We start from the raw sequence: 72,089 nt of genomic DNA, 5'->3' as shown, positions 1-72,089 counted from the left end.
CAACAGATATGCGTCAATCATAAGGCACTGCTGAAGGCACTGACAATAGGTAATTGAGTATATCCTTGGCCTCTGGATTCCCAGAGGGCATTTTCCAATGTCCTAGCTTTCTGTGGTGCTGAGGGGACACGTGGCTGCTGACCCCTTGTAAGATGGATAATTGGAATCAGAATGAGATATGCTGGACATGTCGAAGACACAGTCAACATCAACTTTTCACTTCAGATGTGAAATGTCTTAATAATATTTGTGTACTGCTTAGATGTTGAAATGATAATATTTTGAATATCTTCGGCGGCTAAAAATATGTCACAGAAATTAATTTCACTATTTTCTTTTTCCATTTTTAGGTGAGGTTACTATGAGTTGGCAGTGAGTTTGGCTTTAGTTTGAGTCGAAATGTGGCACACATTGGCATTACATATGTGGCACACATTTGGGATTGTATTGAAGGAGATTTCTATATTCCCATTGAGATCTAATTTGATTCTATTTCTAGTGAGAGAGAGATAGACAGTAACTGTTAGGCAGATTGTGCAGGGATGGGATGTCCATTGACGCATGCCCAGAGAGCCAAACACAGGAACAAAGGGCGGCGCACTGCACATGCTCAGAGGCCCAGAGTTTCCTGCCAGTGGGCATGGGTGGGCGTTAAACCTGGATCGGCCCACCTGGTCCAGGTGAATTCAATTCAACCAATGGGGTTGATCTGGGGTCATCCACCACGCCTCCCCATGGAATCCTTGAAAAGTCAGGAGCCGAGAGTCAGGGAGGACTTGGAAGAGAACTTGGGAGAGATCTAACAGAGGGTCACTGGGAAAGAGATCTTTGAGTGATGCTGAGAAGTCTCTGCCAGGCTGCATGGTCGGGAGGAATCCTATGGGTGCCGTGTAAAACCTGCAACTTCTAACTCTCATTAAACTCACTTGGATCACGAGCCAGGCTTCGGCGTGAATTCTTTCTCGTGCGGAGCCAAGGACCGAGGTGTAACTCTGTCTCCAAAGAGATCTAACATAACTACACAAGCAAGCAAAAAAGGTGTAGCTAGTTCTAGATACGACCAAGAAAGATGAAACCAGGTAGGGGCTTGCCGTGCGACAATGAGAGTGCCACTTTTATGCAGTCGTTTTTCGGAGAAGAAGGTATCATGGGAGTATTTGGCAGGTAAGCACCCTGGGCCAAGGAGCAGTTCTATAAGCCTTGAGTCAGGGGGCTGGGGATGGATTGTGGAAGGGAATCCAAAGCAGGCATGGCCAGATGTACAAGCGACCTCTAGGGTAGCGGTGTGTGGGAATCAGCAGGGCCAAGCAACGTGTGGACACAAGAAGTCGCTGAAGAGTGGGTCAGAGGTCACCATAAGGAGTTGCTCTCTGTGATTTGTCAGGGACTTTCGGTGGTGCTGGTTTGTCTAGCTCAGATTGGAAAGTGGACCAGGGGTGAATTCAAAGTCCACACCTGCTCCGGGCCGGTGCGAGTTGCTGTGTGGAAACTCCAATGGAGGTGTGTGCGGGTACATTTGGAGAGAAAGGACTGAAGCTAAATACCGAGGCTGAGGTCCATGAATCCATGTGTACACACTGCTCTGGGTTGATAAGAGTCCCCCAAATGATGTCTTGTGTTCTGCCTTTGCTCCCAGTCCATGTAATCCTTTGAGGACATAAGGGCTTTCTTATGTTAATGCAGCAGCTCTCAAGTAGGACTTGTGACTGCTCCCAAGTTGATTCAGATTCAGAACTATCCCATGCAGCCAAACTGCTCAAGGTTATGACCTTTCCGAAGTAATACCAGACTAGACCCAAAGACACAGGGGAAAGATAGGCACCAACGAACAGAGAACTTCTGAGGCTATTGACAAGGAAGAGCATCCTTCTAGTGCCATGCCCTGATATATAGACATATATGTCTACCTTCCTGCATTGAGAGAAAAGAAATTCCTGTTCTTTAATGTCTTCTTGCCCTGCTTTGCTTTTTTTTCCTCTTTCTTTCTTTTTCACTGACAGCACTAGCTATCGAAGACCTGGTTTGAATTGTGTCCTTGAAATGACATGCTGGAGTCCCAACCCCTGGTACCTGCGAATGTGACTTTGTTTGCCAAGAGGGTCTGTGAAAATGGGATCGGTTAAATTAACTTGAATTTATGATTGAGGGGTGTCTTGAGTCAATAGGAATGGGGTCTTTCTAAGAAGGTGTAAAGAGGTACAAACAGACATACAGGGAGAATGCCATGCCCCCACCATCATGGGGTAAGGCATCTACCAGCCAGCCCAGGAACAGCAAGCATTGCCAGGAATCATCAGAAAGCAAGAAAGAATCATCCCCTTGGGGGGAGGGGAGGGGCGGGAGAGAGAGAGAGAGAGGGAGAGAGCGAGAGAGAGAGAGAGAGAGAGAGAGAGAGAGAGAGAGAGAGAGAATATGGCTCTGATCCACCCTGACTTCAGATTCCTAAGCTCCAATAAACTAAATCGTTGTTTTAAGCCACTCAGCCTTTGATGCACTGTAATGGCAGCCGGAGACCTGAGAGTAATGAATGGAAGGAGAATGACCTCTGATCTACTTTGAGCCCTGGTTCTGCCTTCCCTACTACTTCCTGGACTGCTTCATTCCCCAGCCACTGAAGTCACTCATGCTTAGGTCCCAGAATCATGGAGCAGAGAGACAAGCTCTCCTCCCTCTGGTCTGTCCATATTTCTGACCCACAGAACGCTGAGGTGTAAGACTAATAATTTATTTTAAGCTACTGTCAAATAGAACAACATGCCAAATAGGATAAAAAATACATACTGTGGCTGGCTGGATGAAATAAAATGCTATACTCAGTATCTTATTTCCCTTGGAAAGCTCAAACTACGAAGTTAAATATATTTTGCGTTAGTTCAGATCTGTAGAATGAGAGACTTGATTAAAGCCCTATTTTGTGTGTGTTCTTTGAAATACATGGTGTGGTAGTTCTATAATCATTTGCCAATTTGAGGATTAAAAGTGTAGGGTGGAGACTAGCCTGTCAATCAGATCATAGCTATTGAGGCCTCTATGTGGATGTGTCTTTCTCCTGAGAATTCTGGGAAATCTGGATTTTCCTCCTTGGAGATGGGAGGCATTTTCTCTCTCTGTTCACTCCCTGGAAGACATTGCAGGTGACACAACACATGGAACTACACTAGGGCCCTAAGCTGGAAAAGCCATATGCATCTACCCTGATGCAGCTAGAATCCTGGACCTGGAGAAGCCACGTGGAGACCCCTGCCAGCTCAGAGATGTCACTGGATCCGTAAGACTTTCTATTCATTGGCCTGTGATCATCCTGCATTCAGGGTCATTGCATGTATTTCATGAGTCTGAAGAGGACTTTATAGATTATTATCAGACATATGGGCTAATATTAGACTTATGGGCTTGAACTGTACTGGGTTGGGATGCTTGCTTAATGTACAACGACCCTTTATATAAAACTTTCTCCTATACATATATGAGTTTCTATGGATTTGTTTCTCTAGTCTACCCAGAATAACACACATGGAATGGGCTTTCATAACCTAAGCCTTCTTTATGTTAGCATATCTTTCCTTAATTATCTTGGTGTCTGGTCACATGACACTCTCAAGAATCTGCTCTATTTCTTTAAGATTCCACATTATATAAGCCGCCCTAGCAGGACCGCAGGAGGTATGGTAAGAGCAGCGCTCAGTGTGGTTTGGTGCCCTTTCCTTTATGATCCAGTCTACCCCCCATCGGCATTGGCAGATTTGACCAACATGCAGACTTTATTTATTTAAGCATTCAATGCATTACAACTAGTTCCCCCAATTCATAGATTTGATCAATTACACTACCCCTCTTCTTTTTTTTCTTTTATTTTTTTACTACCCCTCTTCTTACCCTATTCTTTTATGAAAATGACCAATAAGACTTAGGGAGGATAGGATCAAAAGAGATCTCACTCTGTGCTGGCATTCGCTCATTAATTGACCCTCATGTATAGTTACTCAATTACTGAATATACTCAAATATAAGCCGACCCAAGTATAAGACGGGGTACCTAATTATTACCTGGGAAACCAGTAAAACTGATTGACTCAAGTATAAGCCTAGGGTGGAAAATGCAGAAGCTATTGGTGGATTTCAATCATCAAAACAAATGAAAATAAAATTACTAAAAATTGAGATATCAGTGGGGTAATGTATTTAAATATTTATTTTAAATAAAAAACAGAAATAAAAGGACAACAAGTCATTTAACATTAGCAAACCAGCACAGTAAGTGGAAAATAGGTTCAACAAAAACAATAAGGTATCAACAATAATACCTTAAGAATACCATTCCCTGAGCTCAGTTAGCAACCAAGCTAAAATGTAAAGAGTTAAAGTCCTTCAAAACTGGATTCCTCATCATCATCCGTATCCCAATGCAGAGCTTCAGCTGGTGTGAGGTCATCATAGACGCTGTCCTCACTGAGATCGCCATCATCACCATCACTGCTGTCATTTTCATACAAAGCGCAGTCTTCACTGCCATCCATAGCATTACTAATACTACATTTCTGGAAGGCACGTCGCACCATGTCTTCTGGAATGTCTTCCCATGCATCTCGAGCCCACTTTGCTATTAACTCTATGTCAGGGTTCATGAGATTTCCTCCTTTTGTTAGTCGGGCTTGACCAGATGACATCCATTCATGCCACATCCTTCGCACATGGTCTTTAAAAGGCTTATTCAAAGATACATCCAGAGGCTGCAGTACAGATGTAAGCCCACCTGGAATAATGGCTAAAGTAACTTTACTAGATTTTGCCAATTTTTGTTTTATGTCATCCAGTAGGTGGGCTCTGAATATATCCCAAACAAGTAACGATGGCTTTTTCTTTAAGGCTGCTCCTGGTCGTTGGTTCCAAATTTCTTCCAGCCATTTTTTTGTTCCATCTTCATCCATCCAGCCTTTAACATGTGCACACACAGTAATTTTTGGTGGGAAGTTGATCTTTTTAGGCAAGGTCTTTCTTTTAAAAATAATGACAGGATGCAGCTTAGTTCCATTAGCCAAACATGATAGAACAACTGTAAAGTGTATTTTTTTTTCCATTTCCTGTGGTTTTGATAAAAATGCTTTTTTTCTCCTAAACTTGTCACAGTTCTGTTGCTTGGAAGATCAAAAGTCATGGCAGTTTCGTCCATATTCCCAATATCTGCCAGGTCATAATTATAAATCCTTCTTTGTTTTGTAATAAATGACTGGAATGACATAATCTTTTCTTCAAGGTCTTGTGGCAATTTCTGGGAAATCTTTGTTCTTTGTCTCAAACATAGTAGACCAAACCTATTCATGAAGTGGGTACGTCATCTTGCTGACACAGCAAATTTTTCCATGCCTGGTGCTTAATATTTATCATCCTTAGCCATTTGTAGAGCATGTATGTGGATTCCCATGCGTGTTACACAGTAACCATTTTGACGACATTCCATAACCCATTTATGCAATTCACTCTCTAGAGTCCCATAAACCATGATGAGCTTTTTTAGCTTTTGGAATCTGTTCCAAGTCAGCCTTCATTTTCTACCACTTCCTCACTTGCTTTTCTTCAATACAGAATTCCCTACTTGCAATACTGTTATTGCTCTCTTTTGCTCTTGACACAACCTTCATTTTGAAACCAGCCTCATATGACTGGCGTTTTTGTTTTGGATCAAGAGTATCCATTTCTAATAGGATAAAAGAACAAGACTTTGAAAAAGAACTTTCATGGTAATTCCCCTCCCCACCCACGGTGTGTTAGCCGGGAAGAGGGGGAGAGTCCGTGTGAGCCGGGGATGCAGGATGTGAGTTAACATAGAGACCAGAGGGGAGAGATGGAGCGCAGCCACAGACACATCCTTACCGGTTCAGCTGCTGGCATCACTACAGGTGCTTCTGGGAATTGGAGCCGTTCACATCATAGGACGGCTCTGATTGGTTAGATGTGAGTAAACAAACATTCAAAGCCCTAGAGTGTCAGTGGGGCTTTGAATGAACAGCGGAGAAACGCCAATCACCCGCGAGATAATGGGCGCTCATCCCGTTACCTGGGGGGGGGGGCAGCGAGATGTTACACCTCGCTGGGGTACCACTGACCTATATATATGTCGAACCCTAGTTTTTCAGCACATTTTTTGTGCTGAAAAACTCAGCTTATAGATGAGTATATACGGTAGGTACTTGTGAATTACCTGACGTTGCTGTAATTATTGCCATCTGTTTATGAGAATATTCAAGCATTGCGGTGAGTACATGTTATAGTGTTGTTCTGTAACAATAGATTGTGGGTACCACTTGCTGATGTCATTATGATAGATGACACTGTAATGTAGTGGATAACCGCATCCTGTCAGCCCTTATGTTGAGCACACAAACAGTGATTTTTATTGTTGTTCAGTGCCATCAAGTTGCTTCTGACTCATAGTGGCCCTCTCTGTACACAGAACTAAACACTACTTGGTCCTGTACCACCCTCACAATGTTCGCTATGTTTTCCAAGCATGATGCCTTCCAGGGCCTGTTCTCTCCTGATAACATGGCCAAAGCACGTGAGGCAAAATCTCACCATCTTCACTTCAAAGGAGCACCTGGCTATCCTCCAGTCAAGACAAATTTGTTTGTTCTCCTGGCAATCCATGGTTCTTTCACTATTCCTCCCCAATACCACAATTCAAATGTATCAAGTCACCTCGAGTTTTATTTACAGCTTTCAAATGTGCTTGAGGTGCTTGAAAACACCATGGTTGGGCTAGTGCAATTCAGCCCTCAAATGTCCTCTTACTTTTTTAACATTTTGTTGTTGTAATTTCATTTGTTTGAAATGAACTTGATGTCCCTCAAGAATCCACGTCTACTTCTGTTTTACTTTTCCCCTTTTACAGCCACTCAGACCAATGTTTAGATCTGAGCGGGAAGGAATCTGGGGGGTTTCTAAGGCTGTTATGTTAGCCTTCACTCTTTTAACACTTTTAACTGTATATTTATTTATTTAAGTTTTGAAGGGAAAAACATTCTGTGTAATTGCACACACCATGTAATCAAATCGAATAGGTAGTAGTATCTTTTACCCCCCTCATGTATATTTTTTCTTTTCCCTCTATAACTTCCTAGCCCTCTCCTCCCCCTGCCATGGTTACTGACTTTGGCATCCTGTTGTAATTTTCAAAGTCTTACCTTTTGCTATGAAAATAACTTTTCTTTGTTATTTAAAAAAATAATATCATATCATTACATATTTATCTTTATAAGATTGACTAACTTTGCTATGCATAATGTTCTCTAGTTTTGTCCAGACCTTGCGATGTTTAACAGTCATCGTTGATTTTATTGATACATGATATTCTATTATATGAACGTACCAGAGTTTATCCATTCCTCTGCAATCAGAATTTGGGGCTTTTTACATCTTTTTTCTATTATAGAAATTGCTGTAATAAACATAAGTGTGCATCTGTCTGTTCATATTGTGTTCTTATTTCTTTAGGTTATGTACCCATTAGAGGGATTGCAGGAACATCAGGTATTTGTAGTTGCCTTTGTTGAAGGAAGTGCCATATTTCCACAGTAGGTGTACAATTCTACAGTCCCATCAACAATGCATGAGTGTTCGAATCCCTCCACATCTTCTCCAAAGTCAAACTCAATGACATTGAGATAATTCTCACTTAGGGCAAACCTCTAAGGCAGGGCAGAACTGTGCTTGTGTGTTTCTGAGACTGTCACTTTTCACGGGATTTCTCCCCAATAAAATAATTTTAAAAAATAAATAAAAGAAAGGAAGTCTCACATTTATCCTGAGGGGCAGCTAGTGGCTTTGAATTGCTGACCTTGCCATCAGCAACCCAGGACATAACCACGACGCTGCCATATCCTCTGTAGGATGTGGAGAGGATGATAAAGATAAATAATGAAATAAATAAATAATAACTAATAAATAAATAATAATAAAGATAAATAATGACAACAAGTTAATTTCTGTTGTTCCTACACTCTACTCAGAGTGTTGCTATGAAGCGATATACTGTTGTTTTAATTTGATTTTTCTTATTGCTAATAAATGTGAACATTTCTTCATATGATTTATGGTTGCATGGATGTCATCTTCTGTAAATTGTCTATTCATGACTTATGCCCATTATTTGATTGGCTTGTTTTCTTTTTCTTAGTGAGGTGTTGTATTTTTCCTCAGATTTTTGAAATTAACCTCTATACTGAGCTGTCATTATTAACTATTTCCCATTTGTGTGTTCTTTTAAAACTCTTTTAGTGAAGTCTTTTGTGCATAAATGTCATGTATTTTTAGAAGGTTCCAGACCTTTATTTTGTTTTCTACACTGTGAGTGTTTTTCTTTTTGTTTGGTAGGTCATTTATGTCTTGTATTAGGACCCTTAGTTTGTCCCTATTTTTTTACTAACGGTCTTTATGGTTCTAGGATTTATATTTAAGTCTTTGATAAATCTTGAGTTCTTTTTTGTATGTGATGTGAGGGATGGGTCCTGTCTCATTCTTTTAAAGGTGGAGACCCAGGTTTTCAAGCACCATTGATTAAAAGAGCTATCTCTTCCCCACTTACTATGCTTTAGTCTTTTATCAAAAATCAGGTGGCTTTAGGTACTTGGTTGTACTTCTGCATACACAATTCTAATTCATTGGTCTTCATATCTAGCATTGTACCAATGCCAGGCTGTTTTGATTTATGTGGCTATATAATAGTCTTTTTAAGATTAGGAGGGAAAGACCTCCTACTTTGCTTTTGTGTTTTTATAAGTGTTTTGTTTTTCCTGGGGTTCCTTCCTATTTAGCACTTTAAAGAGATCTTTCACAGCACATTTGACAATGAAATATATCCATTGATTTCTTGATTGTTGCTTCATGTACGTTGATTATAGATTCAAGCAAAATGACATTCTTGACAGTGGTAATCTTTTCGGTATTCCACCATGATGTTGTGAGAATTTTTTTTATGTTGAGGTGTACTCCCTACTAAAGGCTGTAGTCTTTGTTCTTCATCATTAAACATTTGACGTTCTCTTTGCTTTTAGCAGGATGCCTGTGTATTTGCATATCATAGGTTGTTAATGAATTGTCTTCCTCCAATCTTGATGTCATGGCCTTCTTCATATAGTCAAGCTTCTCAGATGATTTGCTTGGCATACAGATGGAGCATGGCGAAAGGATACGATAACTGACAGACAAATGGTGGGCAGCTAGTGGTACAGAAGGAGAATTCTCAATTTCCTGCGGGAGACTTAGCTTGATTCTCAATCAGTGCATCTCACACTCCACACCCAAACCAAAGCCACTGCCACTGAAGTCAATTCCAACTCATAGTAACCTTGTTTAAGGGTGCTGGGGCTATAAATCTCTATGTGAGCAGAAACCTCATCCTTCTCTTGAGGAGCTGCTGGATTGGATCTGCTCACCTTGCAGTTAGCAACGCAACCCTTACCTGACTGCCACCAGTGCTCGCAGCCTCAAGCACACACACTGCAATTTGTATAGCTGTTATACTTCATTTTTGGAACGCGCCCTTGAAACCAGTGCATTATTTAACCTATCCTTTATTATTTGGTCAAATTTATTCTTAGGTGTTTCATATTTTTGTTGCCTTTGTAAATTGCATTTTTGGTTTTTTTTTCACAGTCTCTTGGTAGTACATCAATATGCAATTGATATTTGTATATTGGTTGTACATCCAGTATCTCTATTAAAGTATTTATATGGGTTTTTGAGATAGACAATCATATCACCTGGCAAAACGATCCTATGTTTCACTTTTTAGACCTTATATGGTTCATTCTCTTTCTTATCTTATTGCATAAGTTAGGCCCTTCAGCAAAATGTTCACTAAAAGTGGTGATGCAAACATTCACATCTTAATTTTAAAAGAAATGCCTTTTACTATTTCATCATTTAGTGTTTGTGTGCTATTGATTAAAAAAGGAGGAGCATTTAGTTGCATCATCAAGAGTATTTCTAATTAACTTCTAATTTTCACCTTATTTAAAAGTCATAAGAATTTCCAGATTCTTTGCCTTTTCCTCTTGAAACCCGGGATATTGTTTTTCGAACTAGCTGCTAATATTCACTCCAATTCAAGCATAAATTCACTTCCCCATCAAGCACCATCGAACACCAAGAGTTTGAGGTATTGATGGGACACAAACACAGCTACCAAGTAAGGTATGACATTTACAAGCCGTTCATCCCTATTTCCCACCAGTGCTTCATGAGTACTGCAGAGTTTGGTGTTATTATTTAGAAATAAGGTGCCAGTTGGAGAAAGAGGGAAAATATCAACAAACAATCAAACTAAGGAATCAAGAAAACCCTTAGAAGCATCGACATTTAGAAGAGAATGCAGGGGTCATTGGGTTCCATTTCTCACTCTGTGCTGTTTGTCATCCAGTCATGGCTTGAATATTTTCAGCCCCAAATAGAAGGCTCCACAGGGAAAGTTTGACCCGGTCTTCATCTGCTATCATTGTTAGAGTGTTCTTCTTAAATTGAAGTGAACTTTATTCCTGATGTGCTTTCCTTACCAACCCATCAAATAGCTTTCCTCCTGCTCCTCTGTATGCTGGCTCTATACATAGCATAATGTAGGTTACGGATATTCTTAGAAAATTCTCCAGTCCAGCCTAAATGCCCTCAATTGCTTCAACACTTTCTCTCATATCTCAACTGCTCACCCTGCCCTCTCCCCATTCACGGCTGGATTTTAGCAATCTTATGGCCCAATTGATGTGAAATTCATGAGTGGTTAGCAGTCCGTGTCACGGCTACACATCCCCTCATCATTCTTATCTTCTCTTTCAAAATTGCGCTCCCTGGAGAGACACTCGGGCATTGTTCCGAATGAAGGTGGTTCCGGAGAATGTTCACCTATTTCTCCAGAGGAATAATGAGGCTAGGTGAAGAGGCAATTGCGTCCATTCAGAGAACGATATTTTATGGTGCTAAGATATTAAGAGGGATTCCTGGATAGTGTGACTCATTAATGTGTTCGGTGGCTATCAAAAAATTGGGGGATTAGTGTTCATGAATGGGACGCCTCAGAAGAAAGTCTTAATTAATTAAAAAAAAAACCAGCCATTCCAAGTTCTGTGGAGCACCATCCTACTCTGATATACATAGGATTGCCATTGTGTTGGAGGTGGCGCCGCTGCAAGCAGTTTAAGATAGTAAGAAATTCTTCTCATTGTCTCAGGAAAAAAGACACGGTGATACAGGTAGGAATATACAAAATAGCTCTTTCCAATAAATCAAAGAATGAACTTTTGCTTGGCGTTCTTCATCATTTTGTGGGATGTGATTATTTGCTTAATGTCAAAAAATCATGCCAGAGTAGCTGTCGCATGTGGTCTGAATCATCCATCTTCTGTAGGCCTCAGTGTCTTCAGTGCACTGTTTCTTTTTCACCCCTGAAAAAGACAGAGCAGTAAGCAGTGCTTACAAGTCTACCTCCCAGGGAGACACCTGTGTTGGAAAGTCATAAACTGTGACCACTATACTCACTGCCACAATGAGTGTGGCATGTGGAGAGAATGAGAAGCCATTGTCAAGGAGCAAACTCTGACTCAACATAAATATCTAGCATATTTGCATGTTTAAATTGTTCCGCGCAATTTACTCAAGACATTTTAGGGGAAAAAAAAAAAACGACTCTCCTAGAGACCATTCAAATTCCCAGACCAACCTGTCGAATGTGGTCTTATTTCTTGTTTTCGTCAAATATTTGTCTGGAGTACAGATCTATGTTCTTCTTTTTTTTTTTAGGTATAAGAAAGAGCTTTATATCGAAGAGTAATTGTATATTAAGAAAACATCCAGATCAGTCCAGATCAAATCCATAAGTCCTTATATCAGCCCACATGTCCAATACTAGTCCAAAAATCCTTCCTCAGGCTCACATAGTCACATATAATGACACAAAATGCAGGAAGTTGACAAGCCAGTGGGTACAAAGCCTTGTGGACCCCATGGCAGTGGAAGCATCTCAGCACTGGCTCAGCTCTCCACATGGCTCCTCCAGCTCTCTGAGAGTGGCTCTTGAACAGGAAAGGGAAGCAACGAGAGAGTGCTCTTACGGGTCTCAGCAATTCTCCATGTGGCTTGTCAACAGGAAGACCAAGACAGGAAGACTGAGGAAGTTCCCATAATCCTCTTGAGAAGGCCAGATCTAAGTTCTCATTTGAAAGTGAACACAGTTTTCACAAATTACTCTGTTGCTCACTTCCAACTCATGACCTATTCTCTTATAGATGAGAATATTGAGAGGAGGCTGTCCAGTCAAGAAGATTAACAATATAGACAGCAGAAACCCAGGCTATGTTTAGGAGTTTTTTTTTCTAGTTGGATCTCTGGTTCCTTCTACCTTCTGTGGGATTCCCCGGGCCTCAACCCATTTTAATAACATGTCCAGATATGACCAAGGAATTGCCAATGAAAACAGTAAATTACTCATGTAGACCATGACAAAAAGGATTCTAAAAGAAACGTGTTAGCTTTCTGAGTGACATAAATAATAGCAATAATTTCCTCATATTTTAGACAAGTGTAATTTTCTGGTGATAAACAGTATGATGATATATATGTATATTTCCCATCCAAAATCATGTAAAATTCACATTTATAAGATTTTAATTATAGCCTAGCTGGGCTTTTTGTAGATGTTAAAATTGATTTCTTGGTGGAATTATTTTGAAATAGTGTATACTACTAATTGTATACCTCAATGAAATTGAGTGTGAACAAATCGAATAACTTTTATTTTACCTTGGATAATAATTTATTGATGCAAATAAAATTCCTTAATTAAATCTGGCATAGCCAGGCCTGTGGAGGCCTCGGATAAAGGCATCCTGTCACCCAGCTTTAGTGATTATTTTAATTTTAGAATAATGCTCTGCTATTCTTAGCAATAATTGGTTATCTATTAAGGATGGCAGAGCAGCGAGTTGTTTCATTTCACTGTCTCTTTGAATCCCAGATGGATTTAGGATTGATCTTTTTTGGAATAGGTGCTACTCATTTATAAATTATAATTAAATACTTCCGAAATTGGAACTTGCATTTCAATTCCTGCAAATAGCCTCTTAATTCAGAAAGCATCAGAAATCTTGAAAAAAGGAGGAAGTAGGTGAAATGTGGGGACATATCTTTATTCTGATCAATGCACCTTAGGTAACTGTAAGAAAAAAAAATTGTAACATCATCCTACATATCGACTCAGCGAAGCAAAAATAAATTTAATGAATAACTCACTGCAAGTAAGAATTGCTTATATATTCTCAGCATCCTTTAATTCCCATTAATCATAGGTTTGATCCAATATAAAAACTATTAACTACCTTGAGGTATATCAAGGATAGCATCACATGATGGCAAGGATGATAATTCAGCTGCAGTGGGAAAGTATTAAGACAAAATTAATTTGTCTCAAAGTTGTATAGCTCTGCAGTATCGTAGCGGGCAATTCTGGGATGTTTTAGCAAAGGGAAGGGTTCCTATCTGCTAGACAGCCTAAGGAGAGGCATTTCCGGAAGGAAGGTGGTGAATGAGTGCAGGTTTTCAAACTGTGGCTCATAGAATTCTCTCTTTTTTAAAAAAAATCATTTTATTGGGGGCTTGTACAACTTTTATCACAATCCATCCATCCATTGTGTCAAGCACATTTTTTATGTTTGCTGCCATCATCATTCTCAAAACATTTTCTTTCTACTTGAGCCCTTGGTATCAGCTTCTCATTCCCACCCCCTCACTTCCCCTCCCTCCCTCATGAACTCTTGATAATTTATAGATTATTATTATTTTTTTCATGTCTTACACTGTCGGACATATCCCTTGTGATCGGTTCTCCCTTACTCCCCCACCTTCCTCTGGTATTGCTACTCTCATTATTGGTCCTGAAGGGTTTATCTGTCCTGTATTCCCTGTGTTTCCAGCTCTTTTTAAAATATCATTTTATTGGGGACTCTTACAGTTCTTATAATATTTCATACATCAATCATATCAAGCATATTTGTACATATGTTGGGTTGCTATCATCATTTCCAAAATATTTCTACTTGAGGCCTTGATATAAGCAACTCTTTTTTCTCCTTCCTCCCCCACCCTCCCACACTGGTGAATCCATGATCAATTACATATTATTATTTCATATCTTATGCTCTCTTTTGTCTCCGTTCACCCACATTTCTTTAATTTTTAAATCATTTTTATTGAGGGTTCATACAACTCATCACAATCCATACATCCATCCACTGTATGTCAAGCACATTTGTACATTTGTTGCCATCATCATTCTCAAAACATTTGCTTTCTACTTGAGCCCTTGGTATCACCTCCTCACCTTTTCTCCTCCCTCCCCGCCCCCTTCCTTGATAATTTACAAATTATTAATATTTTGTCATGTCTTACACTGTCCTATATCTCCCTTCACCCATCCCCCAGGGATGAGGTTGTCCATTCCCCAGGGATGAGGTTATATGTAGATACTTGTGATCAGTTCCTCCTTTCCACCCCACCTTACCGGTATCGCTGCTCTCTCCACTGGTCCTGAGGGGTTCATCTGTCCTGGATTCGCTGTGTTCCCAGTTCCTCTCTGTACCAGTGTACATCCTCTTGTATAGCCAGATTTGTATGGTTGAATTGGGATCATGATAGTGGGTGGGGGTGGAGCATTAGATAACTAAAGGAAAGTTGTATGCTTTATCGGTGCTATACTGCACCCTGACTGTCTTGTCTCCTCCCCACGACCTTTCTGTAAGGGGAGGTCCACTTGCCTACAGATGGGATTTGTGTCTCCACTCCACACTCCTCCCTCATTCACAATGATATGATTTTTTTGTTTTTTGATGTCTGCTACTTACTCCTATTGAGTTGCTGTGTTTCTTCCAAGTGGGCTTTGTTGCTTCTCAGCTAGATGGTTGCTTGTTTATCTTCAAGCCTTTAAGACCCCAGACACTATATATTTTGATAGCAGGGCACCATCAGCTTTCTTCACCACATTTGCTTATGCACCTGCTTTGTCTTCAGCGATCGTGTTGGGAAGGGTTTATTGAATTCTTAAAGTGTAGCCAGCAGCCGTCACGATTTGTATATGCCAATGGCCTTCCTATCTGAATGGAGAAAGGGCTTATTATGTTCTATTTCTGAAGTTATGACATAGACTATGCACTTCAGAATTTTTTCTTATTGAGTCTTTGGCATGTAATTAGGTTATCTCCCACTATGGTTTTGTAATTTTGATGGTTTTATGGTCCAAATAACCAGATTCTCCTGTGTGGATAAAATGATTTCTTACATATTTGAATGTGCTGTGTATGTGAGGGGTGTGTATGTGAATTTACACTCAGATGATACAAAAACATGTTCTCAAAGCTAAGAAGAAAGATAGACCTCTCCCCGTGGTTTTCTTTTCTTGTGCCGATGTCTGCCAGTCTCACCTGTCAGCTATAAAAATCTGATTTATTGGCCAACTGAATGAACTGAACTTGGTAGGTATGAAGTTAAAAATTCTCTCTCTGGCTCCATGTACACACTCTCACATACCTGAATTCTTCTTTTGAATTACATTTCATGGACTTTTATTAGAATCTTATTTGTCTGACTCATATCAGGCATTAAGATAAAGCATATGTTTTGCAGGTACAGACATTGTATTCGTTTTAGAATCCCCAAACGTAGAGTCTCAGACAAGGGTTTGAGATCAGTTGCTTTATATACATGTAAATCCAGGAGGCTGACATGAAGGAACAGGGAGAGTGTGGGAGTAAAAGAGAAGTACTATTCAGATCACTGTTCTAAGTCATAGAAGAATGATTTTACTAGGACCCCAGAAATGCACAAATGGCTCCCATACCTTTGGTTTTATATTGTTCCTCCTGTCACAGCACCCCTGCACCTTTGAGCTGTGTTGTCCATGGCCAAGGGTCTGGTAGGTCTGAGAAGAAACTGATGCAGGTGCAGAATCCACTTGAATCTGAGTTGGGCCAGAGGTGGGTCACAAGGGTGATATGCAGGTGGCTGAACACGCCTTCGACGGTCTACCCCTTGCACAACTCAGAGTCACTCAGACCCTACAATAAAGACCCTCCTTGGAAAGTCAAGTTGTACACTCTCTGAAAAGCACATGTCTCAATTCCAATAACCAACTGCTCCATCTGGTTCTGAAATCATATTAATCATCTACCTCCTCCTCTATCACGCATTCTATATTTTCTTAATCTTTGGTAACACATACGGTGATCCAGGTTGTTGATCTGGTAGAGTAACATGTAAGAGATTCAAGTCCTTTGATATGTCATGGCTGTGCAGCTGCCATCTTTTCACCGGGCATGGAAACACCAAGAGCTGCTTCAGTGAATATCCTATGCTACATTCAATTATGACCCCATTACATAGTAGTAGTTGAACTTTTCAAGAAAGATGATTTCTGCCAGCTAAGTGACTCCTTTCTTTGTCTTTGGTCTATGTGCTTTGTCCAAAGCAAACTGGTGGCAGCCATAATTTTAGGTTTAGTGGAAACATTTTCATGTTTTCTAATGGAAATGTGTTATTCCTGGACAACTGATAATCTCACAGTTGGTAATTACAGGTAAGACAAGTTCAAATTCCCCAGGTGGGATTAGTCTGACTTCTATGCCTTTTTCCCCTCACAAACTCACGTATTCTAGCCATTAGGAACTCAGCATCAACTAATGGCTACCTATTCAATGTATGTATTGTCCCTAAGGTACTTTAGTTGAGCCTTTGTATACCATTCCAGCTTCTGTCAAGTAGCTTCCCATAGGTGATACGGTATGCAGTAGAGTTTCGGACCTATTCATTGTTACATCTCCTCAGAATGTCTATACAGAATATACTATACATCAGAAAATTCAACACTGAGAACCCAGAACAGATCACAACACAAGATTACCCAATCTTATACTGGAAGATGAGCACCATGCCCTGGTCAGGACTCAAAATATACACGGGCTACAGCAATGAACTCAAACATCTCAATAATCATGTAGACGGCACAGAATTGGGAAGCCTTTCATTCTGTTGTACATAGAGTCACTGTGAGTTGAAGCCAACATAAATGGCAACTAACAACTACATCAATATTTATTAACCCAGTATCCCACTTGGAGCTGATTTTAAATGTCAAGGGCTGTGCACTAGTCCCGTAGTTATTAGAGTGGACATGGGATGCTCCACTCTGCACCACAGATCTCCTATTGGGTCTCATCAAAGACGCCCCACAGCATCTTTTTCTACTATGGATGCTATATCATGCACTGTTGAAGCTGCAAGGCCTCAATAGCAGGGTGAGTTTCTATAGAGACATCTTCTGCTCTAGATTTCACCTGAACCGGCAGATTGCTTGTCACTCAACAAATTGATTAGGACAATAATGTGAAGGACAACATCGACAGGCTGCCTCCCAAACTACAGACTCATGTCCCTTTTGGTAGAGGGTAAAGGGGATATTGATTAGGTGTACTCATTGGACGACTAGGCCTCAAGGGCTGCATTTAGGATTGTGTCCTTTCCTGTGGAAGTTGTCAACAAAGGAAGAGAAGCGGCAGGGACAGTTACAACACGGAAGGTGGAAGTAGTTGGCTTGTTGCCAAACAGAATTTGGGCAATTCCTTACCACCTCCATGATCACCCCTCTAGTAAAGCCGCCGCCTTCTCTCGCTAGGATTACTGTGAAGCCTCTTGACTCGTCTCCCTGCTAACAGTTGCAGTGTTTCCGGCATAGCAGCCAGAATGACTTTTAAGACTAAAACCATATTGTGTCATGTTCTGCTTCAAATCCCAAGTGGCTTTCCATCTGTCTCTAGGCCCAAACCTTACATGGCTTCCTGGTTCTTTATGGTCTGGTTTCTACTACCTTCCTGACCTCCTTTTTCCTGATTCTCTGCTAGGCCACAATGGCCTCCCACTATTCCCCAATAGGCACTCTTTGAGCTTGTTGTTCTTTTTGCCGGGCACTTTCTCCCCAGCATGGCTCACTCCTGCACACCCCTGAAGGCTTTGCTCCGATATCTACTTCTCCATGTGTTCTTTCTGGTCCTCCTGGTTCTCCTTAGCTTTCCCACACCTCATAGTTCCGATTGCTTTCTAACATAATGTATAATGTACTTACAGCTTCTATTTCTTGCTTGTTTTCTCTATAAGCTCCACGAGGACAAGATGTTTATTATGCCCTCTTGTATCCTACACATAGAACACCGCTGGACACACAGCAATGTGCTCAATAAATATTTTATGCATTTTAAAGAAATAGAAGCAACTTGAGGAGCAACCTAGACTAGAGCTTATATTTCTGTCTTGAAGTTACTAACATGGATAAACAGTAACTAAATAACAGGTAGATGTCAGTAAATCCACATAGTCTCAATGTACTTTAATCTCCATTCCACAGCAAAACAACAACAAACTTCTCTAACAAAGATTTGACACCAGAAGAAGTTGAGTTTGAAGTCTTTCTTTACTGTTATGCACTCACATGACTCTGAGCAAGTTACCGACCCCCAATTCCTTCTCTGTAAAGTAGGATAATGATATCTATCATGTAAGGGCAAATACATATGTACCCCCCAACCCCTCATTCGTTCAGCAATTCTTTGTTGGTTATTTGTTCATGGTGGTGTCCTAGGCATTAGGGAGCATATCATGCATTCTTTATTCAGGAGATAGTCAATGAGTTACACACACTATATAGTCCCTGCCCTCCTGGGGCTTGCTCTCTATAGAAGCAAGAAAGATATCAGTGCGAAGTGCTTTGGAAAAACCCAAAGGGATGAAGGGAGCCATCAAGAGAGTTGGATGTTGTTTAAATGAGGAAGGCCAGAGAAGAACAGATGCGTTTGAATTGTGGTGCTGGAGAAGCATATTAAAAGCACCAGGGACTACTGAACGGACAAACCCATCTGTATTGGAAGAAGCAAGAAATGAGGCCCGAGTGCTCCTTAGAGACAAAAGTGGCAAGCCTTCTTACATACTTGTATGGTCAGGAGAGACCAGTCCCTGGAGAAGAACATTATGTTTGATAAAGGGGAGGGGCGGTGAAAAAATAGGAAGGCCTTCAACAGGATGAATTGACACAGTGGCTGCACCAATGGGCTTAGAAATAGGCACAGTTGTGAGGATGACACTGGAAGTTCAGTGTTTCCTTTTGTTGTGCATAGAGTTGCTATGGGTCGGAGCCAACTTGATGTCAACTAACAGCAACATCAAGAGAGTATATGTGGGAAGGGGGACATTACAATCTTATCACCATGTGGATCTTGGTGTTGGCACATGGGGCAAAGCCCTCAAGAGGCATATAGTCCAATCCACTCACCCAGCACACTGCTTGACAAGACCCAGGCTTGCTGAACTATTTATGATTGTAGTCAACGCTATTGTTGCTATTGAGGGGTAAACATCTAAAGTAGATGTTTCCTGTGACCCTGTCCCACATGATCAGGCCACCAACACCAACTTACTGTCACCCAAGTTTTAGACCTGGCATGGCAGAGACATTCCTTCTAGGGAAGGTGATGTGACAGGCTTGATATCTCCAGCACAATTATAGGGCTCTCCTTCCACCTTGCACTAAACTTTCACAACATGAAAACTTTGGTAGACCCAGCACCAGAGTGTATTCAATTTTTACTTTATGAATATCACAGGAGTACAGCCTTTCTAGAAAAGGAAAGAAATCTATCATCTCTCCTAATGGATGTTAAGAAAGTTTCTAATAAATATTGCACGAAGGAAGCTTAAAACAATTCTATGAGCTGACTTTATGATACAGTCTATGGCTCCCATCAGAGAATGAATGATAATAGAGAGAGAAATATTTACCAAAACCAAAAGTGGGAGTCATTTATTTAGTCATTAACTGTGAAACTGGCAAAGCTAAAATTATTGTGTGAAAGATGTGTCTTAAACACATAAATATCACAATGCACATCATTCAAAGATTTCATTTTTAACTGTTCATTTAAAGGGAAAGGGTTAGTTAAAGAATTCTATCTCTGGTAGATTATCATTTTAAGTATAGAGGGACATTTCTACATAAAAATGTGGGGAATGGTCCCTACGTCCCAGAAATAGTGGAGCATCATACGAGGAGGAAGGCTGACTGTTCCTTAAGGGCATTTTTCTCCAAGAAGCTGTCATTTAATGAGGAACTGGAGAAAGCAACGGACATGTCACTTAATCTGAAGTGCCTCCTCCTGTCCCTCTCTTGTTTTAGGATAGGCGGCAGCTCCCAGAGCATCCAGGCAGCGGCCCAGGAATATGCCAAGACACCCTCTCCTCTCCTTTCACATCTACCTGTAGCACAATTAACGTTGTCACTTGTCTCACATGTATATCTTGCCTTTCCCCAAAGAGTAAGCAACCTCAACGGTCAGAGTAGATCCATGCCTTTCAGTGGCATCCTCAGTCATCCCTGATGGTATGATGGTCCCCTGCCCCGATTTATACCTAATCACTTGCTATAAATTAAAAGCTCAAATGCCATTGCACAATACTTTGCCCCACCCCCTGATTACCAGTTGGTTGCACTGTGGTGGCTTGCTTTCTGCTGTGATGTTAGAAGTTATACCACAGATTTTTCACATACCAGCAGGGGCACCATCAGAGAACATGTTTCAGCAACGCTTCCAGACTAAGAAAGACCTGATAATCTACGTCTGAAAATCACTCACTCCCTGCCATTGAGTTGATTCTGATTCGGAGCACCCCCAAAGGACAGAGTAGAGCTGTCCCGGTGTGTTTCCAAGGCGGTGCTTTTTGCAGGAACAGAGAATCAGGCCTTACTTTTGCTTTGGAAATTTAGCAAATAAAATCATGCAGAACGTTGTCCAACTTGATAACTTTGGACATGTCATTAGGTGGTACATTATGTTTGGCAAAGACAAGGGCCAGTAAGGTAACAGAGACTCTCAATGAGATTGATTTGCACAATAGCAACAACAATGGACTTGAACACACCAGCAGTTTATGGGGATGATGCAGGACTGGGCAGCATGTCATTTTGTTGTACCCAGAATTGCCATGAGTAGGAGATGACTTATTTGCTATCTATCTATCTATCTATCTATCTATCTATCTATCTATCTATCTATCTATCTATCTATCTATCTATCTATCTATCATTGATCTATTTATCTAATCCAGCTATCATCACCCAAATTTTGCCACTGAAACTTTCCCAGGAATCTGCTTTCTTGGCCTTCACAAGACACAGATCCCTCCCACCTTGGAAATAAAATGAGAACTTATCATTGTTTGCTGTCTTCTCTCTTTGGCACTGTAATGTCTGTAGTAGCCATAATTACAGACGGGAAACAGAGAACTAGTGATAAATGCTTCAACATTGAAGTGACCCGAACTCTTTACTCAGATCTAGGGTTAGGAAGGCTTTGAAGGAGTGTCAAATGTTTGTCATTTTATTTCTCTTAGCTAAAAAGTAATACATGCACGTTGGCAAAGGTAGAAATTAAATATATGCAAAAGAGAAATATATAAATGAATGATAATCCTACTCATAAGATAACCACTATTCATAATTCAGTCATTATCCTGTAGGCTTTTTTGTGTGTTTAGACACTTACTAATGTATTTTCCTTTCCAGGAATAGAATCACATTTAACAGACTGTTTTATAACATGCTTTCTGCTTAGAAATGTATTTTGAATATTTTCCATGTGTTGCAGTTTCTGGCTGCACTTGGTTTGGAAGGACTGCGTTCTTTGTGATGTCTGTCTTTTTTACCACTGACTATTCAACATGGCAGCAAATTCATCCATCCCCGCCACACACCCCGCCCCCCACCCAGATTTGAGGAATTTGATTAGAGCAAGAGTTTTATAATGCCAATCATATTTCTTTGCTCTGTTATCAATTCTATTCTCTAAAACAGAAGTGATAGTAAAGAATCAGAAAAATAAAGGAATTCTTTAAATGTTTGTACTTTGCTAAAAATTCTGTTCCTCGGGATCTAAAACACAGTCATTTGTTTTTGATGTTTTACTTTGTCTGTTTAAATCAACAAGTAATCAATGACTGGCCTGTTTGCTAGGCCTTCCATTTGCTTAAGACACAATGTTCAAAATGTCCTTTCTTTTTTATTTAATATTTTGCAATGTTTCCCCCCCACCCCCCACAAGATTTAAGTTTTTTGACGTTTAGGTATTTTTCTTCAGTGAAGCACATATTTCTTGTCATGGGCCCTGCTCATTCTAAACTGTTAGAACACCCGGGCATTGTTCCCTGCTTTCTGAGCAGCCTCATCCCCGGGGTGGGCTTCTATAGTTCTGTTACAGCTTCAGCCAGCTTAAAGCAAACCCACTTTGAAGACTCCAGCATGTGAAGTTTTGAATTGTCAGCTTACAACAACCCGCGTGGCAGAAACTTCTTCTGGGTCTATATCCACAATCAGTTAAAAACTGCTACTGCGTTGACTTTGACTCAGCGTGACCCCATGCGTGTCGAAGTAGACCATGACGCCTCAGGGTTTTCAGTAGCTGTTTTTTCAGAAGTTGATTGGCCTGTCTTCACAGCTGCTTCTGGGTGATCCTGAACCTCCAAACTTCCAGTTAGCCGCTGATATATTCTTATCACCCAGATGCTTCCACCTTCACAACAGACCTAGGATTGTGTCATTGTTTCAACCTGCGTCCATTACGGATATTAGAGTCATTTTCTAACAGGTTTTGTGTCTGTTCTTAACATAGCAGCCAGTGTTCTTTGTAAAACCGAAGCCATATCATTTTCCTCAGCTGCCACCCTTAAGCCTTCTACTGATTGTTTTCGCATGCAGAATGAAGACCAGCGTCCTCACCGTGGTCAACAAGGCCCTATGAGCTGTGCTTCCTGTGACCCATTTCCCCTCCTATTTACTTGATCACTCAACCTCAGCCACAGAGGCTTCTTTGCTACTCCTTGGGTGTGCTTCAGCCTTAGGGCCTTGCATTGGCGTGTGCTACTTTCTAACACCCTCTTCCCAAATGCATGTACGGTTTGCTTCGCCACCTCCTTCAAGAGTTTATTTAAAGGTTACTTCTCAATGAGCTCTTCCTTGACTCCCCGATTTAATATTTTCCTCTCCAACTCTTCCCCACACAGAACCTCTACCTTTCTTCCCGGTTTACTTTGCTTCACTGCCCAATAACATCCTTATCTTATTTCTATAAAACATGTACTGGGTTTGTTGCCTTTTTACCCCATGACAAGGTGAGCTCCATGAGGATGGGGATTTCTGTGTTTCTTTCATCTCTAGCACAGCGTCTGGCACAGAGTCCACCCTGGTCCAATATTTGTTGGGCAGCACTTCGTGTGCTGTCTCTGGAGCTTTCTTCTTATTTGACAGGTACTTCTGGAACACCTGTCCTGTGCAAGAGTTGTCCGTTGGGGGAGATGAGAGACCAAGTAAGAAGAGACTCCACCAGGGGTTGCTATGACCAGGGAAGACATTGAAATAGAAACATTAACCATTAACAAAGGCCTCAGATAGGTAGGTAGATAGATAGATAGATAGATAGATAATCAGAAAGACAAAGCTGCCATTCTGTCAATTCTGATGCATTATGACTTTATGAACAACAGAATGGAACCTTGCCTGTCTTGCTTCAGCCTCAAATTGTTGGTATACTCAAGGAATTCTTTTTTTTTTAATTGAACATTTTGTTCGGGGCTCATACAACTCTTATCACAATCCATACATATACATACATCAGTTGTATAAAGCACATCTGTACATTCTTTGCCCTCATCATTTTCAAAGCCTTTGCTCTCCACTTAAGCCCTTTGCATCAAGTCCTCTTTTTCCCCCTCCTTCCCCACTCCCCCTCCCTCATAAGTCCTTGATAATTTATAAATTATTATTTTGTTATATCTTGCCCTATCCGGCATCTCCCTTCACCCCCTTTTCTGTTGTCCATCCCCGAGGGAGGAGGTCATATGTAGATCCTTGTAATCGGTTCCCCCTTTCCAACCCATTCACCCTCTATCCTCCCAGTATCGCCCCTCACATCCTTGGTCCTGAAGGGATCATCCACCCTGGCTCAAGGGAATTCTTACAATTCCTGTGCCTATCAACCCTAAAGAAGCTCTCGTGTGCCTTCATCAACCCTTATCCACCAAACACAATACCCTCCTCTAGCAATTGGTCTCTCTTGGTGATGTGCCCAAATCAAGTTGGGTAATGTTCTGTTGTGATGTATAACATATTCATTGGCTCATTGTCACAAGCAAATCATTAGGCTTTTAAAAAAATTGTCTTCATCTGGAAGATCCCGTGAAACTTGTTCACCATGATGACCCTGCCAGTATTGGAAATACCAGTGGCATAAGCTTCCAGCATCATAGCAACACGCAAGTCACTACAAGTTGACAAACTGACAGACTTGTGGTGGATGGAGATTTTCTTGTTTGTCATTTGCTGTACTAAGTACCTTAACGTTGTTCATCACTTAATACTTACAGTAACTTTAATGAGGTAGTTGTAATACCTACATCTTACAAATGAGTAATCAAGGCACAAAGATGAAAAAGCTACACAGATGACAGAAGTAGCAAGTGATACAGTCAGACCAATGGGTTCTGGAAACCCCACTGCTTTAGACATCAGCATGTTCCAGTTACTAGTGCTTTGTAATAAATACAGCAAAATCAGTGATGGACACTGTGTCAGTCTGGGATGACTAGAGAAACAAATCCGCAGACACTCATATGTGTGTAAGCGAGAACTTTATATCAAAGAGCAGTTGTACATTAAGAACACATCCCGGAGCAGTTCAAATCAAGTTCGATATTACCCCAAATGGCAATACTGGTCCATAAATTCCTCTTTAGACTCACACAGCCATGCAATGATGCTGAGTGCAGGAAGATCACAGGTCAGTGGGTGGAAAGTCTTGTGGATCCAGTGGTGGTGGAAGCATCTCAGTGCTGACATGGGTCTCCATGTGGCTCCTCCAGCTCCAGAGCTCTGGTTCCATCCGTGTAGCTCCATGTGGCTTGTCAGCAGGAAGATGAAGCAGAGTGTGTCTGTATGTGGCCTCCAGGTTGCTATTTATCTCCGTGGTACCTCCAAATGAGGTCATCAAGCTGCGACCTGATTGACAGGCTAGACTCCACCCCTTTGCAAGTTGACACCAGATTATGTAACTACCCCAGAAACCGACCATTTTGTCATGTCAGTAATGTGAACAGGGAGCCATGGCGACAGGTTGTTTCTGCCCTACATCTAGGGCTTTGTTTGAAAAAATACAAAGGCAAGGGTTGACTTGACAAGCCTGGGGTCATCTGAAGCCATCAGCAATCACAAGTCCAAGGACTGATGTTTTCTGTTGTTAGGGATCAGCAGGGCTGATGGCTACAACTCCTAGACCTGGCTTCTCCAAGGGCGAGGCTTCTTCATTGCACAGTCGTTTCAGGGCAGTTGGGCTTCTTATGCGGTAGTTTAGGACTCTGTCTTAGTTTTCTAGTGTTACTGTAGTACAGATGCCACAAACTGGTGGCTGTAAAGAACAGACATTTATAGTCTCACAGTTCTGGGGGCTAGAAGTCCAAATTCAGGCATGACAGCAGGAGATGCTTTCTTATTTATTTCGGCTTCCAGTAGCTTCCAGTATTCCCTATAGATGCAATTGTCTGTCTTCTGTCTTCTTACCCCCACCACTCCCACCATGTATTTCTTTATTTCCATTCCAATCCTTTTTATAATTTAGACGTGAGTAGGTTTAATACCCATCCCACATGGGCATGGCCTCATTAACATAATAAAAGAAAACCCCATTTCCAAACAGGGTCATATTACTAGGTATGGGGGTTTACATTCCACGATGTATTTGGGGGAACACAATTCAGTCCATAAAAATCTCTAGCGAATATTCCAGAACACAAAATGGAGGCTGCATTGCCTTTTCCTGAAGGAGGCCTGGAAGTTGTGCAGCATCGCAGCTGCGCCTAGCCTTACAGAAGGGGTCATAGGCGCTCCACCCTCAATGGGAAGAAGGCCCCTGAATTTTTACCCATGTTTAAAAGCTGTTATACTTCACAAAGAATGTGAAGCTTGAAAAGACTCTTGAGCTACAGATAAGCGAGGTTCATAAGTGGAAAGACGAGATTGTAGGTATGAAATGATGGAAAAAGATGCTGTCCAATTCTCTTCAAATGTCTAGGACACCACCGCTTGAGACTCACTTCCTAGGCAAAGCTTTGGAGGGAAGGGGCTCTTTCTCGCCGTTAGGCTTCGCTGTGCCTTCTCTCTCCAATACGCAAATTGGCATGGTTCCCTGCTTTTATTTTTCCACATGTTATGTCTTGGTAGACCTTGGGTGGTGCAACTATTTAAATGACAATTATGTTTAGCGGCTAACTGAAAGGTTGGAAATTTGAGTCTATCCAAAGCCACCTTGGAGGACAGCCTGCCTGGTAGTCTATGTTTGAAAATCAGTTCTTCAAAACCATACACATCACAGTCACTGAACACCCACAGGGTTCGTGATGAGCTGGAATCAACTCGATGGCAACAGGGTTTTGTGTGTTACTGTAGACATAAAAAATGTTTCTAGGAAAAAATAGCAAGCTGCACCCCTTAGTGTATGCACTATTGTGATATATATATTTACTTTAAATATCTGTGCAGATGTGTTCAAGTGTGCAATCCATATTATGTGAGAGGTGGGAATGATGTATTTTTCTAGGGTGACCTATTCTCATTGAGTTTTCCACATGACAAGGTCATTTTTGCTTGTCTTCAGGTAGAATGTTTATAAAATAAAGCCTGAGTTCAATTTGTGCTTACTCTGGCCATTATGATTAAACAAATCCTTAACATTGGCAAGGGGCCTGACAAGCATTTAGTATTAATTAATTCTTGGAAGTTTCTAGGGAGAAGGTAAATATTCTTGGGAACTGGCAAAATAGATTGTTCCATTACACAGGTGACCCATTATCTGAAGTTCAGAAATCACTTTGACCTGGCCTGGCCGAGGATCTTGTGCAGTGTCAAGGATTAAAAACAGGGGTAAAACAAGAACAAAAAGAAGAACCAAATTCACTGCCATCAAGTTGAGATGCATAGTGACCCTATAGGTCAGGGTAGAACTGTACTTTGGGTTTCTTTTGAGACTGTAACTTTTCTTTTTGTTTTTAAATCATTTTATTGGGGGCTCATAAAACTCTTATCACAACACATACATACATCCATTGTATGTCAAGCACATTTGTTCATTTGTTTCCCTCATCATTCCCCAAACATTTGCTTTCTACTTGAGCCCTTGGTATCAGCTCCTCATTTTTACCCCTACCTCCTCACTTCCCCTCCCTCATGAACCCTTGATGATTTATGAATTATTATTATTTGGTTATATTTTACACTGATGTCTCCCATCACGCTCTTTTCTGTTGTCCATCCTCCACGGAGGAGGTTATTTGTAGATCCTTCTAATAGATTCTCCCTTTCTACCCCACCTTCCCTCCACCTTCCCAGTATCGCCACTCTCACCACTGGTCCTGAAGGGATCATCTGCCCTGGATTCTCTGTGTTTTTGGTTCCTATCTGTACCAGTGTACATCCTCTGGTCTAGCCAGATTTGTAAGGTAGAATTGGGATCATGATAGTGGCGGGGTGGGGGGTGGGGGTGGGGGAATGAAGCATTTAAGAACTAGAGGAAAGTTGTATGTTTCATCGTTGCTTCGCTGAACCCTGACTGGCTCATCTCCTCCCCACGACTCTTCTGGAAGGGGATGTCCAGTTGCCTACAGATGGGCTTTGGGTCTCCACTCCAATTCCCCCTCTTTCACAATGATAATATTTTTTGTTCTTTGATGCTTGATACCTGATCCTTCTACACCTCATGGTCTGCTTCTTCCATGTGGGCTTTGCTCTTCTGAGCTAGGTAGCCGCTTGTTTACCTTCAAATCTTTAAGACCCCAGACACTATATCTTTTTATAGTCGTGCACCATCAGCTTTCTATACCACATTTGCTTATGCACACATTTGTCTTCAGCAATCATGTTAGGAAGGTGAGCATCATGGAATGCCAATTTAATAGAACAAAGTATTCTTGCATTGACGGAGTACCCAATATCCATCTGCTACCTTTATACTAAATCTATAAATATATGCACGTAGACCTATTTCTCCATCATCATATATAAATATATTTACATGTGTACATGCCTGTATTTAGACATCTGTAAATGCTCTTTGCCTCCTAGTTCTTTCCTCTATATCCTTTTACTTTCCTCTTGTCCTACTATCATGCTCAGCCTTCATTTGGGCTTCAGTAATTACTCTTGGTTACTTTGCCCTTGATCAATTCCTTATCAGGCCTCTTACACCCTCCCTTGCCATTGATTTTGGATCACTTGTTGTTCTCTTGTCCCTGGGTTGGTTAACACCACGTCCTTTCCCCGACCTCCTGCTTTCCCATGTCCCCCCAGAACCATCGGTCCTATTGTTTTCTCCTCCAGATTGTTCATGTAGCCTATCTTATCTAGATAGACCTGCAGAGATAATGATATGCACACAAAAACAAGACAGAGCAAAACAAAGCGACAAAAGAAAACAAAATGATGACAATAAAAAAACTCCAATGAAATAAATAAATTAAAAAAAAAACTTTTCTCGGGAGTAGAAAGCCTCATCTTTCTCCTGCAGAGTGGCTGGTGGTTTCAAACTACTGATCTTGTGGTTAGCAGCCCAAGGCAGAACCCCTACATTGCCAGGGCACCTCAGGAACAAGGATAAAAGAGCCTAGTGAGTGTGTTTGTCTTTCTCCTTTCCAGTTGATGAGAGCCTGCCTCTAGGCTTTTGAGCTCTTTGTTGAAAATTCCAAGGACTTTCCCGCCCAATAAATGAATTTGACTAGGATTTTTAAGTTTCCAAATTGCAATTGGATGTCTAAAATGAGGACCCACTGGTATTTGTTGCTCATGTGGTATAAAATCTGCTTTTCCATCATTACCTTCGCCCTTCACACTATTGTAGTATTGGGAAAGTATCCAGAGACAACGTGTAAACAAATGGGCATGCCCATATTCCAACAAAACTTTATTTACAAAAACAGGCAAAGGCTGCGTGAGGTCCATTGGCCATAGTTGGACATTGAGTACCTTTTCTTATTTTGCATGCAAATTCTCCACATTATTAAGTTTAGGCAGGCAACGTGATGAATTCTAGAGCATGGCATGAGAGTAGACGTAACCTGTGTCCCTTCAGTACTAAGATATTTAATGTAAGACTCTTCCCCTCGCATGCCTTGGAGAACATTGATGTCTCATGTAGACAATGGTGGCAGCATGATGGAAATAGCGTAACTTTGTGAAGCAAAGTACTCTCCCCCCGGCCCAACCCATACTGGATGTGCAGCATCAGTGAGAAATAGCCTTTCAATTGTATTCCATCGCTGAGGTTTGGTGGTACCTCTTATCATAGCCTAGCTCAACTCAATGATTGTCCCACTTGGCCAACGGAACAAATGTGGCTTGTCACCTGTTTTTGTAAATAAAGTTTTGTTGTAATAAGGACAGGCCCATTTGTTTATATATTGTCTATGGGTGCTTTCATACGACTACAATAGCCTTGGCTATCTGCGACAGAAACTGTATGGCTTGAAAAACCTGAAAATATTTACTATTTAGACCTTTTCAGAAAAACTTTGTGGAAGCTTAACTATTGTGATTAATACACCCCAGGGCCCACTGGTATCAGTTGATGATATGATATCTCTCATTTGCAGGAGCTGGGTAGTGTGCTCTCAATCATTATCTGTCCACTAGAAGACTGGGTTTGCCCTCACCTCTTCTGCCCCTTCATGTGTGTATGCAGAGGACATAAGGGCTTCATAGGGCAAGGAATCTGTGATAAGAGAGTAAAATCACATAAACAAAAACCCAAAGATTCTGAATGAGCTCATGAGTGTCTCACCACTGTTTCCACTAAAATGTATTCTTTAACCCATGCAACAAATGTGTGAGTTGCTACCCTTTACTCTTATAGGATTCGGCATGGATAGATTATAATATAGTGTGGATGGTGCTAGGAAGAGGAGCCCTGGTGGTGTAGTAGTTATGCATTAGGCTGCAATCTGCCTAGTCAGCGGTTCAAAACCACCAGCAGCTCCTAGGGAGAAAGACTGTGCTTTCTACTCCTGTAAACAGTTATAGTCTTCAAAACCCACAGCGGGTTGCTTGTTATGAGTCAGCATTAAGTCGATGCCAGTGAGCTTGGTTTACTTATGTATGTTTGATGCTAAGAATGGGATGGTGCACGATGCTCTGTGTAGATCCTTGCTGATAGCTATCTTATATCTCCCCTAATTTAACCAATGTGATTAATGATGCCATTTCCTGGGATGCACTATAAATCAGAGATCCACCCGCTGGAGTGCTTGGGGATTTTCTTCCCTTGGGAGAAAGCCTTGAAACCATCTCTTTAGATTGAGTCACACAGCAGCTCTCAGATCCGTATTCTGGGCAGAACCCCATCGCTAAGGCATGAACACAATCAAATTTGCAAGAGACCTTCCTATGACTCATTTATCTGATCCTCCTCCGCAAACATCCAGGAAGGAAACACCCTATTGATCCCCCAAGTCTTCCTGGATGTGTGCTCCTCAGGCTGTGGGGTTGGAGGCACGGGGCTGGTGAGTAAGAGAAGGAGGTAAATGAGCTGTAGACACCAACAGGTGGAAATGATAGCAATGTGGACTTCGCAGTCTCTGGTAGGAAGTGAAGCTTTTCTTCTCCACATCTGTACCTCCAACAAGTTGAGTCCATGCCTAGGTCTTGCCAGCCACCTCATTTGGAACTCAGTTGTCAAGGAAACAGAGGACATACCGCTGGGACAGTCTGTCTGTGTTCCAGGCTGACTGACTAAAGCCCATCAACTTGGCCTTGAGAAGCATGGATGGGTCCAACTTCCAGCCAGGTTCTTATTTATTTATTTTACTGTCTTAGCAGCAAAACGAGTTATTGAACTTCTCAGTGCATTGATCTGGGCAGCTTTTCCCACTGCATCCCTTTGACACTTGAAGCTCTCCAGGCAGGTGGCTAACCAGATTCCTTGGAGAGGTGTATTAGAGAGGTGTGTGTGTGTGTGTGTGTGTGTGTGTGTGTGTGTGTGTGTGTGTGTGTGTGTGAGAGAGAGAGAGAGAGAGAGAGAGAGAGAGAGAGAGAGAGAGAGAGAGAGATTTATATCACTAAGATAGCACATACAGTTGTGGAAGCAGGCACGTCCAGTCCAAGTGCTGTGGGTTAGATGTTCAGTTGGATGCTGGTAGCTTTGGAGATTACTGAATCCAAGATCAGCAGGAATACCACAGACTGATATTGGGCTGCAGAAGTGGATGAATCAAGGTCAGCAGTTCAATTCAAGAAGGCGCCTGGGGCTGGAAGGCATTATGGCAGACTGTTGCCACAGGTCTAAAGAACTGGGAGTCAGTAAGTCAACATGAAGGATTCAGACCCAGTAAGAAGTAAGTAAGCTTTCCGACAGTGCCCAGTTATATAGGAAGTAAGCCCCACTCTAGAGGAAACTTCCTTTCAGTTGTATCAAGGATCTCACAGCCCTCTTGGGATCCTAGGTCTTTCCTATAAATCATGAACTTGAAGGGAACTAGACCATAGTCCAAACTAAAGTCCACTTTTGTATGACCTGTGAGCTTAGAATGGCTTTTAATTATAAATATAAAAGAGTCTTCTAGGGGGCGTAGTCACTGGAAGAGGGAGTACATTGCCTGTTGATCCTGAAACATAAAATAGTTACCCTCTAGCCTTCATAAGAAAAGCGTGCTAAAAGGGGATTTACTCACTTGGCCTTGTGGATACAAGGAGACAGCTTTAGAGATCACCAATGACAATCAGGTAATGTGTAGTCATGCCACCTTCAAAGTATGTCCATCTCAATTTTACACTTGAGTGAAGAAATGATCACCAGGTAGTCTCAGTGCAGGACTTCACTTATTACTTGGCTCTAGGTTCCTAATGAAACAAAAGTCGGTGTCTTTTGGATGTCAACTGGACTCTGTATCGAATAGTCCTCAAAATGCTTGGCTACCTTTCCCAGTATGCAGTAAATCTAGTGAATTCCCATAGGTTCCTTTAGGGCAGAATTGAGGAATTAGTAACTTATAGGGTTGCTGAGTCAGCATCGACTCGATAGCAGTGAACTTGATTTGGTATAGCCACAGTAGGTTAAGCATTGGACTAGTAACTGCAAAAGTGACAGTTCGAATCCACAGCCATTCCGTGGAAAAAGGATGAGGCGGTCTGCTTTCATAAAGATTTATACCTTTAGAAAACTTATGGAGCAGTTCTATACTGTCCTAGAAAGTCACAGAGTCAGAATTGTTTCAAGGATATATATATATATATATATATATATATATATATATATATATATTTTGCTTTTGGTATATTTTCCATAGTGTTGTTGGTCCTTCATTACTTCCTCCCATCCTTTCCTTCTTCCCTTTTTTGGGGGGACTTGACTTCTTTTTAGTCCGTGAGTTCTGAGCCCCAAATCTCAATCAGGTCTAGAAATTGAGCAAAGTACTGTCTGTTGGGCACTGCCCATGCTCCTCATCGTTCATCCTTGATTTCTTTGTTGGTTGTTACTATTTTAAGTGTCACCGAGTCAGTTCCAACTCACGGCTTACTATTTATTTTGCCCCCACAGTCACTACCCTCTAGTAATCATTTCCCTAACTCTCCGTGGGTCAGGCAGGCTCTTAGATTTTTATGGTAACAGCACTACTACTTGGCCTCTACGGTTTGAGGGGATTTTCTCATTCTCTTTGCAATAAGTGAGTCATGAGCCTGGTCTGCATGGCAGTGTCACCACCGAATGCCTTCCTGTAGCAGAAGGCCGTCCAGCTCATCCATCCAGAGTGTTTTAGGAAACGTGTATCCTCTAGAGCAGTGCTTTTCAACCTTCCTCATGCTGAGACCCTTTAATACAATTCCTCATGTTGGGGTGACCCCCAACCAAAAAAATTTTTTTTATCGCTACTTCATAACCGTAATTTTGCTACTGTTATGAATTGGGTGACCCCTGTGAAAGGGTCATTTGACCCCCAAAGGGGTCGCGACCCACAGGTTGAGAACAGCTGCTCTAGAGTCTGGACCTTTCTGAAGAACATATTTCTCTGATGTGGAGTGGGGGGAGGTGGTGGTGTTCTATATACCACATTTATATTTTAACCTCATAGTGGGATGCTTGCATTCATACTGAAGTGCCTGGACAGTTCTGTATGCCCAATGATCGAATTCTGAGGTTTCAACCATTGGAATTCCTGTGGAACAGAGTTCTACTCTGACATCTACAGGGCCACCAATGAGCCAGAGTTAACGGAACAATATGATAGTGGCTCTCTTTGAGCTCAGGATTTCCTTATTCCAGTATACGCCACTGAGGTCTTGCTATTTGTACTTCATTTGGTGTAGCACCATGTCTTTCAATGTTATTAAGTGTCAGACCTGAGCCCTGGTGGCATAGTGGGTTATGCATTAGACTGCTGACAGCAAGGTCAGCAGTTCAAACCATCAGCTCCTCCGAGTGAGAAAGATGAGACTTTCTGTTCTTTTAGAGAGTTACAGTCGTAGAAACTCACAGGGGCCGTTCTATTCTATCCTACTGGGTCCCTAAGAGTTAGAATTGACTTGATGGAAGTAAGTGAGAGCAAGAGAGGAGTCAGACGAGGAGAAAGTTTACACTGTCTTCTGGGGTCTTTCTTGGGAGTTACATTTCTCTAATCTGGAAGAATGCTTCGAAAGCAATAAGATTTTGCTTTTCAAACTTTATTTTCTATGTCCCAACTACCACCTCCGCACACCCCCTGAAACCTACTTCTTTTAAGAACCGACTTCTAGAATCGTTTCTCTTTAGGTCCTGTAGCTCTTTAGGGGTTTAATTCCCCTTTGCCTTCTTATCAGGCCCAGTGTAGTCCTGGCTAAGTCATATGGACTTCACCCTAGTAATAGGTCTTATGCCAAAAGGTGAGTAGTGGTGGTGAGTCGCTGTTAGGCAGGGTTCTCTAGGGAAACAAAACCAGGACATTTATGATTTTATATATATATATATGGATTATATATACATATATATGGATAGGTTTATAGAGCAAGAAGGAATACAACATCAAATTAGTTTACCTCCAATACAGAGGGCTCAGTCCAACTCACTTTAAGGGGCAGTTAATACACTGAAGGTTTTTCGTACTCATGCCAGCCGCTGGTCTAAGGTCAAGGAAATAGACAACAAAGTGGCTGGTGGGAGGTATGGAGTTGCACCCAGGCAAGGTGAGCAGAATTGGCGCTGAAGGCAGCAGACACAGCAAGATGGAGTGGCAACAGAAGAAAAATGAGATGTCAAAGAGTAGCAAAAGACAGTAGTGCAGCACCAATGTAGCAAAGCAGTTTGTGACAGAGCCTCAAAATGTAGCAATGGATGGCACTACAACATGATCCACCACAAGCTGCAGGTTGGCTCGACTCACAGGTAGTGTAGCACACAGTTGAGGCAGAGTAGCTAACTCAAGCAACAGCCCACTAGTCTGATCACCAGGGAGAAAGAGGAAGAGGCTGGCTTCGGAGAGTTATTTATTTCTTTTGCTCTCCAATCAAGCTGTCACCTGGCAGGCTAAAACCTACCACATGTCCTTACGGGAGCCATGTTGGGACAAAAAACCTAACTATCATAGTTGCACCTCAGAAGAACATGTCTTTCAGGAGAGAGGCCTCAGCAGTCTGAGGGGTGGGCTCAGAGGGATCAGCAGAATTGGGTGTTTCAAGCTATTCCTCAACACCAACTCTGATGTCTTTATGCCACGTGTCAGTGCCCTGAACTTGGCACAGCAGGCCTGCTGAGACCATGAAGTTCTTTGGTCCTCAGCTTTCTCTGTCTTCCATCTGTAGGAGATGAACGTCTCTCCGTACCACGTAGAAGGCCCTTTGGCTTTCAAATTTAGGCTTCAATTGCTGATTTATCACTCATCTTTGCACTATATTTTCCCCAGAGATCAAGTAAGCTTAGCAGTAGCCACCCTATTCTATCATTTTGATAGTATCAATTTCATTCAGATTTGTCAAATGTCTAATGGCACCAGCTGATACATCCTACAGACATACGATCTCTGTCTTTGTTAAACACAATTATAATTCCAAAATTGTGCTTCTAACTTGTTCCAAGACTCTTCGCACTCCACCTTGCATCAATGATGGGGTGAGCATACTCCAACAGCCAGCCTTAACATCTATTTTCTTGCACTGCTCCTGCATAAATTTTCCCAGGCAGGATCCCCTGGTAAGCAAACCTGGATATGGAAATTGTTGTGCAGGGAGTGTTTAATTTTTAATAGGGAGTGATCTGGGAGACACACTTGTGGAAGAGAGAGAAAGAGGGAAGAATTGAGCAGAAGTCAGATTGTCATATAGTTCCAACTATATAGCCTTAGGCGAGTCTCTGGGTTTAGCAAACAGTTAATTAAGCACTTGTCTACTAACCAAAAGGTTGGTCACTCGAATCCCTTCATGGCATGGAATACTATGTTGTGCTGAAGAAAGTCAGTCATCCAAGGATAAATATTGTATGATCTCACTTTTATGAAATGACAAGAATAAGTAAATAAACAAAGATGAATGTTCTTTGGTGGTTACCAGTAGTGTGTGCATGGGGGTATAGTGAAGAGTAGGCCAGATCACTCTCTAGGGCAGCGGTTCTCAACCTGTGGGTCGCGGCCCACTTTGGGGGTCACACAACCCTTATACAGGGGTTGCCCGATTCATAGCGGTAGCAAAATTACACTTATGAAATAGCAAACAAAAATAATTTTAGGGTTGGGGGGTCACCCCAACATGAGGAAATGTATTAAAGGGTCACGGCATTAAGAAGGTTGGGAAACGCTGCTCTAGGTAGTAGTGAATTCTGCTTTATGGGGATAAGAAAGATGGCATTACAGAGCTAGGAGTCAAAGGGCATTCATGGAGGTCTAGACAAAGACATGTACATGCAAATATATATAGGAGGATGGGGAAATAGATCTATGTGTCTATATTTATAGGTCAAGTATTAAGGTGGCGGAAGGACCTTGGGCCTCTACTCAAACACTCCCTCAATGCATGAATACCTTCTTTTATTAAATTGGAACTCTATGATGCTCACTCTCCCAACACAACGGCTGGAGCCAAAGTGGGTGAACAAGTAAATGTGGTGAAGAAAGCTGATGGTGCCCGGCTATCAAAAGAGATAGTGACTGGGGTCTTAAAGGCTTGAAGATAAACAAGCGGCCATCTAGCTCAGAAGCAACAAAGTCCACATGGAAGAACACACCAGCCTGTGTGATCGAGTGGTCCCAAAGGGATCAGTTACCAGGCATCAAAGAAAAAATCATATCATTGACTGCACACCTCCATGATAGGATCGCTGAAGACAAATGGGTGCATAAGCAAATGTGGTGAAGAAAGCTGATGGTGCCCGGCTATCAAAAGAGATAGTGTCTGGGGTCTTAAAGGCTTGAAGGTGAACAAGCGCCCATCTAGCTCAGAAGCAAATAAGCCCACATGGAAGAAGCACACCGGCCAGTGCGATCACGAGGTGCCCAAGGGACCAGGTATAAGGCATCATGCAAAAAAAAAAACAAAAAAGATATAAGTGTGTGTATGTATGTGTATATATGTGTATATGTATATATGTATGTATGTATATGTATATATATATCATATTAAATGAAGGGGGAAGTGCAGAGTGGAGACCCAAGGCCCAAGTATCGGCCAATGGAGATCCCCTCATAGAGGGGTTTAGGAGAGGAGATGGGTTAATTAGGGTGTGAGGTAGTATCGATGAAGAACACAGCTTTCCCCCAGGTCCTGGATGCTTCCTCCCCCCAACTACCATGATCCGAATTCTACCTTGCAGGGCTGGATAGGACAGAGGCTGTACACTGGTACATATGAGGGCTGGAGGTACAGGGAATCCAGGGTGGATGATACCTTCAGGACCAAGGGTGTGAGGGACGATGCTGGGAGAGTGGAGGGTGAGTGGGTTGGAAAGGGGGAACTGATTACAAGGATCCACATGTGACCTCTTCCCTGGGAGAGGGACAGCAGAGAAGGGGGGAAGGGAGACTCCGGATAGGGCAAGATATGACAAAATAACGATGTATAAATTACCAAGGGCATATGAGGGAGGGGGGAATGGGGAGGGAGGGGGAAAAAAAGAGGACCTGATGCAAGGGGCTTAAGTGGAGAGCAAATGCCTTGAGAATGATTGGGGCAGGGAATGTATGGATGTGCTTTATACAATTGATGTATGTATATGTATGGATTGTGGTAAGAGTTGTATGAGTCCCTAATAAAATGTAAAAGAAGAAAAGAGAAAAAATGATTAGGGCAAAGACTGTACAGATGTGCTTTATACAATTGATGTATGTATATGTATGAACTGTGAAAAGAATTGTATGAGCCCCAATAAATCGTTAAAATAAAAAAAAATCAAAACCTCAAAAAAAATTTTATAATGTGGATAATGAAATGGCATTACTAAGTTGTACATGAGAAAAAAGTTAAATTCTCAAATGTTAAATGTTTTTGAAGAATACCAAAAAAAAAAAGGAAGGGACTATAGCTGTTGATGCTACTTAGACATAACCAAATAGCTCATAAAACTAGTAGATTTTGTTTTTGTCAGTTAATTGACATAATGCTGTTTTTAAAAATTCAGTTCTATTTCCCGGTCTAGTGGTTAATGTCTTAAGTTCTTAAAAGCTTATAACTGGCCATTCAAGATACAACAAATGGACTCCACTGTCTGGGGCATAGAAGGAGGAAGGAAGCCTCCACATTAAAAGCAACTGCGTTATAGCACCAACACCTTCCATAACCCAGGCTGCTTCTCACATTTCCAGATGAACTGCATCGTGCTTGGCTATCATGTTTTGATAGAGGACACAGTAGATCCATCCTGATAGAAAGGGGGAAATGTGGGACAGAACTTCACAATTCAAAAATATTCAGATTTATTGAGTTGTGGTGGCCGAAGGAACCCCCAAGACTATCGCTGTAGGATACCATTCAAACCTTAAAATGAAACAATCCCCCGAAGTAATTGTTAAACAAGCAAACTCAAAAAGTAAAGAATGTCATTCTTAAATATTCCACTTGAAAATTGAGATCCAAACGAGACCAAACTAACAACGGCACTCTAAGACAGAGAGGAGCAGCTTAGGTGGAGGACATCTAAATTACTTGGTATAAAACAACTAAAGCAGAAACACTGAGAAGGTTGACACAATGTGAGAAATGTAACCAGTGCCAATGAACCATAAATGAATGATAAAATGGAGTACAACGCTTCTCAAAATCCATACATGCATCCATTGTGTCCGGCACATTTGCACATTCGTTGCCCTCATCATTCTCAAAACATTTGCTTTCTACTTGAGCTTTTGACATCAGCTCCTCATTTTTCTTCCTCCCTCCTTTCCCCCCCCCTCTCCCATGAACCCTTGATAATTTATAAATTATTATTTTGTCATGTCTTACACTGCCCATCGTCTTCCTTCACCCACTTTTCTGTTGTTCCCAGAGAGGAGGTTATATGTAGATTCTTGTGATTTGTTCCCCCTTTATACTCCACCTTCGCTCCACCCTCCCGGTCTTGCCACTCTCAGCACTGGTCCTGAAGAGATCATCTGTCCCAGATCCCCTGTGTTTCCAGATGCTATCTGCACCAGTGTACACCCTCTGGTCTAGGAGCATGTTTTTGATGTATGTTTTTTTCACCAAAAACTAAATTAAATATTAAAAAAACAAAAAGCCTTCCAGGTCGCTGTAGAGCTGGGATGGCCATTCTGAGTTACACACATTGGAGTACACAGTAATTTGTAGTCCCACACACCTTCCAATCAATAATTAGGCTATGTACACATGGCAAGGGTGTATGACTTTGTGCAAAAAAGTGGGCTCATTTACAACCCATCTAGTGATATTTGAGGACTGCCTTTGGTTAGCACTTTCAGACTGGGGAAATATGCCTTTTATCTCTGAGAGAAATCTGGGCAGTACATCACAGTATCCACTACACAAAAGCTAGACTTTTGTGAGGACAGTGGACTAGGATGTGTTTTTGTTCTGTTATACACAGGTTGGCTATGAGTTGGAACTGGCTTGGTGACACTTAACAACAAGACCACTCACACGGTTCTGTAAAAGGCCACCCTCTTATGACGTTGACATATTGGAACCACTGTCCTGTGAAAGTCTCTCTTACAAGGAAGACAGTGACCCCAAGGGCTCTAGTATATATTTAATAAGACTGAGAAGATCTTGGGATCCTTCATAGAGTCATTTTTAACTTTTTATGAGGAATTTGGAAGGTAATAACTCCCTACTATCAAGAAACTCAACCCCGGGCAATGTACTATATCAGGATAATAGCCAAGACCAGTGAGTACAGATCAACAAATTTACTTCTCTATCACTCTCCACAGTGATGTCTGAATAAGTATCCTAGATTAGGGAACACATTTTCAATATTTATTTAAAATTTATATCCAAGACTCAATTTTGTTCTGACTTTATATCGACAAAACTGACTTATATTTTATACTAAATATTGAAGTAATTCTGAGATAGAAAGGTTTTCATGGAGAAGAATCCCCAATCATAACCTGAAATCTTCTAAGGTAATACTGCACAGGCCATGACTAAAAACCTTCTTGCATCTTTTATAAACTGGGTGACCTTGTAGTCATTTATCCTCTTTTAGTTCCTGTTTTAGACAGAGATTGACTGTACTTCCTACGCTAAATAGTCAATTACACAGGAGAATTTAGCATAAATTTTCATGAGTAAACACTGTTATTGCTCCTGTAGCTATGGAGCATCACTATGTCTCTGAAACAACAAGTCTATACTTTTAGACACTGCAACATACTTGGTAAAGTAGTGGGACAATGAAAAAGAGGAAGACTCTTGATAAGATGGATTTACACAGTGGCTGAAAGAATGGGCTCAAGCCTAAGAATAATCGAGGATGGTGCAGGACCAGGCGGTGTTTTTTTTTTCCTGTTGTACATATAGTCACTATGAAATGGAACAGACTCAATGGCACCCACAAACAACAAGATTAGACTGGTTCAATAAGAGCAGAACACCTTGAATTTCTGAGTGTATTAAAGGTTTTTTGGGTATGATATATCTTATGAATGTGTATATTATTTTTGGGGTACGATTTGTAAGGGTCATAATAGATTTGAAGCATTTAATAGACTAAAAATGTTTTCCTCCATATGCTACACTGTACCATATTGTGAGAATGGCAAAATAAATATGACTCAAAGATCTTTGAATATAAAGAGAAGACACACACCTTCACAGCCAACTTTAATAAAAGAAAACAAGACAGGAGAGAACGACTTGGGCTTGTTTTCAATCACGGCTGTGATATTTATTAACATATAAAAGTATAACATCAATAAAAATTTAACATTTGGAGACTGTGACATAATACATATACTATACACAATTCTTGCTGTACCATACTTTTAGAGTTTGTTCCAGTATTTCCTGTCACAATTAAGGGGACACAAATGATTTCCAGAGGATTAAACACAAAGGTCATCATTGACATGGAAAACAACTCACAAAGCTGGGATTGTTTTCCTTGAAATTATGCTACAAGTTGGAACTAACTCAACAGCATCTAACAAGAGCAGTAACATGTTTTAGGCTATGCCATTTCCTTTGCTTAGAATGTCCCTTTCCCTTATTCACATTTTAAAACTTCTTCAGGTCTAATTGTCTCCAAGAGCCTGACTATCTTTAGCAACCCTTGATTTTCTTCTCTGACCTCCCATTTTGTCATTTCCATCAAATGCTCTTAAACACGCCACATTACGAGAACAAGGCATAGAATGATTGGGATTGTGTGTGGTTTTGAAGCCCTAGTTAAGGATGTTCGGTATTAGTAGAAGTGATAAGAATAGGGCATTTGAGTTTTCATCAGGGATCTATGCTGACTTCCATTTAAAGATTCCTCTAGTTCTTTCTGTGGATTTCAGGTGTCAAGAGTAGAAAATGAAAGGCTAAGTTGGAAGTCTGGCAAACTACAAATAAAAGAAAATAGATGGTTGTATTATGTCAAAGGGGTTGAGAAGCCATTGGATTTGAGACCTATTCTAAAGGAAGAGTTGGTGTGATTGATTTAATGATATTGGCTGGTAGGGTACAAGATACATACGCAAAATCCTTTTTTCATGAACCTTATGTTCTTCAGTAAGCGCTTTTTTAGTTTTCCATGGTTGCTGTTACAATTACCATGACCTTCGAGACTTAGAACAATATATATTTATTCTGGTTCTGGAAGTCAAAAGGGAAGCTATGGTGGCAGATTTGTTAAGCATTCAGTAGCCTATCAAATGATTGTGGGAGAGACATACAGCAATTTGTTTTCCATGAAGGTTCACAGCCTTGAAAACCCTATTGGAGCAGTTTAATTTCATCCTATAGGGTTGCCGTGAGTCGCAATTCAATTAGATGGCAATGGGGTTTTCCTTCTGGGGGTTTAAAGTTAAAAATTAACCAGAGTTAAAATCAAGATATAGACTGTGCTGGTTACTTTGGAAAGATCCAGGGGATGACCCATTGTCTTGTCTTTTTCAGCTTCTAGAGGCTGCCTGAATTCCTGGGATCATGGCTCCTTCTGCCTTTAAAGAGTTCATGTATCTCTCATGACACCCCTCTCTCTTTTTATTTGTCCATCTGTTTCTAATAATTTTCTTCGACTTTGCTCTCCTGCCTTCCTCCTATAAATACTCTTATGATTATGCTGTCTGTTTGAATAATCCAGGATAATCTATTCTTATCAAGATTCTTAGAGAGCAAGACCTCTGGCAAGATGGTTAACTAGACAGAATGTTATACAGAGCCTCTACAACCAAGACACAAGTGATCAGATGAAACAGATATAAATGATAATCCTGGAACCCTGGGCTTCAAAGGAAAGGTTAGAGAAGTGTATTAAATACCAGCTTGAAGCTGAATAAAAGTGGTCAGGAAGAAGATGGATCAATTGTGCCTGATGTGACACTACCATCTTGAACATTTTTACAAGCAGCATTTGAAATGGAGACCTGAATTTTGCAAACACACACTAGTGAGTGACAGTAGGAAAGTGGACTTCTCCCTTGTTCCCCATGCCTTCCTAGTCACCAGAAGTATGGCTGCTCCCCACTCTCATTCATCTAGTGACTAGGGATACTCTTTTCCTGTGAAGACTCTGCTTCACCTTAAGTTAGAGCCAAGTCTCCATGAATTGGGCAAAGTGTGAATCATTCCTGAAGCTGAAGTTTCAGGAACTCCTTCATTAAACCAGCAGAACCCACAGCTGCTCTCTAGGCAAGAACAATTTTCTTCCAAGAACAAGCACCATGATTCCAGCTACTATCTGAGGTGACACAGTCAACTTCCCGTTCAGGTGCTCTGACCACAGACAATACATAGGCCCCAAAGAACTCCTTATATAACTGGGGATCCCATGCCATCCTTACTCCCCTTTAATTCTGTGACTTGTTTGGCTGGCAGAGAGGGATGAGCTATACTGGGTATCTTGGCCCCCACCATTTTCTTATTTCATTGCTTCCCTCCACCCCGCCTTGCTTTTGATCTCTTTCTTTCTCTGCCACTTATGTATTTTTGCTGTTTTTCTTTAATATTCTCTTTCTGTCTTCCTTAGTTTTATTTATTGTATTTCCCTTTATCTGTTTTGATTTTCCTTTACTTTTTCTTCTTTTTTATTAAATGATTTTGGGGGGATGTTGTTCACCTGATTTTCTCTTACTTGTTTTTTTCCTCTATTATTTTATTTGGTGGCTGTTTTTCTTTTTGTGTCTCCCCTTATTTTTATGCCCACACATCCCAGCCACACCTATACTATCTACAGACACATTTGCTTGGCAAGGACCACCACTTATTTTTGCACCACCGAATCATCCACAGACAGCAACCAACACAAGCCAACTGTCCCTGCCATCTCAAGTGTGCTACACAAATATCAAACAGAACTGTGCACACATTCACATTCTCTATAATACCTACCAGGAGGCAGGCGGTGAGTGCCTAAGAAAACATCAACACACAATCACCAATTAAATAAGGCCAAAAAGAACGCCACTGTAACTTGTCAAAGATTTCAGGGGAAAAAAATAACCCACCTACAAAACAGACAGGAAAATAAAAGAAACAATTAAACGATACAAAAACAGCAAATAGACATTCAGAAGATTGATAATAAGATTTCAAAAATACATGATACATTGAAGACTAATGAGTAGAATTTAATCAATGGAAGACTGAATTAGTGACCTTGAAGAAAAATCTCAGTATTAACCTATCAAAGGAAACAATCAGATAAAAGAACAATAACAACAAAAATTTAAGCAAGCCAAAGAATTATGCAGGACACAATCAAGAACAATACCTTATTTGCAATTGGAATTCCAGAACCGAAAGATATTTTTTTCAAAAGCATAGAAAAAATTTGCCAAGGAGTTGTTGGAGGAAAACTTCCCTATCACCATGAAAGACAAGAAAGTATACATTCCAGAAGCTGATTGGACCCTAAACTGGATAGACCCTAAAAGAAAATGACCAAGACATAGTATCAAATTGTCCAAAATTAAATACAAGAAAATATTCCTGAGAACAGCCTATGAAAAACAAAAATAGAGTTACCTACAAAGATGAACCAATCAGACTACATTCTGATTTCTCAGCAGAAACTATGTAGGCAAGAAGGTGATGTAAAACTCTAAAAGAAAAATTACCAAGAATCATATACCCAGCAAATGTGTCCTTCAAATAGCACTGTGAAATTAAGATATTTCCATATAAACAGAAATGAAAAGAATTTGCAAACACCAGAGCAACCTTATAAGGAATACTAAAAGAGGTTTTACAGGCAGGTAACCAGCAACATTAGACATCAACCCGAGATTAACAATGCCACTCAGAATCCAAAGCAAACATCCAACGAAACATACACAACCAAATAAAAGGAACCAGAAATATCAGTTTGTCATGATGGCAACTACAAAATAAAAGGGAGTGTATTAATAGATCTTCCAAGTACAGAGGAAATCAAGTCAGCTTCAAGAACTTGAGTGAAGTCAGGACAGTATATAATAAGAGGGAGGTTGGCAAAGGATGGAGGAAAGGGAAGAGAGTAGGAGGAGTGCAAGGGTTAAAAGGTAGCAGGGGTAGGTGTTGTTATATACACAATCTGGCAAGAATGATGATCTGCAAGTAGATGTGTAGGCAGACACATGAGCTCAGCAGGTGGGTATGTAGCCACATATATATCAGGTTGACAGATAATATGTGTACATATTTGTGGTAATTATATTCATGGATGTGGTTGAACAAACAAGGTTCAAAATTATGAACATTTCTTGCATATACTCAGGTACCTTGGAGAAATGAGTTTCTGTACCTGGAGCTTAGGACCAGAGTGCTGGAGGATGTCAGGGTCAATTAGCATAACTTACTCCACAAATCCTATGTCCTACTATGGTAAGTAAAAGTTTGTGAGGGACAACTTAAGGTACAACTCTTATTCTCTCTATATCCAGAGGAAATACGAGAGATGAAAATTGAAGGCAAGTGGATGAAATTAGTCCATTGGACTAATGGAGCACACAGAATAAGAAACCAGAACCAGAAGCCAGTGGTTAGCTACCGCTATCAACTACCCTGAAAAGGGATCATGTTAGAGGGTACTGGGCAGAGTGGGAGAAAGCTGTGGGACAAAATTCAAAACCAGAAGGAGACAAGGCTTGCTTGTCAGATGGAAATGGATGGAGCCCCTAAGACTGTAACTCTTGATCACTCTTCAGGTCTGGAACGGAACTTTCCCCTGGAGCTCAATTTTCAGCCAAAGAATAGATGAGTCTATAAGGGAAACAATAACACTATTGATGTGTGCACATCTTAGAACAGCCGACCATTGGGACTACAGCTTTTCCCTAAGGACAACATTCAGAAGTGTTGGGAAAGATGGCAGAATGGCAAAGAAGGGGGATGGTGATTTACATTGAGGAGATTGCAATGAATGAGATAAAACAAAATATTTATGAATCATAGAAAAATGTATGACATGCTCGGTAAACGTTTATTTTTTTAAAGATTTTTTTTAACTTAATCACATTTGAAGAGTCTTGCTTGCTAAGTAACATAACATATTTACAGGTTCCAGGACTAGTCTGTCACAGAACCCAACAACAAACAGAAAAATAAATAATGTAATTTCCAATTGTGATGTCTGAAAAAAGATCAAGCAAACTAATGTAATAGAAAGTGACTGCTTGTAAGAGGGACAAGGGGACTACACATTTTGTTTGGAAGGTCAAGAAAACATCTCAAAGATGTGATGTTCAAATAGAGATCATATTGATAAAAATTCACAAACTCTGGAAATACCTGAACAAAGAGCACTCCAGGTACAAGGATTATCAAGAGCAAACGGGTTCTCAGGTGGAAATAAATTTTGTTGTGTTTGAAGAACACAAAAGCCGTGATTAGAAAACAGCAAGGGTGTAGACGAAGTCAGAGAAGTTTTCAGAGCCTGGATCAGCAAAGTAAGAAGACTGGATTTAAAAAATAATGCTGAAAAAAAGCAGTGTTTTGTTAATGGCATGGTGCTAACAAAAGTAGTTTCCTACTGTTCGTAGTTTTTAAAGGAATATGCGAAGCCAACTGAGGGAGTGACATGTTTTGCAGACACCTGGGTTGAAAGACTAGAAAATATAAAGTTGTGTGCCAGTCAGAGTTCAGTCAGGAGACAGGACCCACACCCGTTACTTTAACATCGTTTAAAGCAACTTAAAAACAAACAAGACACTCTTTCATATTTCCCACATTTTTCGTTTCTGGCACTCCTTTTTCATTTGTGCAGATCCAAGATTCCATCTGGTATTTTTCTTCACCCTAAAAAGCTTTCTTTTTTGGTAGTGAAACAGTGAAATTCCTTTGAACATTTCTTCTAGGTCAGCCGGTGAGAATCTCTGTTTTCTGCGCATTTTTCTGGGAAAAAATTATTTTCTCTTCATTTATAAAAAACATTTTACTGTCTATAGAATTCTGGTTCAGCAGATTTCCTCTTCAGGATTTTAAAGTTGTGATTCCATTATTCTTGGGTTTCCATTGTCTCTGACATACACAAAAATGTTTTAATTATTATGTTTGTATTTAATTTCTTTGGTTGCTTTCAAAGTTATCTCTCTTTTTTTCCCAACGTTATCTCTCTCTCTTTTTTTTTTTTAAAAAAAAATAATTTTCAGGATTAATTCTGATAGTATTGACTGTGATTCTACTTTGGTATGGTTTTCTTATTGAGGTTTTTTGGAATTTTCTGGATCTGTGTATTTATGCTCTTCATCAAATGAAGAAATTTTTTGTCATCCTTTATTCAGCTACTTATCATGTCTCTTCCTCTAGATTATCTCCTTCTGGGATACCAGTTACTCACATGTTAGACCACTCGATGTATCTCACAGGTCACTGAGGCACAGTTTACTGTTGCCCACTATTTTCCTCTTTATCACCGTATCATTCACGATCAGACACAGATTGTGCAATAACAACTCCGTGAGCCTCATCTTTAACCCTCCTCACCCCTCTCCATTGTCTTGCACACTGGTATTCCTTAATAAAACCTTTGTACATTTATTTATCTATCTATCTATCGATTTATTTATTTATTTAGGTGTCTGATTCTTGGAGGCTCTAGCATGGTTTCTATTGACTAACTTTCCTCACAATATGCTGTTGTTAATTTTAAAGGGTATTGAAGTATGTTTGGACTTTCAGTTAAGTGGTTTACAGGTCAGCTTGTTTTCTCTAACTTCATGAGGGTGAATCTAGAGCAATCTTTACTTGGGAACATTTTGCCCAACTATTAAAGTGTCACTTTATGGGGGCTTAGATATTACTACCTCACATGACTAGAATGTCCATAATTAAAATATGAAACAATAACGTGTTGGTAAGGATGTGGAGGAAATTTTATCCTCATGTTTTGCTGGTGGGGATTTTAAGTGGTATGGGTATTTTCAACAGTTTGGCAGTTCTTCAAAATATGAAACCTGGAATCATTCTATGACCCATCAATTCCACTCCTAAGTATCTAACCAAGAAATAAAATCACATATTCTCACAAAAAGTTGCACATGAATGTCTATATATGTTTAGCTGTGTTATGCATAATAACCCAAAACATAAGTAACTCAGGTGTCTGTCAACAGATAACTGGAGAAAAATATATGTATATTAATATAATGTAATATTATTAAGCCATAAAAGTTAACTTCTGATACATGCTGCAACATGGATGAAACTTGAAAATATGCTAAGTTAAAGAAGTCAGTCACAAAGGACATGAGTTGTTGCCTGGAGTCAGGGGAATGGTAAGTGCTTGCTAAGGGTTATAAGATTTCATTCTGGAGTATTAAAAATAATCTAAACTTAGAGGGTGGTAACAGTTGCACAGATGTGTAAATATGCTAACAGAATCACTGTTTTAGTCTGGGTTGACAACAGAAGCAAATCCAGAGACAATCAAGTATATGTAAGAGATAACTTTATATCAAAGAGTAATTGTATATTAAGAAAGCATCCCAGCCTGGTCCAGATCAAGTCCATAAGTCTGATATTATCCCATATGTACAATATCAGTCTATAAATACCTTTTCAGACTCATGCAATGACACCAGATGCAGGAAGATCACAAGCTGGTGGGTGAAAGGTATTGTGGATCCAGTGGTGGTGGAAGCATCTCAGTGCTTGTGTGGGTCTCTATGTGGCTCCTCCAGTTCCAAGGCTCTAGCTCCCATCAGCATAGCTGCATTTGATTAAGGTAGCAGATGGACATTGGGTCTCCACTCAAGTACTCCCTCAATGCAAGAATACTTTCTTCTATTAAATGGAATTCTTTGATGCTCACCTTCCCGACGTAACCACTGCAGACAAAGCAGGTGAATAAGCAAATGTGGTGAAGAAAGCTGATGGTGCCCGGCAGTCAAAAGATATAGTGGCTGGGGCCTTAAAGGCTTGAAGGTAAACAAGCAGCCATCTAGCTCAGAAGCAACAAAGCCCACATGGTAGAAGCACACCAGCCTGTGCGATCACAAGATGTCGAAGGGATCAGGTATCAGGCATCATCAGAACAAAAAATCTTATCATAGTGAATGAGGGGAGAGGTGTGGAGTGGAGACCCAAAGCCCATTTGTAGGCCACTGGAGATCTCCTTGCAGAGTGGTCTCGGAGAGGAGTTGAGACAGTCAGGGTGCAATGTAGCAACGATGAAACATACAACTTTTCTCTAGTTCCTAAATGCTTCCTCCTCCCCTACTATCATGATCCTAATTCTACCTTACAAATCTGGCTAGACAAGAGGATGTACACTGGTACAGATAGGAACTGGAAACGCAGGGAATTCAGGGCGGATGATCCCTTCAGCACCAGTATTGTGAATGGCGATACTGGGAGGGTAGGTTGGAAAGGGGAAACTAGTTACAAGGATCTACAAGTGACCTCCTCCTTGGGGGTCGTATAACAGAAAATTGGGTGAAGGGAGGCATCGGACAGGGCAAGATATGACAAAATAATAATTTATAAATTATCAAGTGTTCATGAGGGATGGGGGAGTGGGGAGGGAGAGGAAAAATGAGTTGCTGATGCCAGGGGCTTAGGTGGAGAGCAAATGTTTTGAGAATGATGAGGACAATGAATGTACAAACTTGCTTTACACAATTGATGTATGTATGGAATGTGATAAGAGTTGCATGAGCCCCTAATAAAATGATTAACATTGGCTTGTCAACAGGAACGTGAAGCAGAGTGAATGTGTGCCCTGCCTCCAGGAAGGAAGATGGGAGTTCCCAGAATCCTCAAGAGAAGGCTATGCCCATACAGAGGCATCATTGACTATGGCCTGATTGACAGGCTAAACTCCACCCCCTCGCTCAAGTTGACAGGAGACTACGTAACTGCCACAGTCACCCAAAGTGAATAGGTTATAGCTGAGCTTCCAGATTAAGAACAGACTACAAGACTGAAAACCCAGAAATAAAATCATCAGCATATAGACAACTGTTGTGGTGCTGGGAAAAAGGTATACATATCTGCAGAAAAAATGAAGCAAGACCCTTACCTCACTCCATGCACAAAAACAGAGTCAAGGTGGATCACAGACCTTGAGATAAAACCCCAAACTAGTAGGGCCATTAATGAGGGAACCTGAGAACCTTGACAGATGGAATACACAGGCTATCAGAAATAGGGAAGGATACAAACATAGAGGAGGCACAAATTGACAAATGGGATATACTGAAGATAAAACACCTGTGTACATCAAAAGAATTCACCAAGAGAGTAATAAGAGAGCCCACAGAATGGGAAAACATCTCTATCAATGACAAATCAGACAAAAGACTTATTACTAAAATGCACAATGCTCTGCTAACTTACAACAAGAAAAAAACCCAACTGTCCACCCAGGAAGTAGAAAAAGGACCTTAGCAGGAGTTTCTCAAGGGCAGAAACCCAAATTGTCAATAAATATATGAGAAAATGTTTCTGATCACTAGCCATAAGAAAAATGCAAATTCAAACAATTATGAGATACCACCTATCACCCTCAAAGATAGCCCAATTCAAGAAATCAGAAAGTAACAAGTGTTGGAGGGGATGTGGAGAGATAGGAACTCTCATCCACTGCTGGTGGACCTGTAGGTATGCACAGCCTTTATGGAAATCGATTTGGTGATATTTAAATCAGTTGGAAATTGAGCAACCAGCAGAGACAAGAAACAAACCACGGCCAGACATCTGTGGCCTAATGTTCATCATGGCACAGTTCACAGTCGCAAGGAGTTGGAAACAGCCCAAATTTCCTTCAACAGACGAATGGATTAAAAAAAACAAACCTATGGTACACACATACAATGGAGTTCTACACATCGCTAAAAATCAGGGAAGAACGCATGAAGCACGTCACCACATGGGAAGAACTGGAGGAAATTATGCTAAGTGAAGTAAGCCAAGCACAAAAGGACAAGTACAACATAACTCCGTGGAGGTAAGCTAAAAAAAATCCAAAGGGGCATAGGGAAGAAGCTACTGTATACATATGCCTCTGGGATGAGGTCCAGGTAATATGGCAGGGGCCACACTAAACTCTGGGGTATATAGGATAGCCCACTAAAAGGAGGGGGGAAAATGCATGGGTAGCTGGGGGAACAGGCACTAACCCACCCAAGGAGAGGGTGTTCTTTATATCTCCACAGGGAAAGAGGGACCAGACTTCAACCCGGGGCTCCAAAACAAGAACGCAACACACTGACAGGAAGCAGGGATCCAATAGAGAGGTCTGAGGGGCCGGCCCCATTAGCAACTAGTGGACAGCACCACCCTCCCCACCAGAAGAATTCACTTCAGAGGACAGCACTGAAGCTACAGCTCAGGGAGAGGCACTTGTCTGATCAGAGCACATAGGAGCCAATGAGGGGGGAGGGGAAAAAAGAGTGAAGCACATCCTGGTCCATGAAGCCCTGAGGACAATATTTATGCTCAGAGCAGCCAATACACAGAGAAGACCACAGGCCTGGACCCAGCACGAAGCACAACGTTCCTCATTGACCCTTAGCACCACGGGGACAGCACTAGAGACATAGGGGGGTAATTATGCCCGCCCCCAGCCCACTACGCCGAAGCCAGAAATGGGGCAGGCAGCTGAGCAGCACGGGGAGCAGAGCAATGAAGTCCCCAGGGAATGCCAGGGATAGATGTGGGGCCAGGGCATGGCACCCTATCATACTAGACTGGAGAGCACTCATAAAGGACAACAAACAGAACTTGAATTATTTATAGGGGTTTTTATTGTTGTTGTTGTTGCCTTTTGTAGTTGTCCTTGTTGTTGTAGCTATTATTTTACTTTCTATTGTTGCTTCCTGGTGCTTGGTCTTGTGATGGTGCATATTCTTCTTGCTGCATGTCTATCTGGAAGGGATAGGCTGGATAAACAAGCCAGAAGAGAGAACAACGGGATGATAGTTCTGGGAGGACAGGGGAGAGGGGGAAAGGAAGTGAGTGTTAACAAACCCAGGGACAAGCGAACAACAAGTGATCCAAAATTGGTGGCAAGGAAGGTATATGAGGTCTGACAGGGCTGGATCAAGGACAATGTAACTGAGAGGAATTCCTGAAACCCAAATGAAGGTTGAACATGATAGTGGGACAAGAGGAAAGTAAAAAGAAATAGAGGAAAGAGCTAGGAGGCAAAGGGCATTTCTAGAGATCTAAATACAGGCATATACAGATGTAAATATATTTAGATACGCTGAGGGGGAAATAGATCTATGTACATATATTTATAGGTTTAGTATTAAGGGAACAGATGGAGAGTGGGCCCCTACTCAAGTACTCCCTCAACACAAGAACACTTTGTTCTAACAATTGGGCAGTCTGAGATGCTCACCTTCATGGCACAATCACTGAAGACAACGGTGCATAAGCAAATCTAGTGAAGAAAGCTGATGGTGGCCAGTTATCAAAAGATATAGTGTCTGGGGTCTTAAAGGCCTGAAGATAAAAAGGTGGCCATCTAACTGAGAAAAAACAAAGCCCACATGGAAGAAGCACACCAGCCTGTGTGATCACAAGACAGGGATCAGGTATCAGAGATCAAAGTCCAAAAAAAATTATAACATTGTGAATGAGGGGGAGTTCAGAGTGGGGGCCCAGGGCCCATCTGTGGGCAATTGGACATCCCCTTGCAGAAGAGTTGCCAGGAGGAGATGAGCCAATCAGGGAGGAGACAAGCCAGTTAAGGTGCTATGTAGCACCAATGAAAAATACAACTTTCCTCTAGTTCCTAAATGCTTCCCCTCCCCCCACACTGTTATGATCCGAATTCTACCTTGCAAGTGTGGCTGGACCTGAGGATGTACACTGGTACAGCTAGGAGCCGGAGACACAGGGAATTCTGGGCAGATGATACTTTCAGGACCAGGGTTGTGAGTGGCGATACTGGGAGGGTAGAGGGAGAGTGGGTTGGAAAGAGGGAACCAATTACAAGGATCTACATGTGACCTCCTCCCTGGGGGGATGGACAACAGAAAAGTGGGTGAAAGGAGACGTTGGACAGGGCAAGATATGACAAAATAACAATTTGTAAATTATCAAGGGTTCATGAGGGAGGGGGTAGCGAGGAGGGAGAGGGAAAATGAGGACCTGATGCTAAGGGCTTAAGTGGAGAGCAAATGTTTTGAGAAGGATGAGGGCAATGAATGTACAGATGTGCTTTACACAATTGATGTATGTATGGATTGTGATAAGAGTTGTATGAGCCCCTAATAAAACGATTAAAAAAAAAAGAAAGAGCTGCTTCTTCACAGTAGAGTCAACCATAATGGCATGGTTACTTTTACGCATTGTGAACCTTCATTTGCAGATGGGGTATGACCCAAAAAAGAATAAAAAGCTGCAAACACTCCACATTAATAATCAGAATGTGGATGAAGAATGAATCTATATAAATAGGAAGAGCACATAAAGATTGATATCTTACTTTCTAGCAAGCCGAAATGGACTGGAGTTGTCCATTATGATTCATTCAATCAGAGTTTACTTAGTTTGGAATGCCAAACCCAAGCAAGAGGAATGGTGCCACATTCATCATCAAAAAGAATATCTGGAGGTGCAATGCTGCCTGCGAGAGGATAATATCTATATGCCTACAAGCAGGCCCAGTTATTTAAACTCATGCACCAACTACTGAAACTAGTGATGAAGAAACACACAGAGTTATTTAGTCTGAAATTGATCAAATGTGCAATCAAGATCTATTTATAATCGCTGGTAATTGGAATGCAAAATTTGGAAATAAAAAGGAACAATAGTTAAAATCATGGTCTTAGTGATAGATAAAAAATTGGAGATTGCTTGATAGAATTTTTTAGACCAATAATTTCTTCATTGAAAATACCTTTTTCAAAAAACAACAGAAAAGGCAACTGTATACATGAACCTCACCAAATGCAATACATTTCAATAAAACCCAAACATCTATGGGAAGAGACAATGAAGATGCTCAATAGCATCAATCCTGAAAAGCCAGAAATGAACTCCGGAACAAATCATCATATGTATGTTCAAGATGAAGTTGATGAAAAAATTTTAAATCCCCGAGAGCCAAAATAAAGCCTTGAGAATGTCCCACCTGGATTTGGAGATCATCTCAATAACAGATGGGACACATTAAACATTAATGACAGAAGACTTGATGGGCTATGGGATGACATCAAGAACATCACACATGAAAAAATACAAAAGGTCATTAAATAGACAACAAAGAAAATAAGGTAAAAGTGTATGTCAGAAGAAGCTCTGAAATTTGCTTTTGAACATAGAGTAACCCAAGCGTTGGAAGAAATGGTTAAAAGAACTGAACGGAAAATTCCAAATGTCACCTCAAAAAGACATAATAAAATATTAATGAAATGTGAAAAGCCTGGAGTTAGAATGCCACAAAGGAAGAACATAATCACCTATCTTAAGCTGAGCAACATGAAGAAAAAATTCAAGCCTGAAGTTCCAATACTGAAAGATTTTATATGCAAATTATTGAATGATGCAGGAAGCATCAAAAGATGGGAAGAATACAGTCACTGTACCAAAAAGAGCTGGTTGACAGCCCTTCATTTCAAGAAGTAGCATATGATACAGAAGTGATGGTACAGAAGGAAGAAGTCCATACTGCACTGCAGGCATTTGCCAGATAAAAGACCTTCAGCAAATACAATGCTTCAGCAACTGATGGACTAACCAATTACATCTTTCACTCAGCTGATGAAGCACTTTAAATGCTCACTCATCTAAACAAGAAATTTGGAAGACAGATACCTATCCAAATGACTAAGAAATCCATACTTGTGCCCATTCCAAAGAAAAGAGTCCCAATGTTGTGTAGGAATTATCAAACAAAATCACTAATATCACATGCAAGTAAAAATCTGTGAAGATCATTCAATAATGGTTGCAGCATTACATTGGCAGGCTGTCGCTTGAAATTCAAGCTGTATTCAAAATAAATCATGGAATGAGGGATATCATTGCTGACATCAGATGGATCTTGGCGGAAAGCAGAAAATGCCAGAATGATGTTTCTTTGTGTTTTATTGATGATGCAGAAGCATTCAGCTGTATGGATAATAACAGTATAAATAGCATTAAGAAGAATATAAAATTCAGATCTTTAATTATCGCTGAAGACAAAATGGCTTCATAAGCAAATGTGGTGAAGAGAGCAGATGGTGCCTGGCTATCAAAAGAGATAGCGCCTAGGGTCTTAGAGACTTGAAGATAAACAAGCGACCATCTAGCTGAGAAGCAATAAAACCCACATGGAAGAAGCACACCAGGTTGAGTGATCACGAGGTGTCGATGGGATCAGGTATAAAGCATCGAAGACCTAGAACAAAAAATCATATAAATGTGAATGAGGGGGATGGAGAGCCAAAGCCCATCAGTAGACAATTGGACATCCCCTTAGAGAAGGGTCACAAAGAAGAGACAAGCCAGTCAGGGTGCAGTATAGCACCGATGAAACATACAACTTTCCTCTAGTTCTCGAATGCTTCTTTCCCCCACTATTATGATCCCAATTCTACCTTTCAAATGTGGCTATACCAGAGGATGTATGTGGTTACAGATAAGAGCTGGAAACACAGGGAATCTAGGACAGATAAACCCTTAAGGACCAATAATGACAGTAGGCCTACCAGGAGGGTAAGGGGAAGGTGGGAGGAGAAAGGGGGAACCGATCACAATGTTCAACATATAATCCCCTTCCAGGGGGATAGACAACAGAAAAGTGGGTGAAGGGAGACATCAGTCAGTGTAAGACATGACAAAATAATAATAACTTATAAATTATGAAGGGTTCATGGTGGAGGGAGGGTGAATGAGGGAGATAAAAAAATGAGGAGCTGATACCAAGGGCTCAAGTAGAAAGAAATATTTTTGAAAATGATGATGCCAACATATGTACAAATGTGCTTGACACAATGTATATATGTATGGATTGTGATAAGAGCTGTACAAGCCCACAATAAAATGATTTTTTTGCGTGATGGGGACCCAATGGCAATCTCTAGACAGCTGTACATCCCTACCAGAGGGGATGTGGGGAGGAGATGAGTTACTCAGGGTTCAGTGTAGCAATAATGAAACTCAAAACCCTCCTCTAGTTCTTGAATGCTTCCTCCCCCCCAATTATCATGATCCCAATTCTACCTTGTGGATCTGGTTAGACCAGAGGATGCACAGCGGTGCAGTAGGGATCTGGAAACACAGGGAATCTAGGACAGATGAACCCCTCAGGACCAGCGGTGAGAGTGGCGACACCGGGAGGGAAGAGGGTGTAGAAAGGGGGAACCTATCTCAGGGATCTACATGTAACCTCCTCTCTGGCGACTGGGCACCAGGAAAGTGGGTGAGGGGAGATGCCAGGCAGTGTAAGATAAGATAAAATAATAATTTATAAATTATTAAGTGTTCATGAGGAAGTGGGGAATGGGGAGGGAGAGAGAGGGAAAAAAAGAAAATGAGCTGATTCCAGGAACCCAAGTGGAAGGTGAATTTTGAGAATGATGAGGGCAACAAATGTATAAGGGTGCTTTACTCAATTGATGTATGTATGGATTGTGCTAAGAGCTGTATAAGCCCCAATAAAATTATTTATTAATAAATAAATAATAAAATAAAATCCAAGAAACTAGACTATATAAAGAAGAACATGAAGCACATGGGAGGCAGGGGTGATGCTTTAAAATAGACGTGGTGCTGATTGTACAATTCCCCTTGATATGATTGAACAATTGAATTCAATTATTTGGCTTGCAAATTGTGTGCCAATAAAAATGTTGAAAAAAATTTAAAATACAATGAAAATATAAAAAAGCAAAAAGGAAATGTGGCATCCGACTTGGAGGAAGTCTTACTGAGAACCTTTGATATGCAGATGATACACCCCTGTTTGCTAAATGTTAGGAGGCCTTGAAACACTTGCTACTAACGATAAAGGAGTACAGCCTTCAGTATAGCTTACAACTCTATGGAAAGAGCACAGCAATCTTCACAACTCAACCAATAAACAACCCCGGGATAAAGGGAGAAAAGATGGAAGTTTTAAGGATTTCATTTTGCTTGGATCCACAATCAATGTTCAGTACTGGAGTCAGCCAGACTGCATGGGGCAAAGCTGCTGCACAGGACTTCTTCAAAGTGTTTAAGTTTGAGGATGTCATTTTGAAGTCTCAAGCCATGGTATTTCAGTTCCTTCACATGCATATGCAAGTTTGACAATCGAGAACAAAGACTGAAGAAGAATTGGTGCATTGGAATGATGGGGTGAGGAAAGAATATTGAAAGTGCCAGGACCTTCTAGAAGATCAAACAGCTCTGACTTGGAAGAAGTATAGCCAAAATGCTCCTTGGAAAGAAGACTTTGTGTCACTGAAGACATGTCAGGAGTGACCAGTCTCTGGAACAGGACATCATGCTTGGTAAACCAGGAGGTCAAAGAAAAAGAGGAAATCTTCAAAGAAATGCATTAGCTGGATTGACACAGTGACTGCAAGATTGTGCTCAAACATAACAATTGTGAGACTGACTCAAGATAAGGCCATGTTTCCTTCTATGGTACAAAGGGTCACTCTAGTGGGAATTTATTCAACAGCATCTAGAAATTACAATGTACTGGCATAGTCAAGTATTTGACATGTGCCATTTTCCTGATAGACTTCAAATCTGGACTAAAGCTCTCCTTCACTGATGATCTTAGCCAATTAAGTTAGGTTCTGTGCCTCAGTTTCCTCATCTAAAAAATGTGAAAAATGAGGCTTTCCCCATGGGATTGTGAGAATGTGACAGAAAAATTTAGCGGTTTTCTTTGGAACATTACGATTATTATTATTACTATACACCACCAGCTATTCCTTGAGAAAAATATCAGGCTTTCTACTCCCATTAAGAGTGACAGTCTTGGAGGAAGGAATCAAGATGTTGTCCAGGTAGAATTACCCACTTGTGTGTGTGTGTGTGGGGGGGGGGGGCAGATGCTCAGACATTCTCCCAGAGCAAGATCAGTTGCCAGACTATATGGCAGGCCCCACTCCCTGCTGTTAAAGACACTGGACGCCTGCAGTCATCTATTTGGTTCCAGTAGGTGGGGTTTACACCCTACTGATAATGGTTCCTATGGAGATCTAGGGAATAGGTCAAAGTTAAGCCGCCATCCTAAACCTAGGGTCTGCCCATCTTGTCACATGTATAACCCCAATCCCTCCCCTTCCTATTGCGTGTATGTCCCTAGACCACCCCCCTCTCATTACTGTATTACCTATAGGACAGCCCCTTCCAGTGACGCATGTCCTCACCTGTAATTAGGGACCTTGCATGTCCTCAGAGAATATAAAAGGGGCCTGGGCTAGCATTAAATCTCTCTCTCTCTCCCTCCATGTGGACCATCAGGAGGGTCAGAGGTGAGCATGCTACCATGAAACGTGTCTGACTTCATTTATTTCAATACTTCACTTCTATCTCTCATGCTCTCTATAACTTTACTATGATCTTTACTTATTATCGCGGTACAATTGTGCCTACCAGACCCGTAATGATGTGTTAGGGGCTGGCTTCCCCTGACACCCACTCTTGCTGTTAGATTAGAAAATTAAGAGGTAAGGAGTTCAATCTGGGGAGGCCGGGTGCTAAAAATAGAATTCCAGTGTACTGCGGTCTGTGGTTCAGACCTACCCTTGAAATTTTTGCCCACTGAGTGTTTCAAGGACTCACTGAGATGCTCTAAGTTCACTATATCTGCCTGTGGGCTCTCCTAATCCCTCGCCAGGTCCAGTGGGACGGCGTCGGCCACCCTTTCCTGTACCTCTGATCTGAGACCCACAGTGCACAGTAATTTCCCTAGTCTGCTGTCTAAAGGTGGTCATAAGTTCAGACTCATGGAGAACCTCTGAAAACTAGCCTCAAGAGCTCACACTGGAGTTGCCCTGTCTGCTACCCTCTCCCCTCATGCAGTCCCAAGCTTTGCATCTCCCCTCCCTTCCCAGGAACAGAGCAACTACATTGGCCTCTCTCTATCAACCTGTTGTCAGCTCCACACACCCATGGCCTACCAGCATGGGTAACAATAGATAATTAGACATCAATTTATTGCCATGAGAGAGCCCCTAGGATATTTACCCATGGTAGAATTCAGATCCCCAGAAAAATCACCGGAGCACAACCTATAGAACTGTGCAGGAGAGAGCCAAGAGTGACATAGGAGGGCAGCTCGGAGAACTCAGACCCACTGTGCCTAAAACCCTTCTCTGAGGGACAACTTGGCACAACTCTGATTCCAGAACACCCTACAAACCCCTAAAAAAAAAAGAAAAAAAAAGAAAACTAAAAAAAAAGCTTCATTGAGACTGTTGTTCCTTTGCCTAATTTTTAATGTAAGCCACCACAAACCTGGCTCATTTACATAGCTTTAACATAAAAAATGGGAAATGCCACAAAGACCTGAATTCTGTGGCCTGGGCTCCAAACTGATTTTATCAGCTTTGGGATTGACAGTCTTTGAAAGACTGATAAAAGAACCATGAAACAGTACATCAGCAAAACAAGCCTTCCATTGATTAAGACATTGCTAACCTCCATCCCCCTAGGCTACTTAGGTAGGTGACAGGAATATAACCTATCCTTACAAAGACACTTGACCACCTACATGACTCAAGATAACTTACTTACTCACAATAATACAGTTCTTGCACCCATACCAGACACCCAAACATTGCACTAACCTGAATCTCACCCTCTCTCTGACACCCTACAGGACCACAAGGCAGTAAAACATCATACCATCAAACACTGTCCCTACTACCCTGGTGGATCCACTATACTCCTCTTTTATTCCAACCACAATAACCTCTGAAACTTGTTCCCTTCAGGTCAGCAACACATATCCTCCTTTAAATTCACCAAGTAAAAGTCCAGCTTTCTAGGGAGAGAGCTTGCCCGCGGGGAGACAGAGTCACAGCTTGAATTCCAGATAGTTGTTATACCTATTCACATGAACTTCTGAGAAAGAAAAGACAGGGGTCCTTTCCCCATGACATGAATCGGGACTGATTATGCCAGGGTTACTTGGAGACCTTCCCCACCCCTGGCAAGGTAGTTACTGAATATGATGTACCCTTACCCTAACCACGTTCTGAACAGAAGCCCCACCTCACATGAGCATCCAAAAGCATAGCCTATATCTACTTTGGGATTGTATGTAAGAAGAGAAGAACACAGAGTTGTGCAGCAAAATACTATAAAGGGGCTTTCTGTTATAAACACAAATAATGAAAGGTGCGCCCTCTCCCACAATTTACAGGGTCAATAAGGGACCCTGGTAGATTTACCATACCATACCATACCCATCACGCACCTCAACCACCAAAACATTTAGAACCTGCTTCCTATACCTTCACAATACTTATTCTCCACCAACTTACCAACTAAATTCATATCCCCCATAAACCTCTGCACCCAGGTCCTCATGAACACTGGTCCACCTGTGCTTGAGTGGCCTGTCCCATGCCATCCTTGCTGCTCATGGAAGACCTAGTTCTGTTGTCAGTGATCAAAGTCAGCAACTGGTGTGTGCACAGGTCCTTTGAGTAGCTCCCTCCTCTGCTAAGGTCCATGAGTGCAGGCCTTGCTGCACATATTCACCCCACCCATAGGGCCTGAGTGAGCCACCCATGGCATCCTCCAAATAGATAGTTCTGGCTGTGGAGGGTCAGACTCAACCCCAGTGAGGTAAAGAAGAAGCTTGAACCCGTAGCACAGCTGGGCCCAGGTAGTCCTTAGAATAATCCCTATTAGCCTCTGAGAAAGAAATCACAGGGCTCCTGCACTCCCAGAGAAATGGTGCTGAGCTCCACCAACATGCCATGCAGACAACAACCCACATCAACAGCCACTACAATGAAACAAGAGAAACAAAACACAATGTTGGAGGAGGACTTGAACCTAGTGATGTATATAGAAGAGGCAGGCTTTGAACTGCCACAGAAAGAAATTTTCAGTATGCTGCTTAGAGTAATACAGACATTAGGGAATCAATAGAGAAAAGGGATGAAAAAATCGAAAGGACAGACTCTGCCTACCAAAGGAAATACAAAAGTTAAGGGAGAAAAGCAGAAGCAAAGCAAATGGTAAAGGACCTTGCCATCAGGTTGGAAGAGGTGGAGTATCATTTCAGCATTCTTAAAGATAACAAAGTGGAATCCAACAAACGTGAGAGACAATCAAGCAAGATAATAAAAATGCTGAAGAAAATCCGAGAATAATGAGTGATGCTACAAAGAGAAATAATATTCAAATAATCGGGTTACCAGAGGAAGACATAATGAAAAATTCAACAGCCAAGCTAGCAAGGGAATTCCTGGAAGAAAACGCCCCCCAATTTAATGAAGGAGAACCAGACAATCATCCAGGTGCCAATCAAGCAGAGAGGGCACCAATTAGATTGATCCTCAAGAACACATTAAGGTATATAGTAGTCAAATTACCCAACTTTGAGGAAAAGGAGAAAATCATAAGAGCAGCTAAAGGGAAAAAATGCAGTTAGTTACCTATAAGGGTAAATAGATCAGCATATGCTCAGACTTCTCAGCAGAAGCCATGAATAAGAGGAGAGACTGGAGTAGAATCTTCCAAAAGTTGAAGGAAAATAAAGGTAACTCAAGAATTCTCCCTCTATCCTGCCAAACTTTCCATTAAAATAGATGTAGAGATAAGGATTTCCCCAAATCGGGAAAAATTTAGAGACTATATCAAACAACAACAACAAACAGCACTACAAAAATTATTTTCCAACTCACTTTGGTCAGAAGACCAACATCCACAGAGCACAAACAATAGACCAAAAAATAGTGTAACACTATCCAGAAGTCAGAGCAATGAAAGTAATAATCAAGACATCTTTTATCGAATGGTGAAAAGATGACAAGAATCAATCCCCCCCACACATACATAACACACTGCTAAGGAGGAAGGGAGGAAAATGTCTATCAGAAAAGGTACGAGATGATGGCTAAGTATCCACAGATGGAGTTTATAACTCTGAATGTCAATGATTTGAATTCCCCCATCAAAAGACAAATGCCAACAGACTGGATAAGGAAACAAAACCCAGCAAACTGTTGTCTCCAAGAGACACATCTCACGCTCACAGACAAAAAGAGATTGGTGGAAGGTATATCACGCTAATGGCAATCTAAAAAAAGCAGGAGTCGCAATTCTAATCTCTGACAAAATCAATTTCAAGGTGCAGGACATAACAAGCGATACGTATGGTCACTATATAATGTTTACAGGACCAGTAAACCCCTTAAAAACCAGTAAGCATAATAAACATACATGCCCAAGGAGAGACCCACAAAACACATCAATCAAATTCTTCAAAAGATGAAAAAGAAATCATGAGATCTAAATCACCGCTCTCTAAGAAGGATAGACCAACAGGAATGAAGCTCAACAAGGAGGTCACAGAAGTAAACTCTACAATAGGACAAGTCTACTTGATAGATATATGCAGAGCTCTCCATTCTGTACAAAATTTACACTTTTAAAAGTTACACAGCACATATTTGAAAACAGATCACATGCTGGGAAACAAGTCAAATTTGAGCAAATTTATACCTATAGAAGTAACTCAGACTTCTCTCATCATACCATAAAGCTGGAAATCAACAAAAGGAAGATTTTTAAAAAGAGGAAAAATACACGGGGGATGAATAACTTACTTCTTCAGGAGGAGTGGGTTTGGGCTCAAATTAGAAATGAAATTAGGCAGTTTCTAGAAACCAACAAGAATGAGAATACCACATATCAAAATCTATGGAATATAGCAAAGGCAGGAATCAGAGAGTGTTTGATAGTGATAAATGTGCATTTGAAGAAGGAAGAAAGATTTATTGTGGATACACTATCATAAAACCTTCAGCATTTGGAACAGAATAATGCTTCTAATAGCAAAAGAGAATAAATTATTAAAATTATGGCGGATCTAAATGAATGGGAAAATATGAAGAAAATCAGCTCAGTAAAATGTTGGGTCTTTGAAAGGATTAACACAATCAACAAACCACTGGCAAACCTGAAAAGAGCTAGGTAGGAACAGACATCAATATCCAACTTGAGGGATGAAACTAGAGAAATTACAATGGGCTCCAACGACATTAACAGACTAGTTACACAGTACTACGAAGGACTGTACTCCAAGGAATGCAACAACCTGGAAGACACGGACAAATACCTGGAAAAACCAACCCTCCTCAGATTATCTCATATAGAAGTCAAGAATTTGAACAAACCCATAGCAGAGAGAGAGAGAGAGAGAGCGAGCGAGAGAGAGAAAGTTATCAAGGAACAACCCACTCAAAAAAGCCCTGGCCCAGTTGGCTTCACTGGAGAATTCTACCAAGCATTCAGGAAAGAACTGACACTAACTCTACACAAGCTGTTCTAGATCACAGAAAAGGACAGTAAACTCCCAAACACATAGCTAGTGTAAGACTGATATCAGGCGGATGGTGCCCGGCTACTGAGAGATATAGCGTCTGGGGACTTAAAGGCTTGAAAGCAAACAAGCGGCCATCTAGCCCAGAAGCAACCGAGCCCACACGGAAGCAGCACACCAACATAGGTGACCATGAAGGACAGAGGAGACCAGGTCTCCAACATCAAAGATGGGGTGGTGGTGAGAATCACATCACCGTGAAAGAGGGGGAGTGCATGATGGGGACCCAATGCCCACCTGTAGAGAGCTGAACACCCCTTCCAGAGGGGTAGTGAGGAGGAGATGGGCTACACAGGGTTCATTGTAACAACAAGGAAACTCAAAACCTTCCTCTAGTTCCTGAACGCTTCCTCCCCTCCCAAACATCATGACCCCAATCCTACCTTGCCTTGCGGACCTGGTTGTACCAGAGGATGTACAGCGGTGCAGTGGGGATCTGGAGGCACAGGGAATCTAGGACAGACGAACCCTTCAACACCAGCGGTGGGAGTGGCGACACCAGGAGGGAAGAGCATGTAGAAAGGGAGAACCGATCTCGGAGATCTATGTGTAACCTCCTCTCTGGGAGATTGTCAAGGGGGAGGTGGGTGAGGGGAGACGCCGGGGAGTGTAAGATAAGATATAATAATTATTTATAAACTATCAAGGGACCAGGGGTGGGATCGGGGAGGGAGGGGGATGGGGGAAAAAAAAGGGAAACCGAGCTGATTCCAGGAACCCAAGTGGAAGGTGAATTATGAGTGACGAGTGCAACGAATGTATAAGGGTGCTTTGCTCATTTGATGTATGCACAGATTGTGATAAGAGCCTTATGAGCCCCAATAAAAAGATTAAAAAACAAAAAAAAGAAAATGATTAGGGCAGGGCATGTACGGATGTGCTTTATACAATTGATGTATGTATATGTTTATGTATGGATTGTGATAAGAGTTGTATGCGCCCCTAATAAAATGTAAATAAATAAAAATTAAAAAAAGACTAATATCAAGGAAGCGGCGGGGAGGGATCGTGGGACTGGGGGTGGGGTGGGGGGGGCTGAGGGGGCTGAGGAGGGAAGACTGATATCAAAACTGGGCAGGTATCCGATGTGTTAGTCCAGGTTGACTAGAGAAACAAATACAGAAACACTAATCTATATGTAAGAGAGTACTTTATATTAAGTAGTAATTATGCACAATAAAACATCCCAGCCCAGTTCAGATCAAGCCCATAAGTTCAATATTAGCCCACTAAGCCGATATTAGCCCATGATTCATGGAGCGTGTGCAATGATACCAGATGCAGGAAGATCACAGGCTGGTGGGTGGAAAGTCTTGTGGGTCCAATAGCAGGGGACACATCTTTAGGGTTCAGAGAGCCAGAGGAGCCAGCGCTGAGATGCATCCATTGCCAATGGGCCCACAGGACTTGAACTCATGGACCTGTGATCTTCCTGCATTCGGCATTATTGTATATACTGCATGAGTCTGAAGAAGAATTCATGGGCTAGTATTGGACATATGGGCTAATATTGTACTTATGGACTTGATCTGGACTGGGCTCAGTTGTTTTATTGATGCATAATTACTTTTTGTTATTAGGTTCTCTCTTATACACATATAAGTGTTTCTGGATTTGTTTCTCTATTCAATCCAGTCTAACACACCACTGAAAAAGGGAACCAGACAAGGATGTCCCTTGTCCCCACTTTTACTCAACATCATCCTGGAGGTCCTAACTAATAATATAATACAACAGAAGGATATCAATGGTACATGTCTGGGGAAAGAAGACGTGAAATCATTATTTGCAGATGATATGATTTATATATTGAGAACTCAAAGGTTCCACAATAGGGGTGCTGGAAGAGATAGAGGAATATGATAGAGTGGGAGGATATGGAATCAACAAGCAGAAGTCAATTGGACTTCCAGAATTGGATTACAGAAAAAGAGATCAAGAAGGTAGTATGGTAGTATCCTTCACAATAGCCATGCATAAATTGATATATGTAGGGATATACCTAACCAAAAGATCACTATGAGCACTTCAGAACATCATTACAAAAATCCAAAAGGGACCTTAAAATATGGGAAAATATTCCATGGTTGTGGATCAGTAGACTAAATATTGTAAAGGTGTCAATCTTACCTAAGGCACTAGATAGGTTTGATGCAATCCTGATACAAATATGAGCATCATTTTTCAAAGGAATGAAAAAGCCGATGACCAACTTCCTATAGAAAGGGAAGAAACCCAGGATTGGCAAAGAAGTCCTGAAGGGGGTGGGCTTGCATTGTCTGCCTTTAAAACGTATTATACAGCCACAGTTGTAAAAACAGTGTGGTACTTGTATAATGATGGATACTTGGACTAATGAATAAGAACAGAAAATCCAGAAATAAAAGCAGCAGAATCCAGACAACTGATCTTTGATAAGGACCTTCCTCCCCCCTCCAAAAAAAAATCAAATGAGAAGCCAATGTCCTTTTAACAAATGGTGGTGGAAAAACTGGGTATCAACCTGCAGAAGAATTTACCAAGACCCTTACTTCACCCCATACACAAAGATCATTTCAAGGTGGATCACGGATATTGAGGTAAATCCCCAAACTATCGGAATCATCAATGAAAAGAATTGGAACAAAGCTAAGAACCTTAGTACAAGGAATAAATGGGAAATCAGCAATAATGAAGGATACATACCCAGAGGAAGAGAAAATAGATGTGTGGGACACACTAAAATTAAACACTTGTGTGCATCAAAAGACACCATCAAGAGAGTAATGGGAGTGCCCACAGACTGGGAAAATATTTAGTAATGACATTAGACAAAGGGCTTATTACTAATATCTACAGAACTGCCACCTTACAATAAGAAAAAAAAAGAAGTGGTGCCCACTGAAGTGGTGGGCAAAAGACTTGAACGGAAGACTCACAAAGGTAGAAAAATTGAATGGCCAGTAAACATATGAGAAAATGTTCCCAATCATTAGTCATTCAGGAAATGCAAATCAAAGCAACCATGAGATACCACCTAACAACCACAATGATAGTCTAATTAAAAACAAACCAGAAAGCAACAAATGTTGGAGGGGGTGTGGTGAGATAGGAACTCTCATACACTGTTGGTGGTCTTGTAGATAGGTACAGCCCCTGTGGAAACTAAAACAGATGGAAATGAAGTTACCTTACGACATAGCAATTCCACTACTGGGCATATTCCCAGAAGAAATAATAAACAGGCCACGACCAGACACCTGTGTTACAGTGTTAATTGCTGTGAAGTTCACAATTGCAAGAATTGGAAATGATGTAAATTTCTATCAATAGACGAGTGGATTAGAAAACTCTGGTATATGCACACAATAGAGTACTGCACATTCCTAAAAACTAGTGGTGAAAAGATAAGCACCTTGTCTGTGGAAAGAGTCGGTGGATATTATACTGAACGAAATTAGCCAAGCAGAAAAGGACAAGTAGAACATGAGTCCACTGAGGTAAGTTCAAACAACAGAATGCCATAGGGGAAAAATGTACATGTATTGGACAGTTTCCAGGGCTGAGGACCAGATACTCTCGCAAGAACCAGGCCAAACTCCGTCATCAAAAGAAGAAGAAGAGGAAGAAGAAGAAAAGAAAAAAATATTTAAAAGATGCAAATAGTTTTTCCACCCCTAAGCCCACTCTCCACTATGCCTTTATGACCCACAGAGGGGTGGGGGAAGAAAAAGGTTGGCAATGAGGGAACAGGGCACTAATTCACCCAAGGGGAGAGTATTGTTTTTGTTTCCACAGGAGAGAGAGAGAGAGTAGACTTTATCTGGTGTGCCAAGCCTAGAGGACAATGTTCCTGCTTAGAACAGCTGATTCACTTAGAGGACTGCAGGGCCAGCCTCAACTTGAGACGTGAAGCCCCCTCCCTAGATGATAGAGCACAGAGCACAGCACTGAAGATACAGTTTGGGATTGCAGCTGGTCTGACTTGCCCCCATGGGGTGGGGTGGGGGAGTAAGAGGGGAGTGCAACAGCCATGGGAGCAAAGTCACGAAGTCCCTGAGGAATCTTGATTGTAGACATCTGACTCAGGAAGGGCAGCACTTGGCACCTCATCTGAACTGGTTGGAGGATACTTACAATGGTACCACACTGAAAGTCTAAAGGTGCAGTGGGGTTGGGGGGGGGGGAGAAGATGGTCCCATTCTTGACTGCAGGAAGAGCATTGGGGTCTTGGTGCACCCCTCAGACATGAATGCTGACATCTAACAGGGTTTAAGTGTTGTTAGGTAAGCGGGTCATAGGCTATGGATCCCTGAAGGGAGAAAGGGGTTGGATTACTTGATTATAACAGGGCCTGATCGATATTTAACAGCGGGATACTCATGTACTCTGTCAGGACAGCAGTTAGACTTGGAACTATTTGTATGGTCTCTTCTTTTTTAATCTTTTGGTGTCTATCTATAAAAGATAGACAGGATAAGCAATCCCAAGGAGATAGCATTGGGACCAATGGTTCGGGGGGAAGAGGGGTGAGCGCATGGCAAAGGAGGAGGGGACTGATGAGCAAATAACGACAGGGACAGGAGAATAGCAAGGGCTTTAAAATTGATGCTGAGGAGGGTGTAGCATTCTGGTCATGTTTGATCAACTGAAAACCACATAAATATCTGAGAGGAATTACTGAGAGGTAAACAATGGGTAAACATGATATTTGAGCAGGACACCAGCCTGTGTGATCTGAGGTGTTGATGGAAATGGGTATTAAAAAGTTAAAAACAAGCAATCAGATTGATGTAAAGAAGTGTAGACAAAGTGGAAACCCAAAACCCACCTGTAAGATAATTGAACAGTCCCTCACAGCAGATCCACACAGAAGGGATGATATATCCAGGGTGCAGTATAGCACTGATGGAATATATAAATATCTTCTAATTCTTTAATATTTCCTCCCCTTACTATTATGGTCTTAGCTTTACCTCATTAATCTTGTGAGATTTGTCTATGTTCATTTGTATAATTAAGGTTGTTTGATTCATGAAATCCAAGATAGATAAACCCTGCAGAAATAGTAATTGGAGTAATGATTCTCTGAGGGTACAAGAAGGGGGCAGGGAGGGGGAACCGATAACAAAGATTACTGTATAACCCCACTTGAGTGTAATGAATAACAGAATTGTAGGTGAACAGATACATTGGATGGTGTATGATATGGCAAAAAATTATTCTGAGAGGAATAATATATAATTATAGTAAAAATTGTATATGTATATATACTTATATATAGTATAACAATAAGAGTTCCTGGGGGTAGGGTGGGGGAGTGAGGGATAAAAGGGAACTGATATCAAGAGGTCAAGAAGAAAAAAAATATATTGAAAATGATGGTAGCATGACCAGTCATATGTCCTCCAATGTTCATTGTGGTGCAATTCACAATTGCAAAGAATTGGAAACAACCTAAATTTCCATCAGCAGACAAGTGGATCAGTAAACTGGCACATACACACAATGGAGGACTATGCATCACTAATGAGCACTGAGGAGCACATGAAACACGTCTTTTCATGGGAAGAGTTGGAGGAAATTATGCTAAGCAGTCAGTCAATCACAAAAGAAGTACAGCACGAGCCCCCAGAGGTAAGTGTAATCAACATGGCAGGTATAGAAGAGAGGCCACCTACATCACAACATTTGGGTTAAAATACAGTGAGTCAGGAGGTTAGACCAAACCCAAGTAGGTACATGGTGGTCCAACACATATATGGGGAAAGGAGAAAGGTGGGAGGGAGAAAAGGGGGCGAGCAAAAGTGAAATAATGATGGAAGGAGGGGGGAACTAACCCACCCAGGGGGAGAGTACTGATCTTGTCTCAACAGAATGGGAGTGGGCATACAGACCCTCCCACAGTGCACCGAACCATGAGGACAGCGTGCCCATGTGGAAGAATGCATAAAAAGAGCTACAGGGGTGACCCCAACCACAGACAAACTGATCCCTTCCCTAGAAATAGGTGTGACAAAGAACAACACTAAACCTACAGGTTGGGGAGAGGGGCCAGCATGCTACATGCACACAGAAGCAGACCAGGAAGGAAGAAGAGAAAGAGAGAGCTGGACTGGACCGCACGCTGGCACACGAGGCCCGGAGGATGACATCTCTGTGAGAGCTAATGGGGCACAGAGAGGACTGGGCGGCTGACAACAGCTGGTGTCACGTTGTCCCCTTACTGAAGCAGACTGCAACAGAGGACATTTCTGGGGTCACATGATGGGGAGGCAGCGCAGTCTGAATCCCCCACAGTGGGGCGAATCAAGAAGGGAACATACCAGACCAGCAGCTGGAGCAAAGCAAAGCTACGAAGCCTCGGAGGAGTCCCCAAGGCAGGGGATCCAGGCCGGGAGGGGCAGCTCCTGGACAGTCATGAAGGCCAGCGAACAGACCAGAGACTTTTGTATTTTTCTCTGTCTTTTTATCTCCTCCATTTTCTTTTTCTTCTTGTTTCTTCTCCTTTTCTCTTTCCAATCTTTTTTTTTTTTTTAAATCAGTTTGGGCTAGGTCATAGTCAGTGTGCCTACTTGTATAAGATAGGCATGGGAGGGAGGCATGCCTGATAATAAAGCAGTGGAACCAACAGTCCTGGGGAGACCTGGGGGGTGAGTGTGGTGGGACAGGGGGCAGTGAGCAGGCAGCACCATAGACAGGGGAACAACTAGGGTATTAGAGTCAATAACAAGGAGGAAATAGGGATTCTAGGGGCGGGGTGTTGTGGCAACAGCAAATTATCTAAGAGGAGGTACCAAGAGGCAGAAATAAGGGGAAAGTGAGGGTGGGGCAAGAGAAAAGTAAAAGGAAACAGAGGAAGGACCTAGGAAGCAAAGTAATGGATAGACGTATAAACATAGCAGTGTATATATGTAAATACATTAATCCAAAAAATAGAGATATTGGCTTATGTACACATATTTATGCGGCAATACACTGAGGTAGAGGACAGGCTTTGGGCCTCTGCGCATAACCTCCCTCAATACAAGAACACTTGGTTCTAACAAATTGGCAGTCTGAGATATTTACCCTTCCGACATGATAGCTGAATCAAAGCAGTGCATAAGCAAATGTGGTAAAGAAGGCGGATGGTGCACGGCTATTAAAAGATACAGCGTCTGGGGTCTTTAAAGGCTTGACATTACACAAGCCACCATTCAGTATTTACCAGACTCATACCACTATGGTGAACTTCAGTCCAATAAATTATCTTCTCTTCAGTCACTTTTTGAGTGTCCTTCGATCTGAGGGACCCATCTGCTGGCAGTATCTCTGACAATGTTCTGCTTCCTTTGTTCCTACTTTGGACACAGATTTGTTTTGCCTTCATGCAATATTTATACCTAAACCACCCATCATGGGTTTACAGAATCTCTTATCCACTGACATGGTATCTCATACAGGATTGTCTCAGGTCAAGGGACTCTCTTCACAGCAAATGAAGTGCAGTAATGGGCCAGTGCTCACTGAATACACCAATATTACCATGCTTCCCATAATCCTGAAGCAGCTTGCTTGATAGAATGTAATGGACTTCAAAAGACACAATTATTGTGCCAACATGGTGGCAACACCTTGCAAGGTTGGGGAAATGTTCGCCAAGAGTCTGTATAGGCTCTAAACCAGCTTCCAATATATGGTGCTGCTTCTTCAAGAGTCAGGATTCATGGGTCCAGGAACCAAGGGGTGAAGATGGAGTGGCACCATTCACTAGTATTCCTTATGACCTACTCATCACATTTTTTTCCTTCCGGTTCCTGCAATTCTTTGCCCTTCCAATATGGAGGTCTCAGTTCCCAAGGGATGATTACTTCCATCTGGAGACAGAGCACTGATGTTATTGAACTTGAAATTAAGAACACCTCCTGGTTATTTTGGACTTTTTACTCCTCTGGTTCAACAGGCAAAGAAGGATATTACTGTACTGAGTGGTGTGATTAATCCTGATTAAGGGGAAAATGGATTCGTATAGCATATTGGAGATAAAGAAGAACATGTCTAAAGTCCAGGAGATCCCTTAGGCTGTCTCTTAGTGCTACCATGTCTTGTGACTAAAGTCAATAATAAAGTATAGCACCCGAATTCTGACATGACTACTAATAGCCTAGACTCCTCAGGAATGAAGGTTTGGGTCACCCCACCAGGCAAAAAAGCATGACCAGCTGAGGTACTTGTTGAGAGGAAAGGAACTACAGAATGCGGAATGGAAGAAGGTCACTCTAAATACCAGCTACGGTCACGTGACCAGTTGCAGAAATGAGGACTGTGTTTTTTTAAATTAATTTAAAAAATCCCATCAACATACAATTCACCTATTTCAATAATTCACTTACATTAATAAAGAGTTGAGTAATCATCACCACAATAAATTCCAGGCTGTTTCTTTTTCCTTGTATTAGTTGTTAGCTCCCTATTTCCCGCCACCCTCCCCTCTCATATTCCTTTGAATCTATTAATTCAGTTGTTATTTATATAGGTTTATCATATCTCGGCTTCATATACAGAAAATCATATAGAATCAAGATAGTGTAAAAACAAATGGCCATCTAGCCCAGAAGCAACCGAGCCCACACGGAAGCAGCACACCAACATAGGTGACCATGAAGGACAGAGGAGACCAGGTCTCCAACATCAAAGGTGGGGTGGTGGTGAGAATCACATCACCGTGAAAGAGGGGGAGTGCATGATGGGGACCCAATGCCCACCTGTAGAGAGCTGAACACCCCTTCCAGAGGGGTAGTGAGGAGGAGATGGGCCACACAGGGTTCAGTGTAACAACAATGAAACTCAAAACCTTCCTCTAGTTCCTGAACGCTTCCTCCCCTCCCAATCATCATGACCCCAATCCTACCTTGCCTTGCGGACCTGGTTGTACCAGAGGATGTACAGCGGTGCAGTGGGGATCTGGAGGCACAGGGAATCTAGGACAGATGAACCCTTCAACACCAGCGGTGGGAGAGGCGACACCAGGAGGGAAGGGCATGTAGAAAGGGAGAACCGATCTCGGAGATCTATGTGTAACCTCCTCTCTGGGAGATTGTCAAGGGGGAGGCGGGTGAGGGGAGACGCCGGGGAGTGTAAGATAAGATATAATAATTATTTATAAACTATCAAGGGACCAGGGGTGGGATCGGGGAGGGAGGGGGATGGGGGAAAAAAAAGGGAAACCGAGCTGATTCCAGGAACCCAAGTGGAAGGTGAATTATGAGAGTGACGAGTGCAACGAATGTATAAGGGTGCTTTGCTCATTTGATGTATGCACAGATTGTGATAAGAGCCTTATGAGACCCAATAAAAAGATTTAAAAAAAAGAAAGAAAATGATTAGGGCAAAGAATGTACGGATGTGCTTTATACAATTGATGTATGT

Source organism: Tenrec ecaudatus, chromosome 7 (assembly GCF_050624435.1).
Source record: "Tenrec ecaudatus isolate mTenEca1 chromosome 7, mTenEca1.hap1, whole genome shotgun sequence".
NCBI classification, from domain to species: domain Eukaryota; kingdom Metazoa; phylum Chordata; class Mammalia; order Afrosoricida; family Tenrecidae; genus Tenrec; species Tenrec ecaudatus.
The sequence above is the reverse complement of the archived record's forward strand: the minus strand, read 5'-3'. Positions refer to the sequence as shown.